The 72,089-nt window shown below is 37.0% G+C and overlaps 1 protein-coding gene and 3 pseudogenes across 1 annotated transcript; 2 read left to right on the top strand and 2 right to left on the bottom strand.

Moving 5' to 3' along the window:
• Positions 1 to 7,381: 7,381 nt before the first annotated feature.
• On the top strand, positions 7,382 to 8,344 carry LOC118857918 (annotated as a pseudogene).
• A 33,265-nt stretch (positions 8,345 to 41,609) lies between these two features.
• Positions 41,610 to 46,421, bottom strand: LOC118857917 (annotated as a pseudogene).
• Positions 46,422 to 46,490: 69 nt separating this feature from the next.
• Positions 46,491 to 47,319, bottom strand: LOC118857916 (annotated as a pseudogene).
• A 19,458-nt stretch (positions 47,320 to 66,777) lies between these two features.
• On the top strand, positions 66,778 to 67,740 carry LOC118857915 (olfactory receptor 2T29-like). The gene has a single exon (XM_036768381.1). It carries the CDS (start codon positions 66,778 to 66,780, stop codon positions 67,738 to 67,740), a length of 963 nt encoding a protein of 320 aa, XP_036624276.1.
• Positions 67,741 to 72,089: the final 4,349 nt, after the last annotated feature.

The raw sequence follows: 72,089 nt of genomic DNA, 5'->3' as shown, positions 1-72,089 counted from the left end.
CTTTGGCTTTTAATTTTTTTCTGTTCTTTTTTTTTTAACTTTTTAGCTCTTCTGGGATTATTTGTTTTGCTTGTTACATTTTTCTTTGGGACTTTGGTTGCAGAAAATTTTAAGTCATTGTCTTCTTCTGTGTTTGTGTCTTGAGATTTATTTTTTTTATCACCGTGTAGTTTTTATTCAGTCATTTAAGTTGGTGTTTCCATGGCAAAGATACTGAAGTGGTTTGTCATTTCCTGCTCCAGCAACCACCCAGTTTCTACTCTCTCACCACAAGTAGCTTTTTATTTTGAGGTTTTATTGGTTTCTTTGTTCATTCTTGCAGCTTGTTTCTTGACTTTTAAATTTATTAGTTCTGGGAACTGCTCACTATTAGAAGGGATTTCTGCCTGAGCTTCTGTCTGTTTACAGTCTTCTGCTGCATCCAAAAGCTAGTTTGGGAGCTTGAAGGTTTTCAGTGCTTTCTAAGCATAATACAGTGTGAGTTCTGTTCACTGATCTCCTGCTCTGGGCTCTGAAAGTTCTTTTTTTAAATAGTATTTATTTTTTTCTAATTAGATTTAAAGACAAATTTTAACATTCCTTGGGAAATTTTGAGTTCCCAGTTTTCTCCTAGCAAAATCCTCCATGAAAGCTATTTGCAACCCTTCCATAACTTAGAAGATAAATCCTAGTGTGTTGCCTAAAGTGATCCCTAGGTGAAGTAACTCACCTAGAGTTATAAAGCTAGTTAGTAACCATCAGAAACAATGCGACTAAGAGGATTTTGTAAAAGCCTTTAGCTAATCTAGTCAATTATAAAAGTGACAGACCTTTTTATTTTTCAAGTTAAATAAAAATTTTAAAAGGGGGAAAGGGAACAGATATTGACATTGTGCTAAACACTTTACAAATATTTTCTCATTTAATCCATAAGACAGGACTATAAAAATATAAAAGTTAAGAGAAGCTTATAAAGGTAAATATGAGCAAGCAATTAAAAGGGACTAAAAGGGTTTAAGCTGTCTTTATTGTTGTATGAAGCAATGATTTGTATAGCCTCATAGAACTCTATCATCATCAGGGGTCATAGAGGATGTTTAATTAGACAGAGGGAGTCCATTTATGTTTTGGTAATCTCAAAAGAAGAATGAAAAAGGTGGGGAAGAGGATCACACTACTAAACCATGTGGGCAGGAGAGGAAAAATTATCTCACATAAATGGAATGCACATGTAGAAGTCTACACAACAAGAAGGGTGAAATGGGAGGTTGTGGGTGACACTTAAATGACAGTCTCATCTGAACTGCTCCAAGGAGGAAAGAATACAAATTGTGTAATACACATATGGGTTGAGAAATATTTCTTTTCCAATAGGGAAATAAGAAGAAAAGGGGTTAAAACAAAAGTGCAAAATATCGCTAATGAACATTGATTAACATTTTTAAACATAGTCCTAGCAAAAGACTGCAGCAAAAACAAAACAAAAAAGCCTAAACACTATGACCAAGCTGAATTTATTGAAGAAATAGAAGAATGATTCAATATTAATTAAATATAATTATATAAATTATATATAACCATATAAATATATATAAATTATATATAATTATATAAATATAATTCAATGCAATTAATACATATGTATATATGTAAAAACTTATTATGGATTTTATCAGTAGATGCAGATGTTGCATCTGATGGTATAACTGAAGCCCAAAGTTCCAAGAATGATTGATTTATTACCAAAGTATAAATTTACCAATAAATAAGTCTTCAGCTTCCTAAGCAAATACCCTGAAATAAGGGAGATGGTTCTCTTTTGTTGTTTAAGGGAGTATAGAATAAAGCATAGGACTTTGTAGGTAGGGAAGAAATTATGACTGGTTAAAACAGCTTGGCATTATGAATGGTGAAATCAATACGACTGGTTACAGAGCTGAGGCATTTGGAACAATCCAATTACTCAGAAATTGGGAATTAGGAGCTAGCAAGAACTCCCTCTTTTTTCCTCTGACTAAGAAATATTCCATTTTTTTTCAGTCTACCTGAAAGGTTACAGATTCTTTGGATAACAAACCAGACATCCTTGAAGGATAATTCAGTGGTCTATCCATACTGGACCAGACTCTCTGTTGTCTACTATTATCCCTCAAGGATGACAGATTTCCCTGAGGAAAAAGAGAACAGAGATTAACAAGAGAACTGGATTTCTTAACTGAATTCAATATGAGCCAGCTGAATTTCTGAGCTAAGCTGAGAGACAAAGAACCATAACTTGGGCAATTACAGGAGAAAATCAATAATTATATATATATACATATATATATATATATATATATATATATATATATATATATATATATATATATAGGATAGGACAATAGGATATTATTATTATATAGGACAATAAATATTTATATGAATAATCTTACAAAGCACAGGAGAACTGTAGTAATACATGATTTAAAAATAATATGACTAAAAAGTAACAGAATCAAAGAATTTTTAGTACAGTTTTTGGGAATCTTAGCAATCCTTTGGTCCAAAGCCTACTGTAACACCAGTGCTGCTAGCAGCTGCTGTGGACATGTAAGACCAACAACACAAGCACACAGGAGGGCTGCTAGCACAGGTACTTTGATCTGCTTTTCTGAAGGAAAGCAACTTAAAGAGGTTTAAAATCTCACTTTAATTAAACATACATATATCATCCACTTAGTCCAGGGGGAAAAATCAGCACACTGAATTTCAGAGAAAACACAAACAAAAATTATAAGCAGAAATTATATAAACAAAGAACACAAATCAGCAGACAGAACTTCTAGCTGTCTGTCCATAGCAATATATACATAGTTACCAGAGAGAGAGAGAAGCACCAACATCTGGCTTTTTGAAGCCAGGGGGCTCCTTAATGGCTACCCAAAGTCTTGTCTGGCCAAATCACACACTCTTCCAGTAAGTGAGCCCCAAACCAAATGCTAGACTCAGAGTATATATGCACTTCTTCAGGGTCAGCCCACAGAGGGCATCACAACCATGTGACTCAAACTCATGTGACTTAGTCTTTCCTATGACTTAAGCAGGTCATCAGAGACTCTTGATTCAATCAAAGATTCTTGATTGAAACAAAGTTAGACTCAATCAAAGGCAGTTGATTGCCTTAGTACTGAGAAGCACTCCAAAAGAAAAAAACAGGAAACAGTCCCACTTTGCCTGCCATTACACCTACACAAAAGGAATTTCCATTTCAAATACTGAAAAGGTGATCAGGAATGAATTGTTAGAATTATTTTCAATGAAGAAATACTGGAAGCCTTCCAATTGGAGGTTCCTAGATTTTCATTTGTCTGGAAAATGTGAAGAAAAAAATAAGATTTATTACAGTACAACTAGATGGATTCTTAACTGATCAAAATTGTTGAATTTAAGGAATAATCATTAGCAATTCAATTTCATCTTGTTAATAACTTTCCAATGTAAAGTTACAGGCATTTTAGTTGTAAAACATTTTTTAGCTCAATGATTTGGATAATGGAATAGATGATAGGCTTATTAAATTTGCAGATAGAAATCTGGGAAGGAAATCTAGCAAAATGAATGACAGTCAAAATTCAAAAATATCCTGACAGGGTAGAATTCAGGACCAAATAAAAAGAAAATCCAAATTCAATAAGGATATATGTAAATTTTTACATGTGTTGAAAAATAAATTTTATGAGTGCAAAATAGGTAATGCATAACTGGCCAGTGGTTTGGAAAATATTTGAGGGTTTTGCATATTTTACATGAGCTAAACAAGGAATATGACAGGCCCAAAATTAATGCCATTTAGTCTACATAAGAGATAAATAATGTCTGTGAACAAGGAATTGATATTTCTCTTTTATTTTGCTTTGGTAAAAACTCATCTGGCAAGATGTCTTTAGTTTTCAGGGGCACTTTTAAGCAAGCTGGAGAGCATCCAGAGAAGATATCCAGAATGGTAAATAGCTTTAAGTTTATGTAATTTCAAGATTGGTTGAAGAACTGGGAATATTTAGTCTTGAGAAGAGAAGGGAGATGAAGTTGGAAGAAACACATTATAACTGCCTTCAAGCATTTGAAGGGCTGTCACATTGGAAAGGGATTAGAATTATTTAGTTTGGGCCTAGGTGGAAATTTCAAAGAAGTAAATTTAAACTTGATATAAATAACAAGTTTCTTAAAAATCTGAGCTATGCACAATGGAGTTAGATGACTTAGGAAGTAGTGATTGTTCCTTATTAAGAATTTTCAAGCAAATTAGAGGTGGAACTTTTTTGTTGTTTTCAGGTCATATACTTTGTCAAGTGTATTGTTAACTTGTTGAAAAGTTTGTTTTTTCAAAAGGAAAATGAACCAATAAAAACATTTTTAAAAAGTAACTTAATTACCTGCATTGCGTCAAATGCATTATTTTTCAAATTCCCAGAAATTTCCTAGTAGATACAGAAAGCATAAAATTTTAGGCACCTCTAGTTCAGTTTCTCATTTTTGAGATAAAGAAGACAAGGACCTTTCTCCAGACAGGCAGGCAGACTCAGAGCCGTGACCTCCCATCCAAACCTCTTGTTCCCAAGACAGTATTCTTTTAATTCAATCTGGGTTCCAGGATTCTTCTGTAATTAATGTGACAAAGAAGGTGATGCAATATTCCGACCTCACTCCTTGGATTCACATCACACTCACATCTCTTCTTCCCTCCCCTTCACTCAGGGCCAGCTTCTTGATGCATCATCCTTACAGTAATATTTAGCTAGACACTTAGATGGAGCTGGGACAGGACAGGTCCATCTAATGACTTCAATACTATATGCTGCTTCTCCATAGCAGCTCTGGTACTTGGTTTTCACACTAACCTCTCAGATTTTTCTCCAACTAGATAGAAAATAAATGTCCTTTATTATCTTACTGAATCTTCTAGTATGTCTTAATCTCTCTTAAAAATTACTTTGATTCTGTATAATCCTGCTTTTCACATCGATAAAAACATAGCACACTTTCTAAATGTATTCTTAGTTTCCACAGACCACTTTGGTCATTTTCCTGAGAGCTTATTACAAGATTTCTCTGCATTTGGAGTGGAGAAGAATATCACAGGTTTGGCCTTTGAGAATAGTTGTGAACATGTCCAGTTTTCATTACAGAAAAACAACATTGGGCTGTTTTTTCCATTAAAGGAATTGGAGGTAAGTAGCACAAAGCTTAATCATCTCATGCATCTGAATGTAGAAATGATCAAATCTCATAAACTATTTTAAACAAAAATGTCTAGGTTAGTATTTGAATAGGCAAAGGGGAAGATAGATGCTCATTCAAGCAGGGGGGAAATACTATGAATAAATCACCCAGCATTGGCAATATTTTTCCAAATTCTGAGGAAATTTATTAGTAGAGACAGAATTGTAGGATGTCAGCACCAAAAGTGTTCTGCAAGGTGATATAATTCAAGGTTCATTTTTACAGATAAAGAAATTCATAGGTGAAATAAAGCCCATACGAGAAGTTTACAGGCTCTTGGGTAAAAATATCACAGGCGAATATTTTTTTTTATAGATTCATTCAAAGATACATGAATTTCTGTAAATATGTGAACATTTTGTGAACACAAGTCCTTCTTCGACCTTGAAGATATTTCACAATTTATATATTCATTAGTCTGAATTAAAGTATCATTTTTATGCATATAGAATTGTATTCTGAAGTAGCAAACTAGAAATTTTCTGTGAAATAAGTAATTTCAAGATACAAATTACTTTAGTTTGAAATTAAGAGGGTTTAGAGACTATTTTTTTGTGTATTTTTGAGAGGCAATCAGGGTTAAGTGACTTGGCTGAGGTCATATACCTAGTAAGTGAAGACAGACTGGAATTCAGGTCCTCCAGACTCTAGGACTGGTGCTCCCCAATTTTTTCCCATACACTTTATTTTATTTCAGAAATTCTCAGAGCGTTGATCAAAACAAGCAGAGAGCCATGTTCACTTTTTCCTGTGAGAACCTTTAAAGTTATAATGTCAATCAGTTTAAAGCAGTTCAGTGAGACAAAAAATGTCCTTAATTCAATTTGATCCAATCGAATTTTATTCAATTAAAACATATGTGTCATGCAAGGCGCTTCTCTAAGTGCTAATGCTTAGAAAGATGAAATAGGTCCAAGAATCTTAAATTCAAATAGAGAAGATAGGACAGAAATAACTATGACACAAAGCAAAATATGATAAATACATCAAATTCAAAGAAGTAACAGTGCCCTGGAAAGAAAATAAAGACCCCCTTCAATTAGTCGGATCAGGAAAAGATGAATAAAACATTTTAAACTGTAGCTAAAGTTCAGAGCACTCAAATGACTTTCATAGGCAGGAAGAGATACAGTGCAATGGGGTGGGGAATAACAAATCAGAGAGTCCAGAGAATCTGTTTGAATTCTAGCTTTGCCTTATTGCTTATGTAACTACGGGCATGTTGATAACATTCTCTTGGGTCATTTCATAATTTTAAAAAAAAGGGGTTAAACTGGGTGATTTTAAAGGTCCCTTCTAACACTAAATACTATGTCCTGTAGAAAAGGGCGTATTCCTGACACATGGTCTATCATGAACAAATGCACATTCATGGAAAAAGCTAAAAATGCTTAGAGAGTGAAGAAGAGTCTTGTGAATTGGCCTGAGAGAAATAGAAGTATCTATATCCTAGGTGGTGTAGTAATAGAGTGCTTGACCTGGACTCAGGAAGGCCAATGTTCAAATGCACCCTCAGACACTTACTAGATGTGTGTTCCTGGGCAAGTGGCTTAACTGCTGTGTGCCTCAGTTTCCTCAACTATAAAATAGGGATAATAATAGCATCCACCTTCTAAGGTTGTTGTGATGATCAAACAAAATATTTGCAGAACCACACCGAGGTCGTTAGACTGAGTCAGTGAAAGTATGGCAATATCCTTGACACTAACAGGAAGTTTTGTAAAGGGAAGTATGAGTAGCTCCATCTTGGGCATATTCAATTTGAGATGCTCATGTGACAAAAATAAAAGGAAAAAGGGTGTATCTATAATGTTTTCTGTGATGTTTCTCTTAAGCTACAGAGCTCATCTTGAACACTTTTATTTAAGAATAATCTGGCAGAAGCTCAGGGTTTGAAAAAATGATCGAAGATGATAAATTTCTAGCCAAAGAGATCTATCTTTAGCTTCAAGTTAGACCGTCTATATCACAGATTGGTGAGAATTTCTCATATTAGCAAAAAATATATCTCCACTCCTGTTGGAACAATCTGTAGCATATCTCTTTCCTTCATTAATATGTAATTTATCATTTATCTCTAAAGGACTGAATATGAAATCCTTTGTTGTTTTGGTTGTTTTTAATCTTCCTTCGGTGAGATGACATGAAGCAAACAATGTGGTTGCAGAATCAAACTTTTGGGACTGATTTCATCCTGTTGGGGCTCTTCAGCCAAAGCAAATACCCTACTCTCTTCTACTCACTGACATTCATTATTTTCATAGTAGCTCTGACTGGGAATGCCGCTTTGGTTCTTTTGATTCAAAGTGATCCTCACCTCCACACACCCATGTACTTCTTCATCAGTCAGCTTTCCCTCATGGACATGATGTATATCTCTGTCACTGTGCCCAAGATGCTGTTGAATCAGGTCATTGGGATTCATAATATCTCAGCCCCAAGCTGTGGAATCCAGATGTTCCTCCATCTAACACTTGCAGGAGCAGAGTCCTTCCTTTTGGCAGCCATGTCCTATGACAGGTATATGGCCATTTGTCACCCTCTCCGCTACTCCATCCTCATGACCCATAGATTTTGCATACTCCTTGCAATTGTCTGTTGGTTCTTGGGTTCCATTGATGGTTTTGTGCTCACTCCAATCACCATGAACTTCCCCTTTTGTAAATCCAGAGAGATCCAGCACTTCTTCTGTGAGGCCCCTGCCTTGTTGAAACTCTCCTGTTCGGACACATAACTCTATGAGACTGTGATGTACCTGTGCTGTGTCCTTATGCTCCTTATCCCTGTCATAGTTATTTTAAACTCTTACTCCCTTATTCTCCTCACAGTCAGTAAGATGAATTCAGCTACTGGTCATCGGAAAGCATTTGTCACATGTTCCTCTCACATAACTGTTGTTATTCTCTTTTATGGAGCAGCCGTATATAACTACATGCTCCCTGCTTCTTATCATACTTCTGAAAAGGATATGATGGTGTCTGTCTTCTACACTATCCTAACACCTGTTATGAACCCTGTCATCTACAGTGTCAGGAATAAAGAAGTCACAGCAGCTTTGAAGAAAATGTTATGGTCAAAGCAAGTTTTAGCTAATTTTCAGAAGTAGAGTATGATCTCCAAATACTTAAAAACACTCCATATTCATTTATTCAGTATTGGTTCATTTTATTCATGTTGCCCTGTGGCAAATAGGCATCTCTCTCCCACTCTTCTCCTTCCAAATTAATTTCTTCTCTTTGACAGTTTTTGAAAACTTTGGGTTAATATTTTCCTGGTTTAGTATAAAAATCCTTGACATTTAAGTCAGAATATAAGGATTTCGCATCTCCACCCTGAACATATTAAGTAGGTTCCCTTGAACAAATGACTGAAAGTCTCTGAGACTTGTTTTACTTTTCTGTCCAAGGTTGTGTTAAAGAAATAGTTGTTATATACCTAAAAGGTGAATGAGAACAGTATGAATTTATCAAAAACTGCTTTTAATCAATTCACCTCACACTCTACGATTTTCAGGACCCTCTCTGACGTAGAATATTAGCTGTGGGTATGATGTTAGTTAGCACCCATGCCACTTGCTGCCTATTGCTGTTTGCCAGGGCTTCTGAAATACTCACTCTAGGTTTGGTTTTGGTTTTAAAAATTTTTCTCCTCAGTAAATTAAACATTTGTTTTAAGTGCAGTATATTGTAACTCTTTCTACTCTCATGTTGAATGAATCACTTTCTTTGTTTACTAAAAGTGATCATTAACTAATCACTTATAACTTGTTAATTGGTTTGTTAAACCAAGAAATAAATGAAATAACTTGTTAGAACTCTTACAATATAGGCTTTGTGCCCTCCTCCAATCTAAGATAATGGTAATTCATTTGATAATCATTCTCATGATAAATCTAGCCTTTGAAATGGGCATTTTCTATAGTCTGAGATACAATACTAATTTGAGGATGTCTAGTACAGGTTTCCTGTGGATATAATAGTCACCCAACTTGTATGTGCACTGTTGAACATATGACAAGGCTGAGCTCCTTGAAAGACCAGTCATGAATTTATTCATGAGATCAGTAGTAGTGTGTCCCAAATCTTCACACCTAGAATGAAAGAGAATATTTGCTGTCAAAAACATGTCATTCCTCTAAATGAGAGCATTTCCCTTCAGAATGAACCATACTGATGAGGCATTGCTACAAAGAGAAATCTCACAAAAGATCATGGCTGCTTGGCTTCTGTAGTTGAGTATCTTACGAGAAAACAATGCACATTAAAGACTAGTAGAGACATCAGAGGCAGCTCTTTTATGCTTATATCTAGTCAGTTGTTTCATGTCCTTCAATAAATTTCTTTTTTTTCTTTTCTTTTTCTTTTTCCATTTTCTTTTTTTTCTTTTTTCTTTTTAGTTTACAACACACGGTTCTACATAATTTTGAGTTCCAGATTTTCTCCCCTCCCTTTCCCCTCCCTCCCCAAGATGGCATGGAATCTCATATAACTACCATGTATAACTTCGCATTGAATTAATTTATACACTAGTCAAGTTGTGGAGAAGAATAATGACCAATGTAATGAATCATGAGAAAGAAGAAACAGAAACAAAAAAAACCCCAAAAACAAAAACAAAAGAGAAGAAAAAAGGCGAGCATGTAGTGTGCCTCAATCTGTATTCAAACTTCACAGTTCTTTCTCTGGGTGTAGATAGCACTCTCCATCGTGAGTGCCTTGGAGCTGTCCCTGCACCCTGTGTTGCTGAGAAGAGCGAAGTCTGTCAGGGTTGGTCTTCACGGAATCCATATATCTGTGGTTGTGTACAATGTTCTCCTGGCTCTGCTCCGCTCACTCAGCATTATGTTGTGTAGGTTTTTCCAGGTTGTTACGAAGTCCGTATCATCCCCATTTCTTCTGGCACAATAGTATTCCATTACCTTCATATACCACAGCTTGTTCAGCCATTCCCCAATTGATGGGCATCCCTTTGATTTCCAATTCTTGGCTACCACAAAAAGAGCCACTATAAATATCTTTGTACATATGGGTCCCTTCCCCTCTTGTGTGATTTCTTTGGGATACAACCCTAGAAGTGGTATTGCTGGGTCAAAGGGTATGAACATTCCTATGGCTCTTTGGGCGTAGTTCCAAATTGCTCACCAAAATGGCTGGATCATCTCACAACTCCACCAGCAATGTAACAATGTTCCAATTTTCCCACATCCTCTCCAGCATTTATCATCCTCCTGCTTTGTTATTTTAGCCAATCTGACAGGAGAGATGTAGTATCTAAGAGTTGTTTTTATTTGCATTTCTCTAATCAGTAGTGATCCAGAGCATTTTTTCATATGCCTGTAGTTAGCTTTAATTTCTTCCTCTGAAAACTGCCTGTTCATATCCTTTGATCATTTCTCATTTGGGAAATGGCTTGTATTCCTATATATTTGGCTCAGTTCCCTGTATATTTTAGAAATGAGGCCTTTATCAGAGATACTAGTTGCAAAGATTTTCTCCCAATTTTCTGCTTCCCTCCTAATTTTTGTTGCATTGGCTTTTTTTGTACAAAAAGTTTGCAATTTATCATAATCAAAATTATCCATTTTACATTTTGTAATGCTCTCTATCTCTTGTTGGGTCATGAATTCTTTTCTTTTCCATAAATCTGATAAGTAAACTATTCCTCTCTCTCCCAAATTACTTATAGTATCAGCTTTTACTCCTAAATCATGAGCCCATTTTGACTTTATTCTGTTATATGGTGTAAGATATTGGTCTATGCCCAGTTTCTGCCCTACCATTTTCCAGTTTTCCCAGCAGTTTTTGTGAAATAGTGAATTCTTAGCCCAGAAGCTGGCCTCTTTGGGTTTATCAAAGAGTAGATTGCTATAGTCATTGACTTCTCCATTTTGTGTACCTATCCTATTCCACTGATCCACACCCCCATTTCTTAGCCAGTACCAGGTAGATCTGGAGAAGGAAATGGCAAACCACTCCAGTATCTTGGCCAAGAAAACTCCAAATGGGGTTACAGAGGGTCAGTTACAACTGAAATGAGTGAACAACAGCAACAGAAACTATTATATTAAAGTGATGATCCAAGGCAACACTGAGGGACTTATGAAGAAAAATGCTGTCCATCCCCAAGAGAAAGAACTGATGGTGTCTGAATACATATTGTAACATACTTTTTATTGTCTTTATTTTTCTTGAGTTTTTTTTGGTCTGTGTTTTCTTTCACTACATGACTTATGGATATGTTTTTCATGACTACACATGTATAACTTATATTGAATTGCTTGCCTTCTCGATGACTGGGGATAGAGGTGTGTGTTTGTGGGGGGGTGTCAGGAGGGAGGAAGGGAGAGAATTTGGAACTAAAAGTTTTTCATGTAAGTCTTTTTTAGTTAATTAATTAATTTATTTTTAGTTTTCAACATTCACTTCCACAAGATTTTGATTTCAAATTTTTTTCCATACCTCTCCCCTCTATCCATCCCAAGATGGTGTGCTTTCTGAGTATCCCTTCCCCCAATCTACCCTCCTTTCTCTTCTACCAATCTACCACTCCCCTTCTCTTATGTCCTCCCCCTTCTATTTTCCTGTAGGGCAAGATAGATTTCTATACTCAATTGCCTCTAAATCTTTTTTCCAGGTGCATGTAAAAATAGTTTTTAATGTTCATTTTTAAACTTTCAGTTCCAAATTCTCTCCCTTCCTTGTTCTCCATCCACCCTCATTTAGAAGGCAAGCAATTTGATATAGGTTATACATGTGGAGTCATGCAAAACATTTCCATAATAGTAATGTTGTGAAAGACTAACTATATTTCCTTCCATCCTCTTCAGCCCCTCATTGATTTTATTCTCTCCTTTCACCCTGTTCCTCTTCAAAAGTGTTTGCTTTTGATTACCCAATCTGCCTTCCATCTATCACGCCCCCTCTATTATCCTCTTTCCCCCTACTTTCCTATAGGGTAAGATAGATTTCCATACTCCATTGAGTCATTCCTTCCTTAAGCCAATTCCAATAAGAGTAGGGTTCACTCCTTACATCTCACCTCCCCTCTCTTCCCCTGTATTGTGGAAGCTTTTTCTTGCCTCTTTTATGTGAGGTAATTTTTGCCATTCTACCTCTCCATTTCTCCTCCTTTCCTCTCTCATCCCTTAATTGTATTTTTTAGATAGCATCCCTTCATATGCATATTTTTTAGATAGCATCCCTTCATATTCAACTTACCCTGTGCCCTCTGTCTATATATATATTTATATGTCTTCCCACCTGTTATGGTAATTCAGGTGGGACTCTTTTGTTTTCTCTTTTAGAATGCTAAAGTAATCAAGTACCTTTGATGAGTCTTGCCTTCAAATGTAATGGCAAGCAAAGTGGATGTTTTATTGTGTTTTGTTTCTTTGATTAAATCAAGAGTCTTTGACCTGTGTAAGAAACAAGAAAGCCTAGTTCACATAAGTTTCAGTTGCGTGGTTGTGATGCCCTCTGACCCTAAGAAGAGTACATAAGTACTGAGATTGGTGTTTTATTTTGGGACTCTCACTCACTGGAAGTGTGGGGCATGATTTGAATAGCTGAGACACTGAGTAGCCATTATTGAGCCCCGCCCCCCCCCCCAAGCTTTGAAAACCCAGATGTTGGTGCTTCTCTTTTTGGTAACTATGTATGTCGTATCTTGATCAGACAAAGCCTGCCTGTTGATCTGTTTGTACTTCCTGTTTGTATTTGCTCTGAAGTTCAGGGTACTGACTTTTTCTCCTGACCTAAGTGAAGGATGTATGTATGTATGTTTAATTAAAGTGAGATTGTTAACCCCTTAAAGTTGCTGTGTGCTGGTGTTATTGGCATTACACAGCAACAGTAGCGGCAAGCAGCATTGTTGTTACAAAATGGCATAGTTGGCAGGATTTGCAGATTAAAAGGAAAGTATGTAGTTTTGGGGTTCTGGGATAGTGGTTGGGTGTTTCCCAGGCATTGTGTTGCTCTTTATACTGTTGGTGGTTATAGTTCTGTGGAGCCCCAGGAGCAGCAGTGGCCTGAAGGAAAAGAGGCAAATAGCAGTGACCAGATTGGGTTCCTTGGTGCCCAGAGCAAGGACCCTGGGAGATAACCTCTCCTTCCCCCTCCATACCCCACTAGCACTCTGGAGGAGACAGGTTGGAGCAACACCTGTGGGAAGAAAACAAGCAGAGGCTCAGGGGAGGTAGAGTTGGCCAGAGCCAGGGCTTAAGTGGATTAGCCCAGCTCCTTACTGTGCTGGGGGTGGTGAATGTCGTGAGAGTGTATTGTATGTGGACCCTTGAAATTCATTTACAGAGACTTGACACAAGTAGTTGGTGAAGCAAGAGAAAAAGTGGAGAATGGCCTTTGTACAGACTTTGCAGGAGCGTTTGCTGAGGTGAGAGAAAGAGTGTGGAGCTGCCCACATATGGACCCAACAAGAGATGAGAATTATCTCTGAGCCTACCTTGGTGTGGTGAGAACAAAAGTGGAGAGCTGCCCACATTGGGATTCAGCCAGAGGCCAGGAGTGGCCAACATGAGCTAGACTATGGGGAACTCTGGGGCTTGGAATTCAGCTCCCAGCATAGGATGAAAACTGCAGCAAGGCACGGAGTATGCTTTTTTCCTGTCTTCTCCTGGGGTGGTTTGGGACAGTGGGCCAGGGTAGAATTGTCTATGGTGGGTGGAGGAAATAGCTGTGGACCCCCCAGGACCCCACCCTGTTGGATTTGTTGCCCAGCTGTACCTCAGGACTTGGAAGTGAGGGCTGGAATTGTGAGGACTGGAAGAACACACTCCCAAGAGAACTTTATTTGTACTTTTTTGTTTGTGTTGGGACTTTGCTCATTAAAGTATACTGGCACCTGAGAGTGCCAGGAGGAAGCCTACAATGGTGTGGAGAAGGGAGCAGCCTCAAGAAGGACTTCTTAAGGACATTCTGTATTGACTAAAGAGTTTGTAACTTTCTGTGACCTGGGAATGGATGGTGTTTGTATTGTGAAGGAGTATTTTGGGAAATGATACTGAACAACATGTTTGTTATATTGTTGTGAATGATATGCTTTAGTTCCTTGATGGGATCGCAATGTGTAATGGCTCTATTTGTTCCAGGATCCATGGCCATTTAGATTATGTAAAGCCAAGGATCCTGGAATGGGTGGGTTGTTATGGTAATTAGAGTGGGACATTTTTTGTTTTCTCTTTTAGAATGTTAAGGTAATCAAATACCTTTGTTGAGTCTTGCCTTTCAAATGTAATGGAAAGCAAAGTGGACCTTTTGTTGTCCTTTGTTTCTTTGATTGAATCAAGAGTCTCTGGCCTGCTTAAGAAACAAGAAAGCCTAGTTCACATAGGTTTGAGTTGCATGGTTGTGATGTCCTCTGACCCTGAAGAGGCATCACATGGTTTTGAGTCACATGGTTGTGATGCTGTTGCAACAATTCAGCTAGCAGCTGTTGTGGGGGTGAAAGACCAACACAAGCCCAACAGCAAGAACCCTGGCAGCACAGGTTCTTTTTATCTGCTTTACTAAGGAAAGTAACATTAGGGGGTTAACAATCTCATTTCAGTCCAACATACAAATATCATTCACTTAGTTTAGATGAAAAATCCAGCACCCTGAACTTCAGAGCAAACACAATTACAAACACACATTATAAACAGACCAAATACAGTTCATAGTTACCAAGAAAAAATCAACATCTGGGTGAGCTGGGAGGCCCTTAGAATGGCCACCCAGAGTCTTGCATCAACAATGCTCCAGCAGTGACAGCTTCAGCAAATACCTCTGTTCTCTCTTTTGGGGGGGGGGGGATGCAGGGCAATTGGAGTTAAGTGACTTGCCCAAGGTCACACAGCTAGTACATGTGTCAAGTGTCTGGGGTCAGATTTGAACTCAGGTCCTCCTGACTCCAAGGCTGGTGCTCTACTCACTGTGCCACCTAGCTGCACCTGTTCTCTCTTTTTATACACTCTTTAGTGGTCATCAAATGTCATCTGAGTGACCAGAACTTAGGCTCCTACTATTGGCTCTAGTCTTAGCAAACCCCCTTAGGACCCTGAGAGCTTCACGCCCACATAGGCTTAGCACCTAGTAGCACCTACTAGGGGTTGGTACCTGGGGCTTTGCACCTAGTAAGTCTCAATCAAAGACACTTAACCAATTTATCATTATACAACAGTAAGAAAGTCCCACCTTAGTTACCAATGCCGGTGCCCTCTGACCCTGAGAAGGGTATATAACATCTGAGGTTGGTGTTTTGTTTTGGGACTCTCACTCACTGCTCTTACTCACTGGAAGAGTGTGCTACGATTTGAATAGATGACACTCTGGGTAGCCATTGTTAAGGGTCTCCCAGGCTTTGAAAATCCAGATGTTGCTGCTTCTCTTTTTGGTAACTATGTATATTATGTCTCGATCAGACAAAACCTATCTGTTGATCTGTTTGTAGTTTCTGTTTGTATTTGCTCTGAAGTTCAGGGTGCTTACTTTTTCCCTTGAACTAAGTGAATGATATATGTATGTTTAATTAAAGTGAGATAGTTAACCCCTTAGAGTTGCTTTCTTTGGAAAAGCTGATTAAAGAACCTGTGCTAGCAGCCTTCCTCTGTGCTGGTGTTATTGGCCCTACACAGCCACAGTAGCATTGTTGTTACACTGTCCTAATACTGAGAAAGGTCTCATGAGTTACAAATATCATCTTTCCATATAGGAATGTAAACAATTCAACTTTAATAAGTCCCTTATGATTTTTTTTCCCTGTTTACCTTTTCGTGCTTCTCTTGAGTCTTGTATTTGAGTGTCAAATTTTCTACTCAGTTATGGTCTTTTCAGGAAGAATGCTTGAAAGTCCTCTATTTAATTGATTATCCATTTTTCCCCCGGAGGATTATACTTAAGTTTGCTGGGTATTCTTGGTTTTAATCCTAGCTCCTTTGACCTCTGGAATATCATATTCCAAGCCCTCCCATCCTTTAATGTAGAAGATGCTAAATTTTGTGTTATCTTGATTGTGTTTCCACAATGCTTGTTTCTTTCAGGCTGCTTGCAATGTTTTCTCCTTGATCTGTGAACTCTGGAATTTGGCTGTAATATTCCTAGGGTTTTCCTTTTGGGATCTCTTACAGAAGGTGATTGGTCTGTTCTTTCAATTTCTATTTTACCCTCTGGTTCCAGAATACCAGGGCAGTTTTTCTTGATAATTTCTTGAATGCTGATGTCTAGGCTCATTTTTTGATCATGACTTTTAGGTAGTCCAATAATTTGTAAATTATCTCTCCTGGATCTATTTTCCAGGTCAGTTGTTTATCCAGTGAGATATTTCATATTGTCTTCTATTTTTTTCATTTTTCTGTTTTCTTTTATAATTTCTTGATTTCTTATAAAGTCATTAGCTTCCATTTGCTCCATTCTAGTTTTTAAGGAATTATTTTCCTCAGTAAGCTTTTAGATATCCTTTTTCATTTGTTCAATTCTGCTTTTTAAGGCATTCTTCTCCACATTTGCTTTTGGAACCTGTACTCTTAAAAACAAATGTTAAAGTTTGTTTTTATATATACCTGGGTAAAAACAAAATACTAAATAAAAACCAAAAAAGTTTCTATTTGTGTGTTGGAGTAAGTTTTGATACAAATTTTTGTCTTGTTGTCTATTCATAAATATCAAATAGCTCTTAAGTCAGAAAGGAAAATGGCACCTAAAAATAGAGTTACAGAAAAAGGGAACATTTCTGTGATAAACTGAGCAAGCAGTTTGTTCTGGACTGTATTAAGGTATGAAAAAATAACTTGACCTTGTTAATCAAGGAACTATGTTCATGTAATCCTGAAATTTAATGCATTGAAAAGGACTATCATTTAAAAAATAATTTGAGATTTTTCTCCTTAAGAAGGTATTTTAAAGGCTCAGGCATGACTTTAATAAATGTGATTCTGAGGAAATTCTTAAAAATTATAATGAGAAATAGATTTTGATACAAACATTAACTTTTGTGTCATCCTCCATGTAAAACTTTCTGAATGTACTCACAATGGATTGCTTGCTTCCAAGGACTCAGCTCAGGTATTACATTTTCTACAAGGGGACTTTTCTGGGCATCACCGCTTCTACTTCCCACTCCTGTCTAGGAGCACCTCATGTAAAAATAAACAAACAAGGCTGGCTTGAGTGGGTTCCTATGATGTATTGTTTGAAGGAGGTAGAAGTGTCTTCCTTCTGCCAGGTAAAAGACTCTAGACTTCTCCCAAGAGATAGAGATGATGGCTATAGGACTGTTTATTGTATAGCAACTGCCCGCAATGTGGGAAGAGGAGCTGGTGGGGAGAGAAGAGAAGGAAGGAATGGTGCCTTTGTCCAGCAGGACAGACAGACAGATAGCTGTACATAACTAGAACATGGGGAACTTCCAATCGTTAGAGAACTTTTCCCTAGAAGGGATTCCAGATAACTGATGAAACCACTTTTTTCTTTCTCTTCCTTTTTTGTCTGAGATGACAAAGTTTTTGCTGTTTAAACTTATTTTCTATTTAAGTAACATTTTTGAAACCTAGCTCACTATGAAGAATATATGACCAATTTTAACAGTGTTTTTATTTGTGTGTCCTTAATTATGATCTAGGGATACAAGACGGAAGAATAATGTTTGGTTTTAGTATAAAGAGATTTAGAAAGAATCAGGCTTCAAGTCATTGTCCAAAGGTACCAGGCTTTCCATTGGCTTGAGACAGAAGCAAAATGAGAGATAATTTTAGGGTTTGGATCTATTCATTTTGGCTAAATTCTATGATGGGAGGACCAGGCAGTGAGGGCTCAGTCTCTAGACACATGCACAATATCTTCTTCCTGCTGACAGTCATTGTACAGGCAGGGTGAGCCTGCTTCCAAAATTGGGTGTTGGAGGGGCCCTTGGCCTCTATGCTTTAGAGTAGTCATGACAGGAGTCAGCTTATCGTGAAGTGACAAAAATCTTTTAATTGGCTCCTGAATGGGAACTTTGTATACAAAAGGCTCAAAGAGATCAATTCTTCATGTTTTCCTGGAAGCTTTCAGGTAAGGAAGAAGAAATGATGTGAGCCTTCTGGTGGAAGGGCAGTGGCAGCAACACTACCACTCTGTTGTCTGTCACTAGCTCTCTTATATCCCACCTTGACCATAGCTGAAAATCCACAGCATTGCTAGTTCTTTTGTCTCTGTGTGTTTATTCTTCCCTAATTATAAATGAGTAAGTATCAGAAATATAACAGACTGGGTTATGCCATTGTGAGCTTTAAAAGGCTATCAAAGCCATCAGAGGTTCTGTTAGCACATGGAACTGGTAGTAGCACAAGCCAAGTCCAGTGAGGAGCTATCCTTGAGGAAGAAACTGCTTGACCCGGTCTAGCCATGAATCAACTTGGCAGTGAAACACCTTGTCTACAAGGAAAGGAGCGACTTATCAATCAGTTATGACATGCCAAGAAGTAAACTTGGAAGGAACTCACTGTAGGGAAAAATGCACTTGCTGGGCCAAGAAGTACCTTCCTTGTCCTGAATTGGGGTAGGGGGTGTGGAGGAGAACAGGAATTGGTAGCAATCAGTATAAATCAGAGTTCATTCTCTTCTGTGACTAAGTGGGTTTGTAGATGGGAGAACACAACTCAGTCCGTATTGTACTTCAGTCCTTGCTATAAGTTCTCAATAAATATTCTTTTGTAAAAGCTAATTAATGCTAATCAATTAATTTATATTGGTGAGATGTTAACTTTGAATGACGTTGAGGGAACTCACCACATGGGCGCTCATTAGTGGTAGTAATAGACAACCTTATACCCTCAGGGTTATCTCTAGTATCCTGATCAGGAAAAGTAGTAGCAGCCCTTTGGGAAAGCAGCCTGCTGATTCAAGCCATGGTTAGAAGAGTGAGTGTAGAGACTGAACTATACTTCCTGAAGGCAGAACTAAACTGGATCCAGAGTTTTCCTTGTACCCCTCAGAAAACAGTCAGGTTTTCATAATTCACAATTCATAGAATTCTGGGCCTGGAATCAAGAGGCCTGAATTCAAATCTAGCCTCAGACACTTACTAGCAATGTGATCCTGGACAAGTCACTCACCCTCTGATACATGAGTTTCCTCAGCTGTAAAATGGAGATACCATAGCTGTTGCAAGGATAAAATGAGACAACATCTATAAAGCTAACTACTGCCTGGTATACAGTAGGAATTTAATAATTGCTTGTTTTCTTCCTTTGTTTCCTCCTTCCCCAGACAAAAGTGAGTCAGAGTGCAATTTGGCTGTCTTGGATAAGACTAGGCTGTTGAGTAACCTGGCTTCATTCACTCAGTTTTCCCTAGTCTTCCCAGATATACACAGCAATATCAGTTTATAAAGAAATGGTGTGGTATATTCAGAATCACAGTCAAGAAATCACAGAATTCTCATAGTTGGAAGGCACTTCAGAGGTCCATTTAGTCCAATGTATACGCCCCAAATAGTCTATAGTATACAACAAGGCTAACCTCCAGTGAATCTTTCTGTGTCCTAAGGTTTGAGGCCCAATTCCAAATGCCCGAATGGTCACTTGGTGTAACCTTGCATTCCCGAGGCTCAAAAGGCCCTTTTAGCCAACAAAGGTGATGGGTCTCTGGACAGAGGAACAATCTAAAGATGCTATCTTGAGACTCAAGCATAGTGAGGCTGGAGCAGACCCCAGGCGACTGAATTGCTGGCAGTGGTGGCCATTCCCAGACCTAGAGGGGTCTATCCAAAGTGGATGAGAGAGAAGCGCAGTCCTGCACAGGGCCTGCATCAGGGGCAGCAGCATCTCCTGGGCCTATCAGCCCACAGATTGACTGTTTAAAAGACATTCACTTACAATTCCAGTACTCAAGATGGAAGAGTAAACTGTGAGTTGCTTTCACTGTCCTTTGTTGACCTTGAAACACTCAGAGAATATTGTCCCAGGAAAAATCCTGGAATAGTGGAGCCAGTAGAAAGATGGCAGTCTATTAGGTCTAGCCTAGGAGGCAAGAGGATTAAAGGGAAAGTTGACTCTTGCTGTGGCTGAAGGGGACCAGTTCAGGATGGGAGGCATCCCAACAAGCTAGCAGCAAGCTCCACCTAAGACAACCAGCAGGAGATCTTGAGCCCCAGTGCGGAGTGGCAGGCAAATGTCAACACCAGGCACATACCACCTCCAGCGGAGCACCATGTAAAATACCAGACCACTACACAATTGAACTACAAGCACCTAAGGCCACAGCACAGAAAACCAGTAACCAGACCCTTAGGCCCCAGCATAAGAAGTCTAGGACAGTGTCCCCTGGCCCCAGAAACAGTGATTAAATTTAAAAGCCAGAAAATGTAAATAACATGAGTGAGAAGAATAAAAACAAATCAATGACCATAGAGAAATATCTTGGTGACAGGGAAGATCAAACCACAAATTTTAGAGACGACAACATGATCAATATACCCACATATGAAACCTCCAAGGGAAATATGAACTGATGTCAAGCCCAAAAAGCCTTCTCATAAGAGCTCAAGAAGGATTTTAAAAGTCAAATAAGAGATGTAGAAGAAAAATTTAAAATGCAATTGACAAAATGGAAAAAAGCACACAGAAGAAAACAACTCTTTAAGAAATACAATTGGCCAAATTCAAAAAGAAGTACAAAAGGTAACTGATGAAAAAAAAATTGTTAAACATTACAATGGACAAGTGGAAGCTCATGACTCTATGAGACATCAAGAATCAGTCAAACAAAATCAAAAGAAGAAAAAAGAAGAAAACAAAATTTCTCAAAGAAAACAAAAAATTCATCATAGGAAAAACAACTGACCTGGAAAATGGATACAGGAGAGAAAATTTAAGAATTTTTGGTCGGACTGAGAACCTCAATGAACAAAAGAGCCTAGGCATCATCTTTCAAGAAATCTTCAAGGAAAACTGACCTAAAGATAAAATAGTCATTGAAAGAATCTGGGAGTCACCTCCTGAAAGAGATTCCAAATTGAAAATGCCAAGGAATATGGTAGCCAAATTCCAGAATTATCAGATTAAGGAGAAAATACTGCAAGCAGCCAGAAAGAAGCAATTCAAATATCATGGAACCACAGTCAGGATTATGCAGGACCTTGCAGATTCTACATAAAAAGAGCAGAGGGCTTGGAATATGATATCTGCAAGGCAAAGGGGCTTGGATTACAACCAAGGATCAACTACCTAGCAAAACTGAGCATAATCTTTTAGGAGAACAGATGGACATTCAATGATATACGGGACTTCCAGACTTTCTTGATGAAAAGACCAGAGCTCAACCGAAAATTTGAACTTCAAATACAAGACGCAAGAGAAGCATAAAAAGGTAAACAAGAAAGGGGGAAAACATTTTATTCATTAAGGAAAACTATTTCCATAACTACATGGAAGATGAGACTTACAACTCTTGAGAAATGCAACTTTATTGCATCGTATAGAAGGCAAATATATAGACAGAGGGCATGGGTTTAAGTTGATTTTTCTCTGTTGATAAAAAATTAATTAAGTGCTGAAAAATGATTATAATGGGAGAATGAAAAGGAGGCAGCAGAAAATGGTGAATTATATCACATGAAGAGCACAAAGACTTATCACAGTAGAGGGAAGGAAGGGAAGGTGAAGAGCATTGTTTGAACTTTCCTCTCATTTGATTTGTCTCAAGGAGGGAATAACATACTCAAGTATAGAAATCTAACTTGTCCTATTGGTAGTTGGAGGGGAAAGGTGAAAGAAAAAGGAAATAAAGGTAGAAGCGAGGGAAAAAGTAGTAAGGGAAAAGGGAAAGAAAAGGAGGGGGTCTGATAGAAGGGAGGGCAGATTGAGGGAGCTGGCAGTCAAAAGCAAAACTCTAGTGAGGAAGGAAAAGGAGAAAGAAAAGCATAAATGGGCAGAGGGATGGGATGGAGAGAATGACACAAATACTAATCATAACAATGAATGTGAATGGGATTCCCATAAAACAGAAGCAGAGAGTAGAATGGATTAAAAATCATAATCCTACAATATGTTGTTTACAAGAAAGACATTTGAGACAGAGGGATACACACAGGGTAAAAGTGAAAAAATGGAGTGGAATATATTATGCTTCAGCTGAAATAAAAAAAAAGCAAGGGTAGCAATCTTGATCTCAGAGAAAGCAAAAGCAAAAATAGATCTAATGAAAAGAGATAAGGAAGGATACTATATCCTGCTAAAAGACACCATAGATGGTCAAGTAATATCATAAATAAACACATATGCACCAAGTGGTATAGCATCCAAATTCTTAGAGAAGAAGTTAAGGGAGTTCCAGGAAAAGACTGAGAACAAAACAATACTAGTGGGGGACCTCAACCTCCCCCTCTCTGAACTAGATAGGTTTAACCACAAAATAAACAAAAAAGAAGTTAAGCAGGTGAATAGAACTTTAGAAAAATTAGATATGGTATTCATCTGGAGAAAACGGAATGAGGATAGAAAGGAATATACATTTTTGTTGATGATGCTTGGCACCTATACAAAAATTAATCCTGTACTAGTGCATACAAACCTCACAATCCAATGCAGAAAGACAGAAATATTAAATCCCTCCTTTTCAGATCATGATGCAATAAAAACTATATGTAATAAAGGGCCATGGAAAGATAGACTAAAATCAATTGGCAACTAAAAAATCTAATCCTAAAGAATGAGTGGGTCAAATAACAAATCACAGAAACAATCAATAACTTTTTACAAGATAATAGCAATAATGAGACAACATACCAAAACTTATGGAATGCAGCAAAAGCAGTTCTTAGGGGAAGTTGTATATCTCTAAATGTTTACACATATAAAATAGAGAAAGAGGAGATCAATGAATTGGGCATGCAACTAAAAAGCTAGAAAAAGAACAAATTAAAAATCCCCAATTAAATAGCAAATTATAAATTCAGAACGCCAAAGTAGAGAATAATAAAAGTGAAATTAAGAAAACTACTGAACTAATAAATAAAATTAAGAGCTGGATTTATGAAAAAACCCAATAAAATAGATAAGCCTTTGGTCAATTTGATTTTTTAAAAAAGAAGAAAATAAAATTGTCAGTATAAAAATGAAAAGAGTAAATTTACCACTAATTAAGAGGAAATTAAAACAATAATTAGGAACTCTTTTGCCCAATTGCACATCCATAAATTTGATAATCTTAGTGTAATGGATGAATATTTACAAAAATATAAATTCCCGTCTTAACAAAGAGGAACTAAAATACTTAAATAACCTCATGTCTGAAAAAGAAAGTAAACAAGATGTCAATGAACTCCCTCGAAAATATCTCCAGGGCCAGGTGGATTTGCAAGCGAATTCTATCAAACATTTAAAGAACAATTAATTCCCATACTTTATAGATTATTTGGGAAAATAGGTGAACAAAGAGTCTTAGAAAATTCTTGTTATGCTGCAAATACGGTACTAATACCCCATGAAGAGCAAAAACAGAGAAGGAAAATTATAGACCAATATCCCCAATGAATATAGATGTAAAAAATTTTAAATAAAATATTAGCAAAAAGATTACAGCAAGTTCTCATGAGAATAATACACTATAACCAGGTAGGATTTATTTCAGGAATGCAGGGCTGGTTCAATATTAGGAAAACTATCAGCATAATTGGCCATATCAACAACAAAACTAGCAGAAACCATATGATTATCTCAATAGATGCAGAAAAAGCTTTTGACAAAATACAACATACATTCCTTTGAAAACACTAGAGATCATAAGAATAAATGGAGTCTGCCTTAAAATGATAATGATAAGTAACATCTACCTAAAACCATCAGCATGTATTATATGTAATAGGGCTAAGCTAGAAACATTTCCAATAAGATCAGAGGTTAAACAAGTATGTCTGCTATCACCCCTGTTTTTTAATTTGGTACTACAAACATTAGCTTTAGCAATAAGAAAAGAAAAAGAAATTGAAGGAATTAGAATAGGAAAAAAGAAACTAAGTTATCACTCTTTGCAGATGATATTATGATATACTAAGAGAATGCTAGATAATCAAGTAAAAAAAACACTTCTTGAAATAATAAGTAACTTTAGCAAGTTGCAGGATACAAAATAAACCCACATATATCCTCCACATTCTTACATATTACTAACAAACCCAACAGCAAGATATAGAAAGAGAATTTCCATGTAAAATTACTGTAGATATTATAAAATACTTGCAAGTCTCCCTGCCAAAACAAACCCAGGAACCATATAAACACAATTACAAAGCACTCACACAAATAAAATCCGACCTAAATAATTGGAAAAACATCAATTGCTCATGGGTAGGCTGAGCTAATAGAATAAAAATGACAATTTTACCAAAATTAATTTACTTATTTAGTGCCATACCAATCAAAGTACCAAAAAATTATTTTATAAAGCTAGAAAAATAATAACAAAATTCATCTGGTAGAATAAAAGGTACAGAATATCAAGGGAATCAATGAAAAGAAATGCTAGGGAAGGTGGTCTAGCCATACCAGATTTTAAGCTATATTATAAACCAGCAATCATCAAAACTATTTGATATTGGTTAAGAAATAGAGTGGTGGGTCAGTGGAATAGGTTAACTACACAAGATACAGTGATCAATGACTATAGTAATCTACTGTTTAATAAACCCAAAGACTCTGGCTTCTGGGATAAGAACTTGCTATTTGACAAAAACTGCTGAGAAAACTAGAAAATAGCATGGCAGGCACTAGGCATAGAGCAACATCTTACATCATATACCAAAATAAAGTCAAAATGGGTATACGATTTAGATATAAAGCCTGATACTATGAGCAATCTGGAAGAGCAAGGAGTGGTTTACCTGTCGGATATATGAATAACAGAAGAATTTAAGACCAAACAAGAGATAGGGAATATTATGAAATGCAAAATTTTAATTATACTAAATTGAAATTTTTTGAACAAACAAAGCCAACTCAACCAAGATTAGGAAGGAAGCAGAAAACTGGGAAAGAATTTTTACAACCATGTCTCTGATAAATGCCTCTTTTCTAAAATATATAAAGAACTTAGACAAATTTATATTTCCCAATTGAAAAATGGTCAAAAGTTACGAACGGACAGTTTTCAGAGGAATAAATTCAAGACATCTATAGATATATGAAAAAATGCTCTAAATCACTATTGGTTAGAGAAATGCAAATGAAAACAACTCTTAGGTACCCCATCACACCTATCAGATTGGCTAACATGACCAAACAGGAAAGTGATAGACAGAAGATGTGGGAAAACTGGAATACTACTACATTGTTGGTAGAATTGTGAACTGATTCAACCATTCCAGAGAGCAATTTGGAACTATGCCCAAAGAATAATAAAAATGTGCACACTCTTTGACCTAGCAATGCCACCTCTAGGGCTGTATCCCAAAGAAATCCTACAAATGGGAAAAGGATCCACATATACAAAAATATTTATACCATCTCTTTTTGTGGTGGCAAAGAATTAAAAATTGAGGGGATGCCATTAACTGGGGAATGGTTGAACAAGTTGTGATTTATGAATGGAATGGAATACTAATCTGCTATAAGAAAATGATGAGCAGACAGACTTCAAAAACACCTGGAAGACCATGAAGTGATGGTGAGTGAGGGGAGCTAAACCAGGAGAACATTGTACACAGTTACAGATACATTACGTGATGGCTAACTTTGATAGACTTGGCTCTTCTCAGCAATGCAGAGTTCTAAGAAAACTCAAAAGACTCATGATGGAAAATGCTATCCATATCCAGAGAAAGAATTATGGAGTCTGCAGGGGGTGGAGCCAAGATGGCGACTGGAAGGCATGGACTTGCTTAGAGCTCTCCCCCCAGGACCCTCAAAACACCTATAGAAATGGCTGTGAACAAATTTCAGAGCTACAGAACTTACAAAATAGCAGAGGGAAGCAGGGCTCTAGCACAGGACAGCCTTGATGGTCTTTGGGTAAGGTCTATCACACCGTGCTGGGAGTGGAGCAGAGGACAGCCCAGCGTGGGCCACGCGGACCAATCAGACCAGGAGCAGGGTGAAACAGGTCTTAGCGCCCTGAATCACTGTGCAGTGGCAGTTACTAGACTTCTCAACCCACAAACATCAAAGACAACAGAGAAAGTTAGCGGGACAAAACTGCGGGGACAGAGTGAAAGGAATTCCCACTCGGACACCACCCCAGGGGCGGCAGAGGTGGTGCAGCTTTGAGGCTGCTTACAGAGCTACAGCTGCAGTTGTTTTGGGCCCCAATCCCACCTAGTGGGAGGATTTAAGTGGCAGATCAGAGCAGAGTGCAGAGACTGCTTAGATCTTAGTCACAGTCCAGGTTGGTGGTTCTTGGGGAAGAAGGAGCACTGGTGTGGCAGAGCTTAGTGTGTAGAAACAGCTCTGAAAACAACAGCTCAGCCCCTCAAGCTTGGGACAAAATACTCTCTACTCTACAAGCAGTCACACCCCGACTAAAAGCTCAAGGGTCAAGTAGTTGGCTGGGAACATGAGCCAGCAGCGAAAATTGACTCAGATTCAGACTCAGACTTTGGAATCTTTCTTTGCTGACAAAGAAGACCAAAACATACAGCCAGAAAAAGTCAACAAAGTCAAAGAGCCTACATCAAAAGCCTCCAAGAAAAACATGAACTGGTCTCAGGCCATGGAAGAGCTCAAAAAGGATTTGGGAAAGCAAGTTAGAGAAATAGAGGAAAAATTGGGAAGAGAAATGAGAATGATGCAAGAAAACCATGAAAAACAAGTCAATGACTTGCTAAAGGAGACCCCAAAATACTGAAGAAAATATCACCTTAAAAAATAGACTAACCCATATGTCAAAAGAGCTCCAAAAAGCCAATGAGGAGAAAAATGCTTTGAAAGGCAGAATTAGCCAAATGGAAAAGGAGGTCCAAAAAACCACTGAAGAAAATACTGCCTTAAAAATTAGATTGGAACAAGTGGAAGCTAGTGACTTTATGAGAAATCAAGATATTATCAAACAGAACCAAAGGAATGAAAAAATGGAAGACAATGTGAAATATTGGAATTGGAATTGGAAATTCCAATTGAAAAAATCACTGACTCAGAGAATAGATCCAGGAAAGATAATTTAAAAATTGTTGGACTACCTGAAAGCCATCATCAAAAAAAGAGCCTAGATCTCATCTTTCAAGAAATTATCAAGGAGAATTGCCCTGATATTCTAGAGCCAGAGGGTTAAATATAAATTGAAAGAACCCACCGATTGCCTCTTGAAAAAGATCCCAAAAAGAAAACTCCTAGGAGTATTGTCACCAAATTCCAGAGTTCCCAGATCTAGGAGAAAATATTGCAAGTAGCCAGAAAGAAACAATTTGAATATTGTGGAAACATAATCAGAATAACACAAGATCTACCAGCTTCTACATTAAGGGATCAAAGGGTTTGGAATATGATATTCCGGAGGTCAATGGAGCTGGGATTAAAACCAAGAATAACCTACCCAGCAAAACTGCGTATAATGCTCCAAGGCAAAATAAGGATTTTCAATACAATAGAGGACTTTCAAGCTTTCTCAGTGAAAAGACCAGAGCTGAATAAAAAACTTGACTTTGAAACACAAGAATGAAGAGAAGCAAGTAAAAGTAAACAAGAGAAATCATAAGTTACTTACTAAAATTGAACTGTTTTGTTTACATTCCCACATGGAAAGATTATGTGTATACTTCATGAGACCTCAGTAGTATTAGGGTATCTGAAGGGAACATACATACATACATACATACACACACATACACACACACACACACACACACACACACACATAGACAGTGGACACAGGGTGAGTTGAATACAAAGGGATAATATCTAAAAAAATAAAATCCAATTAAAGGATGAGAGAGGAATATATTGAGAGAGGGAGAAAGGGAGAAATAGAATGGGGTAAATTATCTCACATAAAAGTGGCAAGAAAAAGCAGTTCTGTAGGAAGGGAAGAGGGGGCAGGTGAGGGGGAATGAGTGAATCCTGCTCTCATTGGATTTGACCTGAGGAGAGAATACCATACACACTCAATTGGGTATCTTACCCCACAGGAAAGCAGGAGGAAGAAGATAAAAAAGGGGGGATGATAGAAGGGAGAGCAGATAAAACAAACACTTTTGAAAAGGGACAGGGTCAAAGGAGAAAATTCAATAAAGGGGGTTAGGTTAGGAAGGAGCAAAATATAGTTAGTGTTTCACAACATGAGTATTGTGGAAGGGTTTTGCATAATGATATACATGTCGCCTATGTTGAATTGCTTGCCTTTTTAGGGAGGGTGGGTGGGGAGGGAAGTGGGGAGAGAATTTGGAACTCACAGTTTTGAAAGCAGATGTTCAAAAAAAAGTTTTTACATCCAACTAAGAAATAAGATATATAGGCAATGGGGCAGAGAATTCTATCTTGCCCTCCAGGAAAGTAAGGGAAAAGGGGATGGGTAGTCGGGGGGTGACAGAAGGGAGGCCTGACTGAGGAATGGGACAATCAGAATATATGCCATCTTGGAGTGGGGGGGAGGGTAGAAGTGGGGGAGAAAATTTGTAATTCAAACTCTTGTGGAAATCAATACTGAAAACTAAAAATATTAAATAAATAAGAATTAAAAAAAAGAATTACGGAGTCTGAAGGCAGATTGAAGCAAACTATTTGCTCTCTTTTTTGTTTTTCTCTTCTCTCTTGTGGTTCATTCCATTGGTTATAATTCTTCTTTGCAACATGATTAATGTGAAAATAGGTTCAATGTAAATGTATATGTAGAGCCTACATCAGATTGCGTGCTGCCTTGGGAATTGGGGTGGGTGGAAGAAAGTTAGGGAGAGAAAATCTGGAACTCAAAAGCTTGTGTAACTGAATGTTATAAACCAAAAGTAAATAAATTAATTTAAAACAAAAAAAAGATTCTATCCTGCTTCCCTAAACCAGTTGGCAGACAAGATTTTCTCTTCCAACAGCCATATCCAAGGTATTCTAATAATAATAATAATAAAATTTTAAAGATTACCATTAAGTAAGTGAAAACCTGGCTCATGGCCCCCAACTCCTTTGTATTATAACCCACTGAGCCACCCACTTCTGCTATCTTGTCATCTTCTCTGATCCTGTTTCTCCTATGTGGAATAGCACCTTCTGGCCAGGACCCCCAGAAACTATGGTCTCATTCACCCAGGGAGTTGCTTTATTCAGTTTTTGAACTTTCATCCTGGATCTAAGCTTCCTTCATTGATAACTGATTGGTTACCTAGCCAAATATGTATAACCATCTCCAGACCAGAATACGTTTTTAATCCAATCTAGTTGTCTCTTCAGGGCACCTTGCCATCTGCCATGCCCCCAGAGTCATCCTCTCCTCAAACTTGCCCTCTTCATTATGCTTTCTTCTTTCTTTGGGCACAGTGATCAAATAAATACTCCCATTGCTTCTTTAGAGGGTGGGTTAAGTGACTGTTCTATAAATCAGCTTATTATCTCTGACATTCCCATGACCATAACTGCATTGCCCACGAGTCCCTTATATGTGCTATCTCCCCACATTAGAGTTAATATCCCAAAGGGCAAAGGCTTTCCCACTTTTTGTATTTGTATACTCAGTAGTTAGTACAATGCCTAGAACTTAGTAAGTGGTTAATAAATGTATTTTTCAAAATTCATGCTTTCATTGTAATACAATACAATAAACATTTATTAAGTGCCTACTATGTGCTAAGCACTGTGCTAAGTGCTATAGGGTGTTAGGGTGGGGAACTGGAGACCAAGGTGATGAAGTTGCCCTAGGAAGGGCATCTTGTTCCATGGAGTTGAATCCAGGCAGAGTAGCAGATGCAGAGTAGAGTCAGCCCCCAAGTGCACTTTCTGCTCTCAATAAGGGAAGGCACCAGGAGGATTTTGGAATTCTACCTTCCAGCCTTCCAATTGGAGTGGAGAGGAGTCTGAGGAAGGTGGTGTCAGTCAAAACTTGAGTTAGCAGTGTGGTGATGAGATTAGAGATGATAAAGTTAACCTGGAAGATTCATCTTGCTCTGTGTATTTGAAATCAGGCAGAGCAACAAATGCAGAAACATAGAATTTTAGAGACAAAAAAATTGGATATCATTTAGTCTAATACTTCATTTTTTAGCTGAAGGTACTGAGATTCAGAGATTACAAGAGTCTGTCACAAAGCCACACTTGTATAGAGTGGTAGAAGCAAGAGAAAATATTTAAAGATAAGTGAACCAGGCTCAGTAGGAAGATAATGGTAACATTGATTTTGAAAAGGGAAGTTTGGGAGTGCTTTCTGGGAAGAGATAATGAGTTTTGTTGTAGACTGATTTTGAGTAGCCTATGGGGCATCCAGTTGGAAATGTACAATAGGCAGTTGTAGTGTCAGGTGTGTGACTGGATCTCAGGAGAGAGACAATGATTGAGTATGTAATTTGGAAATTATCTGTACCAAAGTGATAATTAAATGCATAGCAGCTGATGGGATTACCATTACAGAGAGAGAGAGTGTGTGTAGAGAGAAATGAGAAGAGGACTTAGGACAGATCCTTGTGGTAGACTTACAACTAGAGGAGTTAGAGATAGCTTGTGATCCAGCAATGCAGACTTAAGGAGAAGTCACAATAGTAAGAAGAGATTCAAGAGACAGCAATCACAAAATATTAGGAAAGAGAGAGTATCCAAGAGAATGAGATGGTCAATAGCAAAATATGGTACAGAATGTTTTAAAATGGTAAGCATTGAAACATTAGTCTTGACAATTAGAAGATCATGATGTGTTGCAACAATTTGGCTAGCAGCTGCTTTGGGGGTGAAAGACCAACACAAGCCCAACAACAAGAATGCTGCCAGCTCAGGTTCTTTTGATCTGCTTTACGAAGTAAAACAACATTAAGAGAATTTTCAGTTAAGTCATATAGTTAGTTGGTAGTCAGATTGCTATGAATTCAGAAGTGATAAGAGGGAAAATGGAAGCAATAAATGTAGATAAATACATTTTTTCCAGGAGTTTGGCTATGAAAGGGAGAAGATATCTAAAATAATACTTTGAGGAGATTTAAGGTACAAACGAGAATTTTGTTTTGTTCTGTTTTGTTTTTAGTTTGAAGAGAACAGGGGATGTCTGTGAGCAATGAGAAATGACCTGATGGGAATAAGAAGTGGGTGATATAACATTTCTATTTAACTCAATGTATTTAAACTCATCTCCTTCCCTCTTTCCCCTCAGTGTCAGCATCTAGATGGATCACCTGGACAGTACAGTTAAATCAGACAATCAGTCAGAAGTGAAAAGGTCTAGGCAACACTTTCAATACCACATTCCTAACATCAATCCTTGAACTTGGTTGTCACATTAACTTCTCTGATTTTTCTTTCAATATAGCTAGAAAAGAGAAAAACCTCTCCAGCTTTCTTATTTGATCTTCTAAGTCTTGATTTCATTAAAAATTTCTTTGTTCTTCTATAATACCAGCTTTCCCATTGATAAGAAACATAACAGTATATTTTCCAACTAAGTTCTCAGTTTTCCATGTTGTTTCCCCCTTCCCCTCACCTTGGGAATTTGATTCCATTTTTCTCTTCATTCGAAGTGGAAAATAATATTACAAATCTAGCTTCATGGGAAATCTTTCTGAACATTTCAAATTTTCATTACAGAACACCAACCTTTACCTAATTTTTTTTTCATGAAAGAGACTTAGAGTTAAGTAGCATAAAGCTTAGTTTTTTTGTAATTCTGAATGTGGAAATACTCAAATCTATTAAACTTTTTTTAAGTAATGATATGTGGTTTAATAGGTTCATTAATTTGCACTATGGGTAGAGCTGTCAACTGGTCCAACCATTCTGGAAAGCAATTTGGAACTATGCTATTAAAATGTGTATACCCTTTGATCCTCCAATGATGCTACTAGGTTTATATCCTAAGGAAATCAAAAGAATTGAATCCATATGTACAAAAAATTTTATAGCAGGTCCTTTTTGTAATGGCAAAGAATTGGAAAGTGAGGGGATGTCCATTACTTGGTAAGTGGCTTAACAATTGTTATGGTATGTAAAAGTGATGGAATAATATCGTGCTGCAAGAAATTATGAAGATGTTTCAGAAGTAAGAGAAAAATTTAACTGGGTGGATGATAATGCCCTCAAAAATAATATGGAAGTTAAGAAGAATCAAGAGCGAAAAGATAATGACTTCAGCTTGGAAATGTTGAATTTAATATGTCTGTGGAAGATCTGATTTGAGATGTCCCATGGGCAGCTGGAAATGCAAAATTGCCCGTCAGGAGAAAAGTTAGCACTCAGTAGATCTGAGAATCATTAGTATAGATATGACAAATACAGATTACTAAGTGAAATAACATAGAGGGAGATTAGAAGAGTGTCCCAGAGAGAGTGTCTGGGGACACCAACAATTAGTGGATGTTATCTAGACTGAGAAAAGGCAATTAGATACGAAGAGAGCCAGAGGAGAATGGGGACTTAAAAAACTTAAGAGAGAAGCAACTATCAAGGAGAAAGAGGTGATCAATAGCATCAAAGGCTGCAGAAAGGCCATGAAGGATGAGAATTAATTAGGAGCCATTAGAACTATCAATTAAGAGATCACTGAAAATTTTGGTGTGAGTAGTTCTAGTTGAATGATAAGGCCATGATAAAATAACCTTAATATTTATTACGTATTCATTAAGGGGCAAAGTACTTAAAAGTTTATTCAAAATACAGGGAGAAATGTACAATAAGACTATTGTAAAGGATTTCAATGTACCAACTTCAAAGCCAGAGAAATCTAACGAAAACATGAACAACAAAACTTTTCAATTTGGAAAAGTGAAAAATGCAATCTTTGAGAATTTTTCTAAGGTACTTGTCCCTTTTACAAGAAATGACCACATGTTAGTGCAGAAAAGCCTTCTCAAACAGATGTAGAAAATCAGGATTAAAGACATCATTTACTGTCCAAAATGCAATAAAATCATATTCAAGAAATGACTTTTTATAAAGGAAAATTAATTAATTAATTGTATTCCAACTAATTTAATCTGAAGAATGAGTCAAAACACAAATAACACAAAGAATATATAATTTCATAAAAAAATTATACCAGTGAGATAACATACCACAATTTCAGTCCTCAGGGGAAAATTTTTTATCTTTTAATGAGAGAGAGAGAGAAAGAGAGAGAGAGAGAGAGAAAGAGAAAGAGAGAGAGAGAGAGAGAGAGAGAGAGAGAGAGAGAGAGAGAGAGAGAGAATGGATCAATGAATTGGGCATGGAACTAAAAATAACTAGATAATCAACAAATAATTCCCTGCAAAAATTTTAAAAAAGAAAAAAAAAATTTTAAGCAAGAAATCTTTATTGAGTTGATAGGTAAAAATACCCTTCCAAAAATTAAAGAAGCCACTAGCTATTCTGACTAAAAAAACCAGAAAATCAAATTAACAATCTGAAAAATGAAAAAGGAGAACCCACAAGTGAAGAGAAAATTGAAAGGAATTATTCAAAACTATTTTGCCCAACTATGCACCAACAAAAGTGAAAACAAAAGAAATGAATGTATTTTATATATACACACATATATGTACATATATATACATACATATGTTTGTTTACATATAAATACACATACATATGCATGTGTGAGTATGGCCTCACTATTAAACACCCACAACAACAGAAAAAAGGAGAGAATTTAAGTATCCAAATCTAAGACAAAATTGAACAAGACTAAATAGATTTCTAAGTGAATTCTATCAAGCATTTAAAGATTAATTAATTCCAATATTACATAACATATTTGCCACAATAGATAAAGGATCATCCCAAATTCCTTTTATGTCTTAAATATGTTCTTGACATTTAAACTAGGGAAGGACAAAGTAGGAAAAAGGAAAATGATAGAACTTACCTGATGGAGATCAATAGAATATACTGCATTAAATATTCACAAAGAAGCTAAAAAACATATTGAAATAATATATGCAATACAATTTGGATTTATACCAGAAATCTAGAGTTGGTTCAATATGAACAAAACTATAAACCATAATAATAAGAAAACAATTAAAATCTCATGATCAATATACATAGAAGAAATATTGATAAAACATAACGCCAATTTCAGTTAAAGACATTGAAAAGTGTAGGAATCAATGGACATTTATTTAATTTGTTACATAATCTCTACCTAACACCAAGACTCAGTACTATAGGCATGTAGTATTATTGCGATCATAGATCTTCCCCACCCATTCAATAGGCCTCAGGTGGGCCTAGGTGAGAAAGCTTGATTATATCTTTGGTTGTAAGAACACTTAAATCCCCTACCTTCTAGGTACTAAACTGATGTGGGCCTGAAGCCCTCAGGACCCTAATGGGAGTTTCTAAGGCCAGAGCCAATGGTATGTGCACTGAGTTCAAGTCAATCATGAATTCGGCCAATCAGAGACCTGAGTTCTAGCCAATCAGATGTCAGATAGGATTGTATAAAAGGAGAGCCCGTAGTGTGAGAGGGGCAGAATTGAAGGGGAGCAGAACTGAGAGCAGAACTAAGAGCAGCAGGACTGAGAGGAAGACATTGAGGCAGCAGAGGGTGCTGAAAAGCAGACATTGAGAGAACCAGAATAGGCAGAGCTACAGAAGAAAGTGCTGAGCAGAGAATAAAGATTCTTGAGTGATTGTTTACAGGAAGGCCCTAGCAGGGGGGAAAGGTTATAGGATGACTTGTTTCCTCCCTATAATACTGTGTTATAATTTCCTTGTTACTACAATGAGGTGGGCTTACTGGTTTTGGAAAATAATTGATACTCTATTGAATTTGGGGTATTGGTTCTCAGATTTGATCCTCTGGAGTCTAAATAAATGTTGTACTTCCTCTACTTTCTACATAGAGAGTTTTTCATACTTCCTGATTCTGAACCATTCAGGCCTGTTCATTGTCATCCTCAAGGTCATGAATCTTGCCTTACTCATATAATGCAATGGACAAATACTGGGGGCTTTTTTTCCAACAAAATCAGGGGTAAATCAAGAATGACAATGATCATCATTACTATTTCATGTAGTACTAGAAGTTCTAGAAAGAAAAATAAATTAAATGAATTATACTAGTTTAAAATGAACCTAGATTAATGTTGTTATTTTCAGGTAATGATCGCCTTCTTAGATAACTCTAGCATTTCAGCTAAAATGAATTGAAATAATAATTTCAGCAAAGTAGCACAATATGAAACAATCCCTGACAAACCATCAACCTTTTTGTATATTATTAGTAAAACTCAAACACTGAGCTAGCTCTGGCAGTGCATGCATCAACCTCATCATCTTTGTAGATTTATTTCCAAGGTAAGTGAACTTTTCCACACCATGAAAAATTTCTTCATTTGTTGTAATGATGGTGTAATGTTGCCTGATGTTTTCTTTGTTAATTGTCAAGCCAAAATTAGAGCTAGGAGCAGGAGCAGATAACTGATCCATACTCTCAGTCTTGCAGGCTGCATAAAGGGCACAATCATTTGGGAACAAAAATCCATGCACCAATTCTCCTTCTATCTTGGGCTTTTCAGGTTAAATCATTTCCCATCATCATTAGGACTGAACCTGATGCAATTTTCATCCTCATTGGAGGAGTCTGAAGACAGAAAGTATAGGAAGAAGTATCAGGCTGCATGCTAAACTGAAAGTCTACAAAGCCACTGTGCTGACTTCATTGCCAGTATACCAGCACCAGGCCAAAAAACTGAACTGCTTACATTTCAATAATCTTAGAAAGATTCTGAAGATTACCTGGCAAGATAAGGTACAAGGCACTGAGGTTCTCTCTTTAGCTGAACTTCCAAGCATTCAAACTCTGTTGCAGAGGGTACAACTCAAATATCACAGCCACATGGCTGAAATATCCAATGTGAGTTTACCTAAAAGAGTATTTTATGGAGAACTTGCACGAGGCAAATGTTCACATGGAGGTCAAAGGAAGCAATACAAAGACACTCTCAAGGTCTCTCTGAAGAGTATTAGTATTGATTGTAAGACATGGGAGACTCCAGAATCAGACCACCCAACATGATGTGACCACCTCAAAGGAGGCTTTATGAGCCAAGCAAAATCTCAGTAGCACAAAGGAAATTTGTGATGCCCTACTCTAGAGACACGTCTATCCCAAATATTCATGTGCACTATTTGTGTCCAACCCATGGTAGAGTCTTCTGAGGTTGTATTTGACTGGTGAGCCACAGTTGAAAACATAGTGCCTTGTCCCCAACACTGTGACGTCATTGGTTCTTTTCAAGTACAAAGGACAAACAACAATAAAACTCAGCAGGATAAAATGGAAAGAGAAATTCCATTAAAATTATGACAGAATATATAAAATATTTGGGCACTCAGCTACCAAAACACAGGCAGGAAGTAAATGAATAAAATGACAAAGCAGTCTTTATAGAAATAAAGACACAGAGAGAGATACTTATTGGTAAGGGATTGGCCATGTGAATACAATAAAAATGACAATATTGCCTGCATTAATTTATTTATTTGATGCCATAATAATCAAATTAACAAAGGTTACTTTGTAGAATTAGAAATATAGCTGGTTATAAAAAGTCACATTCAAATCAAATTAGAGGAACAGAGAAAGATATACTTTTCAAACTTTGGAGAAGAGACTTATTGACTCAATAAGGGATTAGAGGAGATTAAATGGATGATTTTTATTACATAAAGTTAAAAAGATTTTGCACAAAATAAATCAATTTTCTCAAATTTGAAGGAATAGGTAACTGTGAAAAATTGATAGAAATATTTTTCTGATTAAAATCAGATATCAAAGATATATGGGGAACTGAATCAAATATTTTAAGAAAAAGAACCATTTCATAATAATAAATGTTTCAAAGATACGAATAAAAATCTCAAGAGAAAGTTAAGCACTGACCTGGAAAATAGATCCAGGAGAGATAGTTTAAAAACTATTGGATTATCTGAAAGCCGTGAACCAAAAAGGAGCCTAGTCATTATCTTTCAAGAAATTATCAAGGAAAACTGTGCCGATATTCTAGAGCAAGTTGGTAAAATAGAAATGGAAAGAATCCACTGATCACCTCTTGAAAAACATCCCAAAAAGAATTTTAGGGATATTGTAGCAAAATTCCAGAGTCCCCAGGTCAAGGGAAAAATATTGCAATCATTTAGAATGGAACAATTTAAGTACTGGGGAAACATGATCAGGATAACACAAGATCTAGCAGCTTCTACATTGAGGGATCAAACAGCTTGGAATATAATATTTGCAGAGTTCGAAGGAGTTAGGATTAAAACCAAGAATCACCTATCCAGCAAAACTAAGTATAATACTTCAAGGGAAAAAATGAATTTTCAATGGAATAGAGGACTTTCAAGCATTCTTTATGAAAAGACCAGAGCTGAACCTAAAATTTGACTTTCAAATACAAGAATGAAGAGAAGCATGAAAAAGAAAAGAGGAAAGAGAAGTCATAAGGGTCTTATTAAAGTTGAACTGTTTACATTCCTACATGGAAAGATGATATTTGTAATTCAGGAGACCTTTCTCGAGGGTAGTATTGGGGTAGTAAGAGATAATGTGTGTGTGTGTGTGTGTGTGTGTGTGTGTGTGTGTGTGTGTGTGTGTAGTAGACAGAGAGCACAGGGTGAGTTGAACATGAAGTAATGATACCTAAAAAATAAAAGTAAGAGGTGAGAGAGGAATATATTGGGAGAAGGAGAAAGGGAGAGATAGAATGGGGTAAATTATCTCACATAAAAGAGGTCTGAAAAAGGTACTATAATGGAAGGGAACAAGGGAGAGGTGAAAGGGAGTGAGTGAATCTTACTCTCATGAGATTTGGCTTAAGGAGGGAATAACATACACACTCAATTGGGTATCTTACCCTACAGGAAAGTAGGGGAGAAGGGGAAAAGAGAGGGAGATGATAAAGTGGAGGACAGATTGTGGGAGGGGGTAGTCAAAAGCAAATACTTTTGAAAGGTGACAGGGTAAAATGAGAAAATAAAATAAATGGGGGATGTGATAGGAGGGAGGAAAATGTAGTTAGCCTTTCACATCATGAGTATTATGTTTTGCATAATGAAACATGTATTACCTATATTGACTTTCTTGCCTTCTCAATGAAGATGGGTGAGGAGGGAATAAGGGAGAGAATTTGGAACTCAGAGTTCTAAAAACAAACATTAAAAATTGTTTTTACATACAACTGGGAAATAAGATATATAGGCAATGGGGTATAGAAATCCATCTTGCCCTACAAGAAAGTAAGGGGAAAGGGGATAAGGCAGGGCACGGTGATAAAAGGGAGGGCAGCCTGGGGAAAGGGGCAATCAGAATATATGCCATGTTGGGGTGGGGGGAAGGTAGAGATGGGGAGAAAATTTGTAACTCAAACTCTTATAATCTTGTGGAAATGAGTGTTGAAATCTAAAAATAAATTGTAGAAAGTAATGAATCATTACAAAAAACGACAATGCCTATTCGGGATAGTGGAATAACATTAAAACCATTCAGAGTGTTTCAAGTTCACTTGTTTTGTGAGGCCTTTCAGGATGCAAGGGGGATAGACAAATCAGTCAGAGAAGTCATGAGTTATGAATAAAAAAAGGGATGCTCTTTTTTCAACCAGTTGATATCCACATTCTAAGGAGAGGTGAAACTTCATTCTCATTCATATGTTCATTGTCATTCATAGAACATCAATGTGGTTTTTGGCACAACTCAGAACTCAGAAAAGCAAAGTTCCCATTTCAAGTTTACCTTTCCAGTCAATTAATTTTTTATGACAAATCTTCTTATCATGCAATATCTTAACCTATTAATAAATGATGTCTAGGAAAACAAATTCTGAAATCTCAGGAATTAATTTTTTACTTCACTTTTTAGTGCTTTCCCCATCCTGAAACTGAAATATATCTTTCTCTTCACTTTTTTTAATCTGACCATCATAACAGAAGGCTAATTCAAGAAGGGGTTCAGACACATGAAAATTGAAATATGCTCTATTTGTGGTGCCATCTATACTTTGGGGGATTTGTTGCCCCCTCATTGTGATTGGTAGTTAGTATGAATGTCATGTTTTTGCATTATATTTTGCAAATATAATTTTTTCTATTCCTTTTTTTAAACTTCTCTGATTGCATCTTTTTTTTCGGGAAAATTAAGAATTTTTATTTTTAGTTTACAACACTCAGTTCTGCATGATTTAGAGCTCCAGATTTTCTTCCTCCCCCTCCTTTCTCCTCCCTGAGAAGGCATGGAATCTGATATATCTTCTACATAAAACTTCTCATTAAACTTATTTACACAATAGTCAAGTTGTAAAGAAGAATTATAACCAATGGAATGAATCATGAGAAAGAAGAAACAAAACAACAACAAAAAAGATAAGAAACAAACAAAAGGAAAAAAGGAGAGCAAATATTTTGCCTCAATCTGCATTCAGACTCCGTAGTTGTTTCTCTAGATATAGATAGCTCTCTCCATCATGAGTCCTTTGGAGTTGTCTTTGAACCTTGTATTGGTGAGAAGAGTGAAGTCTATCAAGTTTAGTCATCACAGAATCAATACATCTGTGGCTGTGTATAATGTTCTCCTAGTTCTGGTCCACTCACTCAACATAATATCATGTACTTTTTTCCAAGTTATTAGGAAGTCTGTATCTTCCCCCATTTCTTATAGCACAATAGGATTCCATTACATTCATATACCACAACTTGTCCAGCCATTCCCCAATTGATGGGAATCCACAAGATTTCCAATTCTTTGCTACTACAAAAAGAACCTCTATAAATATTTTTGTACATATGGGTCCTTTTCCCACTTGTGTGATCTCTTTGGGATAGAGCTCTAGAAGTGGTATTGCTGGGTCAAAGGGGATGAACATTTTCATAGCCCTTTGGGCATAGTTCCAAATTGCTCTCCAGAATGGCTGGATCAGTTCACAACTCCTCCAGCAATGTAACAGTTTTCCAATTTTCCCACATCCTCTCCAACATTTATTGTTTTCCAGTCTTCTCATCTGACAGGAGAGATGTGGTACCTAAGAGTGGTTTTGACTTACGTTTCTCTAATCAATAGTGATTTAGAGCATTTTTCATATGTCTATAGATATCTTTAATTTCTTCCTCTGAAAACTGCCTGTTCATATTCTTTGATCATTTCTCAATTGGGGAATTACTTGTATTCCTATAAATTTGGCTCAGTTCCCCGCATATTTTAGAGATGAGGTCTTTATCAGAGACACTAGTTGTAAAGATTTTCTCCCAATTTTCTGCTTCTCTCCTAATCTTTGCTTCATTGGCTTTTTTTACACAAAAAGTTTTCAATTTAACATAATCCAAATTATATGTTTTGCATTTTGTAATGCTCTCTATCTCTTTTTGGGTCATGAATTCTTTCTTTTCCCATAAATCTGATAGGTAAACTATTCCTTCCTCTCCCATGTAAAATATTTTTTTCTATCCCTTTTAAAAACAAATTACAATGTGACATTTAATAAAATATCTTTTGTGCAACTAAAAAAAAGGAAAAAAAAAGAAAACCCCTGCTCATGAAACATTCTTCACACACCGGACACTGAATCATACCCAACTTGTCACCTTGCTCACACTTTGTGTTACACGCTAATATGCAAAAGAAACAAAAGCCTCTTTTTATGGTTATGTCACAATTCTGCTGTGGGAGGGGGGAGGACAGGAAGGGATTAAAAAAAACCCCAAAAAACTGAAACAAAAACCCACCAAAGGACAAGGTGTGAATAAAACCATGTTTAGTAAAATCACCTCAGGGTGCTTTATTTCTTTTCCTTTTTACCTTATTATGCAGAGATTTTCCCATCATGTTCTTCAGTTTTTAATGCAGTTTCTGAAATGTGAAAATAGTTCTATGACTAAAATACCAATGTAGGAAAAGGAATAACAGCAGCAGCATGATTTGTCAAAGCTAATCTCTATAATTAAGTCAGAAAAATACTGATATAAACAAAATACAATTGCTGTTTTTAAATTGTACTAAATTTTTAAAAAATTTGTTTAATTCTATGAATGCCTATTTGCGTGAATGGTGTTGATCTCACACAAACCAGCGCCTAGAAAGGAAGAACTGCTTGACTCGCAAAGTATTTATTTTCTGTGAAGGCCAGAATTTCAGGTGTGGTAATAAAAGTACTCATTTACAACAGAATTGACCTCAACTTCCATGCATATCTGTTATGGATCACCTTTGAGGGCCTCCTTATGTCTATATATCTGGGGCATGCTATGTAATCTTTTACACACACACAGGTTGACAGGCTCCAATCAGATCTACTGTCTCTTTGTTTTCTATGCCTGAGTTCTAAGACTGTGTGGCTTCAGTTCCTGAAGGTTTGGGGCATCTAAATTGATAGTCATTGTCATCAAAGAACCTTCTGCAAGTAAACTCATAAAAGGCATACTCCATGTGTGTGTTTACTGTTGGAAGAAGTCAGAGAGTCCAAGGCCTTAGGTCTATCTCCACTGACATCATTCCAAAGGCCATCTTCCTCTGCAGGATCAAAATGTGATGTGTCCATTGCATGACTGATCTTTGGCATGTATGGCTCTGGCTGCTTTCGAATGTCACCAGAGAAGCCCATGGAGTAGAAGAATGGATGGGTTTTGATCTCAGCACCATTTATGCCTAACCCCTTCTCAGCAGCACCGCAAAGCTTGGTAATGAGGTCACTGGCCTCAGGGCTCAAGTTGACTTGTGTTGGAATGTGAAGAGTACTTTCCCAGTTTATGACCTTGAGCTGGGTTTCTGTGGGTGTTGGAGCCAGGAAAGGAAGTTGTTGTACCAGCATTTCAAAGAGGATCATGCCAATACTCCACAAGTCACAGAGCTGAGTATATCTCTTATGAAGTAGAACTTCAGGGGCAATGTAGTTTGGAGTTCCAACTGTTATGCCCTGCCCCACCCCCCTCTCCAGTTTCTCCATCTTGCCCCAGCTCACCCCACTGTTTTTACTCCCATCTCCACAGACCCCACTGTTTGTACTCCCATCTCCATGGACCCCACTGTTTGTGTTCCCTTCTCCACGGAAATAATCCTGCCTCAACTTGTCCCACTGTTTATGTCCCCATCTCCACGGAAATGAAATTGTGTTCTTTCCCTTTAAATACTCTATCTCTTCCCTTGCTTGGGGCTGTTCGATTTGAGTAATTACTACGAACATTGGTGAGCTTGAATAAATCCACATCCAAATTTATATCTGGGTCTCGCTCGCTTTTTTTCGGCACAACACAGCAAGTGAATGTGCTCAACATCTCTGATGCTGCTTTTTAAACTTTTTACTCTAGGGTCTTTAGCCTGTCTCCACATAGACAATTTGACGCGTCAAAGCAGAGGTCACTAGGTTCCTTGCTGTCCTATCTGATGTGACTCCATTTCTGGTAGTATTTGGAATTGTGAGTCCCTGTGAATCCAGTGCAGAGCCCAAAATCAGTCAGTTTGATGTGACCATCATCATCTGTCAGAATGTTATCTGGCTTCATATCTCTGTGAATAAAGCCCATCTTATGGACATTCTCTATGACCAAAGTCAAGTCTGCAATGTAAAATCTGGCCAGGTCTCAGGAAAGACCTCCATTCTTATGAGTAGGATCAGCATTTTCCCACCAGGGTTGTAGTCCATCACAAAACACAGGTTGTCTTCATCTTATCCCTTGCTGCTTTGACATGAGCCACCTGGTGATGATTTAGAACCTCCTTCCCACTTGGGGTTTTAAGGGTGTACATGGCATGAGTATCTACTTTGAAAGCAAAGCAAACTTCTCCAAAACCACCAGTACCCAGGTTTTTAATTTTCACAAACAAAGTTGTCCATTTTGGCCCTCTTGAGCCTGCTGTAGTTAGACTCCGTCTGGTACAGGATCTTGCTCATCTGTTCCTGTTCAGCTTCACAGAGACTAGCTTTAGCCATTCTTGCTCCAACTGCAATCTTCTGCTAATTTCTGCTGGTAGGCTTTTAAGACATTGTGCACATGGTGCTCCATATAGAACTTAAAAGCAAAAGAGGAGTAACTATTAATTTGAGATTCTCTCTTTTCTTCCTCTTTCCTGTTCTCACAAAGAGAGACCAGAGCAGTTTGGATTTGCTTTAAGTCCTTCCCTACATTTTCTGCCTTGGAATTCTTTTTTTTTAAAATAAATTTATTTATTTAACATCTTTAGTTTTCAGCATTGATTTTAACAAGAGTTTGAATTACAAATTTTCACCCCATTTCTACCCTTCCCCCCACTCCAAGATGGCGTATATTCTGGTTGCCCTGTTCCCCAGTCACCCCTCCCTTCTGTCACCCCACTCCCCTCCCATCCCCTTTTCCCTTCCTTTCTTGTAGGGCAAGATAAATTTCTATGCCCCATTGCCTGTGTATCTTATTCTCTAGTTGCATGCAAAAAATTTTTTTGTTTTTGTTTTTGAACATGTTTGTAAAACTTTGAGTTCCAAATTCTCTCCCCTCTTCCCTTCCCACCCACTCTCCCTAAGAAGTCAAGCAATTCAACATAGGCCACATGTGTATCATTATGTATAACCCTTCCACAATACTCATGTTGTGAAAGACTATATTTTGCTCCTTCCCAACCCATCCCGCTTTATTGAATTTTGTCCCTTGACCCTGTCCCCTCTCGAAAGTGTTTGTTTTTGATTACCTCCACCCCCATCTGCCCTCCCCTCCATCATCCTCCTCCCCTTTTTATCTTCTTCCCTCTTCTTTCCTGTGGGGTAGGATACCCAAAAGAGTACGTATGGTATTCCCTACTCCAGCCAAATCTGATGAGAGCAAGATTCACTCATTCTCCCCTCACCTTCCCTCTCCCCTCCTCCCACAGAACTGCTTCCTCTTGCCAGCGTTATGTGAGATAATTTACCCCATTCCATCTCTCACTATCTCCCTCTCTCAATAAATTCCTCTCTCATTCCTTAATTTGATTTTATTTAGATACCTTCCCTTCATCTTCAACTCACCCTGTGTCCTCTCTCTCTCTCTCTCTCTCTCTTTATATATATATATATATATATATATGTATATATATACACACACACACACACATATATACATACATACATATTCACTTTATATATATACATAAACATATATATACACATAAACATATATATACATATATATATGTATATATATGTGTGTATATATATATATATACATATATATATATATATATATATATATATATATATATATATATATATATATATATATGGATATTCCCTTCAGCTACCTTAATACTGAGATCTCATGAATCATACACGTCATCTTTCCATGTAGGAATGTAAACATTACAGTTCAACTTTAGTAAGTCCCTTGCAATTTCTTTTTCTTGTTCTTTTTCTTGATTACCTTTTCATGCTTCTCTTGATTCTTGTGTTTGAAAGTCAAATTTTCTATTCAGCTCTGGTATTTTCACTGAGAAAGCTTGAAAGTCCTCTATTTTATTGAAAATCCATATTTTGCCTTGGAGCATGATACTCAGTTTTGCTGGGTAGGTGATTCTAGGTTTTAATCCTAGCTCCATTGTCCTCTGGAATATCGTATTCCAAGACCTTTGATCTCTTAATGTAGAAGCTGCCAGCTCTTGGATTATTCTGGTGGTGTTTCCACAATACTCAAATTGTTTCTTTCTGGCTGCTTGCAGTATTTTCTCCTTGATCTGGGAGCTCTGGAACTGGGTGACAATATTCCTAGGAGATTTCTTTTTGGGATCTATTTGAGGAGGCGATCGATGGATTCTTTCAATTTCTATTTTGCCCTGTGGCTCTAGAATATCAGGGCAGTTTTCCTTCATAATTTCTTGAAAGATGATATCTAGGCTCTTTTTTTGATCATGGCTTTCAGGTAGTCCAATAATTTTAAATTATCTCTCCTGGATCTATTTTCTAGGTCAGTGGTTTTTAAAATGAGATATTTCACATTGTCTTCCATTTTTTCATTCCTTTGGTTCTGTTTTATACAATCTTGATTTCTCATAAAGTCATTAACTTCCACTTGCTCCAATCTAATTTTTAAGGTAGTATTTTCTTCAGTGGTCTTTTGGACCTCCTTTTCCATTAGGCTAATTCTGCCTTTCAAGGCATTCTTCTCCTCATTGGCTTTTTGGAGCTCTTTTGCCATTTGAGTTAGTCTATTTTTTAAGGTGTTGTTTTCTTCAGTGTATTTTTCAGTATTCTTTTGGGTCTCCTTTAGCAAGTCATTGACTTGTTTTTCATGGTTTTCTCACATCCTTCTCATTTCTCTTCCCAATTTTTCCTCTAATTCTCTAACTTGCTTTTCCAAATCCTTTTTGAGCTCTTCCATGGCCTGGGACCAGTTCATGTTTTTCTTGGAGGCTTCTGCTGTAGGCTCTTTGACTTTGTTAAGTTCTTCTGTCTGTATGTTTTGGTCATCTTTGTCACCAAAGAAAGAATCCAAAGTCTGAGACTGAATCTGGGTGCATCTTTGCTGCCTGGCCATATTCTCCACTGACTAACTTGACCCTTGAGTTTTTCAGTGGGGTATGACTGCTTGTAGACCAAAGAGTTCTATGTTCCACGTTTGAGGGGGATGCTCCAGCTCTGCCACACCAGCACTACTCCTTCCACAAGAACAACCAACCCGGACTGGGCTTAGATCTTCAGCAGGCTGTGCATTCCTCCTCTGATCTGTCACTTAATTCCTCCCACCAGGTGGGCCTGGGGCCTGAAGCAACTGCAGCTGTAGCTGCCCCACCTCTGCTGCCCCAGGGGCGGTGGCCAAACTGGGAACTTCTTCCACTCCCACAGCTTTTCCCACTAACCTTCTTTGCTGTCTTTGGTGTTTGTGGGTTGAGAAGTCTGGTAACAGCCACAGCTCAGTGATTCACAGCGCTAGGGCCCGCTCTGCCCGGCTCCTGGTCTGGTGTGTCTGCACCACTCATGCTGGGCTCTGCTGTGCTCTGCTCCCAGCTCCCAGCTCCGTGTTGGATAGACGTCACCCAGAGACCATCCAGGCTGTCCTGGGCTGGGGCCCTACTTCCCTCTGCTGTTTTGTGGGTTCTGCAGTTCTACTATTGGTTCAGAACCATTTTTTAAAGGTTTTTGGAGGGACTGGGCAGGGAGCTCACCTGCCTTGGAATTCTTGCTGCTTTTTTCATTTCTCTCAATCCTGGCATCAGCCTGACTGCTTGCTGAGTTAGGAACTGAAGAACTGAGTTAGGAACCCCTCAAAGACACTCTTCTACCCCCACACAAAGGCAATTTATGTCAAGCTGCTCTGAACCATTTGGAAGGAGCAAATGCTTGCGATGTGGAGATAATAGGCACCTTGGATCATGATTGCCATAATCAACATCCAGTAGGTAAGCATTTGGGCTTCCTTTTGGAAGACAATGCTACTCCATCATTTCTAAACCTTACATGGCTGGTGTCTTTGGGGGAAGCCAGGCAGGGTGAGATGGACCTACAGCTCTCTGAGGTTCTGGCCTCATGACTCTTATGCTCTTCCCTGGATGCAGGATGTGGGCAGATGTGACAGCTGTGATTGTATTGGGGGAAGGCATTCATTTTGCTGGCAGGTCCTGTCCTAATGGACACAGACACTGGTGGCTGTTGGTGTTATTGAATGAAATTAGTTCTACTTGGCACATGGCTATCAGGCCAGAATGAGACATGTGGTCAAGGGGAAGTTTCAAGGCTTGGATTTTGCAAAGAATCCCTCCTTGACAGAGTAGATGACTGCCAACACTGGACTGTAGGGTTATTCATGTCATACAAGTCCATGTTGAGGCTGTTTCTAGATGGAGTAAGGACAGTCTGTGGTGGATTGTCTGAAAAGTCATTAGCAAGTGCTGCACTCTGGGCAGCCATCATATGCATCTGGTAAGAGGAGGGGCTGATCTGCTTATGATGTAAATGTGTCATGTACAGAGTTGTTGCTACTGGCTGAAATATGTGACCAGTTAATCTGGACCACTTACACTTTACCTGAAAGATTGGCACACTCTCCATCTTGCTGTATCTTGTTTTGAAAAGATGGCCTTCACTGGATGCCATACCCCATTGGTTCTCCCTGTACTGTCATGTGTGGCCTGCCATAGTATGGGCCATTTAACTGTGAGAGGGCTGGAGCGGCAGGGCCTGGCTGCTGTGATTATCAACTGCATAATTAATGCTTGGAGCCTCCAAAATTGCAAAATAGGCTTTGGATTGATGCTGATGGCTACCTGGGGTGTTATGAGGGTTGACCCCAAGAGGTCTCCATCATGTAGGAGTTGAAGGTGAAGGCTGAGAAGCAGAAAGCAGATAATCCATGTACTGCCTGGTACATCACTCAACGTGTTTGCCCCTCCTCCAAACCTCCTTCATAGGCTGCACTACTGATTTGAAAGGACAGAAAAGATTCACTTGTTCCTTCAAAGCTTGGCCTTCAAGTTGCATTATTTGCCAGACTTCTTTTTCCTGAGAAGGACTGATTAATGAGCCACACAATTTGCTCATTTCTTGGGTCCGCATAACCCATTTTACTAATATGTTCCGGAGCAGCTTCAATGTTTTTACTGTATGTTCGTTTGAGTGCTCTTATCACCATCTCCTGATCACATCCTACTTTGACCAAGTCCTGTAACATCTACATTATGATCTGAAAAGTATGCATTTGTATTTTTCCTTTTCGGAATTTGGTTGAGATTTTTTGTGATCAATTTTTGTGAAGGTGCCATGACTTGCATAGAAAAAAAGGTATATTCTTTCTTATTCCCATTCAGTCTTCTCCAGAGGTCTTTGTTTATTATTTTTTGGTTAGATTTATCTAGTTCTGAAGGGGAAAAGGATCTGAGAATTTTCTGCAAAGAAATCATAAATGAATCCATCAAATCTATTGTGATCTTCAATAGCTTTGATGGATTCATTTATGATTTCTTAGAGGGAATAGAAGAATGCCCACAGTAGAACGTTGGAGAAAACCCATATTTAGTAGCCTCAACCTAGATAAATAACCAGCAAAGAATACTGATAGATGATGGTCAGACAAAGAGGAGAACCAGATGAGAATAATGATATTAAAACCTTCAGAGAGTAGAATATCAAGGGAAAGAGGTGATTTGCTCAGGTGGCATGGAGGAGTAAATCATGGGAAATTAGTAAGTACAACAAAATGAAAATTAAGTAATTAGATCTGGTGATTAAGAGATCATTATAACTTTGGAGAGAGAAATTTCAATTGAATAATGGTCTATGGCCAGATTACTGGTTGGTCTGGTTGTTGTCCTTCATCCTTAAAGAGGACCAAAATGGCATCACTGTGTTAGACTCAAGTTAGAGTATATTCAACTGGCTGATCAGACCAATATGAGCTCAGAATGCTCCCCTCAGTCAGGCATAAATAGACTATGTGAACATTTGGGGTGGATTATCTAAATTTTCACATCTCACATTTCTTTTAAGCTACTGCTATTCTACTTTGCTCATAAAGCACAATGCCTTCTTTCATGGGGGCATGCCATGCTGGACGGTCCTTTATCAGCATCTCCCAGGCAACATAATCAATTCTAAAGTTCTTCAGAGTGACCTTCAAAGTGTGTTTATATTGCTTCTTCTTACCACCACGTGAGTGCTTTCCTTGAACAAATTATCTGTAAAATAGTCTTTTAGGCAAGAGAATGTTTGGCAATGGAATGCCCAAAATCTCCAGGGCCAGATGGATTTACATGTGAATACTACCAAACATTTAAAGAACAATTAATTCCCATACTTTATAGACTATTTGGGAAAATAGGTAAAGAAGGAGTCCCACCAAATTCTTTTAATGATACAAATATGGTTCTAATGCCTAAACCATAAAGAGCCAAAAAAGAGAAAGAAAATTTTAGACTAATTTGCTTAATGAATATTGAAGCAAAAATTTTAAATAAAATATTAGCAAAAAAGATTGCAACAACCTATCATGAGAATAAAACACTATGAACATGTAGGATTTATTCCAGGAATGCAAAGCTGGTTCAGTATTAGAAAAACTATCAGCATAATTAATCATATCAACAACAAAACTAGGAAAAACCATATTATTATCTCAATATATGTAGAAAAAGCTTTTGAAAAATACAACACCCATTCCTATTAAAATACTAGAAAGCATAGGAATAAATGAAGTCTTCCTTAAAATCATAAGTAGCATCTAACTAAAACCATGAGCAAGCATATATGTAATGGGAATGAGCTAGCTGCATTTCCAATATGATAAGGGGTGAAACAAGGATGTCTATTATCACCCCTATTATTCAGTTTGGTACTAGAAATGTTAGTTTTAGCAATAAAAGAAGAAAAAGAAATCTAAGGAATTAGGATAGGCAAAGAAGAAATTTTATCACTCTTTGCAGATGATATGATAATTTACTTGTAGAATCCTAGAGAATCAAGTAAAAAGCTACTTGAAATAATGAATAACTTTAGCAAAGTACCAGGATATAAATATAAACCCACATAAATCCTCGGCATTACTATATGTTACTACCAAAGCTCAACAACAAGAGACAATAAGAGAAATTCCATTCAAAGTTACTGTAGACACTATAAAATATTTGGGAGTCTACCTGCCAAGAAAAACTCAGGACCTATATAAACACAATTACAAAACACTTTTCACACAAATAAATCTAATACATTTAATAAATATAATAAATCAAATAGATCTAAATAATTTGAAAAAACATCAGTTGCTCATGGTTGGGCCTAGCTAATATAATAAAAATGATAATTTTACCTAAATTAATTTACTTATTCAGTGCCATACCAATCAAACTATCAAAATTATTTTGCACAGCTGAATAAAATAATAACAAAATTCATCTGGAAGAACAAAAGTTCCAGAATATCAAGGGAATTAATGAAAAGAAATGCTAGGGAAGGTAGCCTAGACATACCAGATCTTAAACTGTATTATAATGCAGCAGTCATCAAAACTACTTGGTACTGGCTAGGAAACAGAGTGGTGGATCAGTGGAACAGGCTAGGTACACAAGACAAAGTAGTCATTGACTTTAAAAATCTACTCTTTGATACATCCAAAAATCCAGCTTCTGGATTAAGAATTCACTATTTCACAAAAACAGCTGAGAAAAATGGAAAATAGTATGGCAGAAACTGGGCATAGACCAATATCTTGCACCATATATCAAAATAAAGTCAAAATGCATTCCTGATTTAGGAACGAAGGCTGATACTGTAAGCAATTTGGAGAGCAAGGAATAGTTTACCTGTCAGATTTATGGAAAAGGGAAGAATTCATGATGAAACAAGAGACAGAGAATGGTACAAAATGCAAAATGGATAATTTTGATTATGTTAAATTGAAAATTTTTTGCACAAACAAAGGCAGTGCAATGAAGATTAGGAGGGAAGAAGAAAATTGGGAAAGAATCTTCATAATCAATGCCTCTGGTAAGGGCCTCATATCTAAAATATACAGAGAACTGAGTCAAATTTATAGGAATACAACTCATTCCCCAATTAAGAAATGGTCAAAGGATGTGACCTGGCAGTTTTCAGAGGAAGAAATTAAACATATTTATTATCATAGGAAAAAGTGCTCTAAATCCTATTTATGGAATAGTATTCTGCTATAAGAAATGAAGAGCAGATGGACTTCAGTATAACCTGGAAAGATTTAGATGAACTGATGCTGAGTGAAGGGAGCAGAACCAGGAGAACATTATACACATGGAATTGGTAAGGACTAACTTTGATAGCCTTCACTCACTTTTTTCCTTCTTTTTTGGTTTCATTCCTTTTTTCTCATGATCCATTCGATGGGTTATAATTCTTCTTTACAACTTGAATATTATGTAAATAAGTTTACTGTGAAAATATATGTAGAATTGATATCACATTGCATAGGGTATGGGAGGAGGAAGGAGGAGAAGGAGGGAGGGAAAATTTGGAACCCAAAAACTTGTGGAACTGAGTGTTGTAAAATAAAAATAAAAAAGAAATTTAAAAAAAATTATCAAGGAAAACTGCCCTGATATTCTAGAACTAGAGGGTAAAATAGAAATTGAAAGAATCCACTGATCACCTGCTGAAAGAGTTCCCAAAATGAAAACTCCTAGGAATATTGTAACCAAATTCCAGAATTCTCAGGTCAAGGAGTAAATACTGCAAACAACTAGAAAGAAACAATTCAAGTATTGTGGAAATGCAATCAGGATGACACAAGATTTAGCAGCTTCTACATTAAGGGATTAAATGGTTTGGAATATGATATTCCAGAGGTCAAAGGAGCTAGAATTAAAATCAAGAATCACTTACTCAACAAAACTGAGTATAATTCTTCGACAGGGGAAATGGACATTCAGAGGAAGAAATTAAAGATATCTACAGTTATATGAAAAAATAAATTGCTATTGATTAGAAAAATGCAAAATAAACCAAATCTTAGGTACCACATCACACCTGTCAGATCACCTAACCTGACAAAACAGAAAAATTATAAATGCTGAAGAAGATGTGGGAAATTTGGAACACTAATGCATTATTGTTAGAGTTCTGAACTGATCCAACCATTCTGGAGAGGAATTTGGAACTCGGCCCAAAGGTCTATAAAATGTGCATACCCTTAACCCAGCAATACCACTTCTAGGCCTGTATCCCTAAGACATCGTACAAATGGGAAAAGGACCCACATGTCAAAAATATTTATAGCATCTCTTTTTGTGGTGGCAAAGAATTGGAAATTGAGGGGATACCCATCAATTAGAGAATGGTTGAACAAGTTGTGGTATATGAATGTAATAGAATGTTATTGTTACATAAGGAATAATGAGCAGATGGGTTCCAGAAAAACCTGGAAAGACTTATATAAACTGATGCTGAGTGAGGGGAACAGAACCAGGAGAGCCCTGTACACATTTACAGATACATTTTGTGATGTGTAACTTTGATAGACTTGGCTCTTCTCAGCAATGCAAGGTTCTAAGACAACTCCTAAAGATTCATGGTGGAAAATGCTGTCCACATCCAGAGGAAGAATTACAAAGTCTGAGTGCAGATTAATTGAAGCAAACTATTTGCTTTCTCTTTTTTGTTTTGTTTCTTATGTCTCATGGTTCATTCCATTGGTTTTAATACTTCTTTGGAACAAGATTAATGTGAAAATATGTTTAGTGTGAAGGTATATGTAGAGCCTATATCAGATTCTATTCTGTCTTTGGGAAGGGGGAAGAGGGGAGGAAAGAGAGGGGAAGAAAATTTGAAACTCAAAAGCTTGTGGAACAGACTGTTGTTAACTAAAAATAAAATAATTAATTAAAAAGAAAAAAAAGGATATTCAATGAAAAAGAGGACTTTCAAGTATTCTTGGTGGAAAAACCAGAGCTGAACATAAAATTTGACTTTTGAATCAAGAGAAGCATGAAAAGGTAAACAGGAAAGAGATATAAGGGACTTATTAAAGTTGAACTGTTTACTTTCCTACATGGAAAGATGATATTTGTAACTCATGAGACCTTTCTCAGTATTAGGGTAGTTGGAGGGAATATATATGTATATATGTTTGAGTATGTTTGTATGTATGTATATGTATATGTGTGTATGTGTGTGTATATATGTGTGTGTATATGTATATATGTATGTATGTGTGTTTATATATATGGAAGTGTGTATTTATATGCATGTTATGTGTATACATATACATCTATAGCTATTGCTATCTCTGTCTCTGTAGATATACACACACACACACACACACACACACACACACACACATACATATACACACACAGAAGACACCAGGCCAGTTGAATAGGAAGGCATAATACCTAAAAAATAAAATTAAATGGTAAGAGAGGAATCTATTGGGAAAAGAAGAAAGGGAGAGATAGAATGCCATAAATTATCTCACATAAAATGGGGAAGAAAAAGCTTTTACAATGGAAAGGATGAGGTAGGGGGTGAGAGGGAATGAGTGAATCTTATTCCTATCAGATTTCACTGAAGGAGGGAATGATGTACACATTCAATTGTTAACCTACAGGAAAGTAGGAGGGAAGAGCATAAGGGGGGGGGGGTGTTAGAAGGAAGGCCAAATGGAAGGAAGGGGTAATAAAAAAACAAACACTTTTGAGGAGAGACACTGTCAAAAGAGAGAATAGAAAAAATGGGGAGTGGGATAGGATGGAGGGAAACATAGTCTTTCACAACATGACTGTTATGGAAGTGTTTTGCCTGTCTACACAGGTATAGGCTATATAGAATTGCTTGCTTTCTTGATGGGGGTGGATAGGGAGGGAGGAGAGGAGAGAATTTGGAACTGAAGGTTTAAAAACAAATGTTAAAATTTTTTTATTTTTTTTTTTAATTTAAATTTATTTATTTAACGTATTTAGTTTTCAGCATTGATTTTTCACAAGAGTTTGAATTACAAATTTTCTCCCCATTTCTACCCTCCCCCCCACTCCAAGATGGCATATATTCTGGTTGCCCTGTTCCCCAGTCAGCCCTCCCCTCTATCACCCTACTCCCCTCATATCTCCTTTTCACTTCCTTTCTTGTAGGGCAAGATAAATTCATGTAACTGGGAAATAAGACATACAGGCAATGGGGTATAGAAATCTGTCTTGCCCTACAAGAAATTAGAGGGCAAGTGGATAAGAGAAAGAAGTGGTGTGATAGAAGGGAGGGCAGATATGAGGAAGGGGTAATCACAATGTATGCTATCTTTGGGTGGGGGAAGGAGAGAGATGAAGAGAAAATTTAGAACTCAAAATCTTGTGGAAGCAAATGCTGAAACTCAAAATTGATTAATTAATTGGACCCCCCCCAATAAAAAATTCTTATGTTTTGAAATTGCTTTTCTTTATAGTGTTGTTGTCATTGTATAAATTTTTCATTTGCTTCTGCTTACTTCACTTTGCATTGATTCCTATTTCTCACAATTCTCTGAAATCGTCTCTTTCATAATTTATTATGACATAATAATATTCCATTACATTCTTTACACACAAAATTCAATTCTGCACACAATTTGCTCAGCTATTCCCTAACTGATTTCCAGACACACAATAAAAAATGGCTAAAATTGGTCAGATCTTCTTTATAGTGAGCTAGATTTTAAAAATATTACTTAAAAAGAAAACTAATTTAAAGAACAAAAGCTTTGTCATCTCAGACAAAAAAGAAAGAGAAAGAGAAAAGTGGTTTCATCAGTTATTTGGATTCCCTGCTAGGGGAAAGTTCACCAATGATTGGAAGCTCTCTCTTGCTTCACCAACTACCTGTGCCAAGTCTCTGTGAAGGCATTTCAAGAGTCCATACACAATACACTCTCAGGACATTCACCCCTCCAACACAGTCAGGAGCGGCACTAATCCACTCAGGCCCTGGCTCTGGCCATCTCCACCTCCCCTGAGCCTCTGTTTGTTTTCTTCCCGCAAGTGCTACTCTGATCTGTCTCTTCCAGAGTGCTGGTCAGGTACAGTGGGTGAAGGAGAGGTTATCTTCCAGGCTCCCTGCTCTGGGCATCCAGGAAAACACTCTGGTCACTGCTATTTGCCTCTTTTCTTTCAAGCCACTGCTGCTCCTGGGGCTCCACAGAACCATAACCACCACAAGTATAAAGAACAACGCATTACATGGGAAACATCTAATGACTATCCAGGTCCCACAAAACTCCATACTTTCCTTTTAATCTGCAAATCCTTCCAACTATGCCATTTTGTAACAACAATGCTGCTTGCCCCTACTGTGGCTGTGTAACGCCAATAACACCAGCACACAGGAGGGCTGCTAGCAGAGGTGCTTTGATCTGCTTTTCTAAGGAGAGCAACTTTAAATGGTTAACAATCTCACTTCAATTATATATATATATATATATATATATATATATATATATATATATATATATATATATATATTCAATTAGTTTAGGAGAAAAAGTCAGCACCCTGAACTACAGAGCAAATACAGACAGGAACTACAAACGGAGCAACAGATAGGCCTTGTCTTGATCAAGATATGACATACATAGTTACCAAAAAAGAAGCACCAACATCTAAGTTTTCAAAGCTTTGGCGGGGGGGAGGGGAATCTTAAAAATGGCTACTCCGTGTCTCATCTACTCAAATCACACCACACTCATCCAGTGAGTGAGAGTCCCAAAACAAAACACCAACCTCAGAACTTATATACTCTTCTCAGGGTCTGAGGACATCACATCCATGCAACTCAAACCTATGTCAACTAGACTTTCTTGTTTCTTAAGCAGGTCAAAGCCTCTTGATTCAATCAAAGAACAAAATACAATAAAAATCCACTTTCCTTGCCATTACATTTGAAAGGCAAGACTCACCAAAGTACTTGATTACTTCATCATTCTAAAAGAGAAAACAAAAAATGCCCACCCTAATTACCATGACAGGTATTTGGTGGGAATATATGTATATATAAATATATATGTATATATATATGTATAGACAGAGGGCACAGGGTAAGTTGAAAATGAAGGGATGCTATCTAAAAAATACACTTAAGGGGTGAGAGATGAAGGGAGGAGAAAAGGAGAGGTAGAATGGCAAAAATTATCTCACATAAAAGAGGAAGAATAAGCTTTTATAATAGAGGGGAAGAAAGAGGAGGTAAGAGGGAAGAAGTGAACCTTACTCTTATTGGAATTGAATTAAGGAGGGAGTGACTTACACATTCAATGTGGTATGGGAATTTACCTTACTCTATAGGAAAGTAGGGGGAAGAGGATAAGAAAGGGAGGATGATAGAAGGGAAGCAGATTGGGTAATCAGAAGGAAACACTTTTGAGGAGGGACAGGGTGAAAGGAGAGAATAGAATCAATGAGGGGCTGAAGAGGATGGAGGCAAATGTAGTTAGTCTTTCACAACATGACTCTTATGGAAGTGTTTTGCATGACTCCACATGTATAACCCATATCAAATTACTTGCCTTCTAAATGAGGGTGGATGGAGAAGGAGGAAGGGAGAGAATTTGGAGCTGAAAGTTTTAAAAATGAACATTAAAAACTGTTTTTACATGCACCTGGAATAAAAATATACAGGCAATAGGATATAGGAATCGATCTTGCCAGACAGGAAAATGGAAGGGGAAGGGCTTAGGAGAAGGGAGATGTGGTGACAGAAAGGAGGGCATATTGGGGAAAGGGGTAATCACAAAGCACACCACGTTGGGGTGATGTAGGTGAGATAAATTTGAACTCAAAATCTTGTGGAAGTGAATGTTGAAAACTAAAATTAATTAAAATTATCCATTCCATTTCACTGATCTGCCACTCTATTTCTTAGCAAGTACCAGATATTTTTGATGGTTAGCATATTATAATATAGCCTGAGACATGGTATGGCCAGTGCACCTCAAAAAATGACAACCACCACCACCACCACCACCACCACCAGTAGTTTATCTATTTTATTTTATTTTTCTCATAAAAACATCTCCTGGTTTTATTTATTACTTCAACAGCCTTACTTTCAATTTTTTTTAATCTTTCTTTTGATTTTCAGGATTTCTGACTTGATGTTCAGTTGGGGATTTTTAATTTTGTTTTCTAGTTTTTTTGTAGTTACACTCCCAATTCATGGTCTTTTTCTATTTATTGATTTAAGAATTTAGAGACGTAAAATTTCCCCAAAGTACTGCTTTAGCTACATCCCATAAATTTAGTTAAGTTGTCTCACTGTTGTCACTCTCTTTGATGAAATTATTGAGAATTTCTATGATTAGTCTGTTGACCCATTCATTCTTTAGGATTAAATTATTCAGTTTCCAATTAATTTTGAATCTATGTTTCCATGGCCCTTTATTGAATATAAATTCTACTGCATTATGATCTGAAAAGAATGCATTTGTATTTTTCCTTTTGTCCATTTGGTTGAGAGATTTTTATGATCAATTTTTGTGCAGGTACCATGACCTGCATAGAAAAAAAATGTCTATTCTTTTCTATTCCATTCAGTTCTCTCCAGAGGTCTATCCTATCTAACTAATCCAAAATTTTATTCATGCCCTTAACTTCTTTCTTTATTACTTTTTTGGTTAGATTTATCTAGTTCTGAGAGGGAAAAGGATCTGAGAATTTCCTGTAAAGAAATCATAAATGAATCCATCAAAGCTATTGAGATCATTGAGTAAAATAGCTTAGAGGGAAAAGAGAAGAAGGCCCACAATAAAGCCTTGGAGAACACCCATATTTATCAGGCTCACCCTGGATAAATATTCAGCAAAGAATACTGATAAATGATGGTCAGACAAATAGGAGAACCAGAAGAGAACAGTGTCATTAAAACCTACAAAGAGAAGAATATCAAGGGGAAGAGGTGATTAAAAGTTTTAAGGCTCTCATGAGGTCAAGGGTATAATTGCTGTGTGTATAGTACAGGTGGCATGGAGGAGTAAGTCATGGGAAATTAGTAAGTGCAATGAAATGAGAATTAAGCAATTAGATCGGGTGATTAAGAGATCATTATAACTTTGGATAGAGAAAATTCAGTTGAATAATGAGGTCAATAGCCAGATCACTGGTTGGTCTGCTTGTCCTTCATTCTTAAAGAGGACCAAAAAGACATCATTATGTTCGAGTCAAGTTATAGTGTGTTTAACTGGCTGATCAGACCAAGATGAGCTCAGAATGCTGTACCACAGTCAGCCATAAATAGTCCATGTGAAAATTTGGAGTGGAATCTCTAAATTTTCATATCTCCCATTTCTTTTGTGCTACTGCTATTCTACTTTGCTCATAGAGCACAAAACCTTCTTTCATGTGGATATGCGATGCTGGATAGTCCTTTGCCAGCATCTCCCAGGCGACACAATCAATTCCAAAGTTCCTCAGAGTGACCTTCAATGTGTGTTTGTATTACTTCTTCTGACCATCATGTGAGTGCCTTCCTTGTACAAACTCTCTGCAAAATAGTCTTTTAGGCAAAGGTATGTTTGGCAATCAAACAATATGTCTAGCCCATTGGAGTTGTACTCCCTGCAGTAGAGTTTGAAGGCTTGGCAGTATACCTTGAGAAAGGACTTCAGGGTTCATTACCTTACCCTGCCAGGTGATCTTCAGAATCGTCCTAAAACAATGCAAATGGAAGTGATTCAGATTCCTGGCATGGCACTGGTAGACTGTCCAGGTTTCATAGGCATACAGCAATGAGATCAGCAGGTCTACAGAGCTCTTTTGCTGATGTCATTGTTGTATAAGTCAGATCACAGAGAGTTAAGAAAGAAATAAGAAGAAAATAAGTGGGGGAAGCACTTACAGACAACCTTCTGAAAGAGTTTATCCAAGAAGGGGAAGAGAGATAAAGGACAATAGATATTGAAAATGGATCAAATGAAGGTTTTTTCCTTTCTTTTTGAAAATGGGGGAGACATGGAAATATTTGTTGGTAGTAGAGAAGCATCCAGTAGAATGAGAGAGACTGAAGATAAGTGAGAGAATGTGGATGGTAGAGTGGACAATCTGCTGAAGAAGGCAGGAAGGAATAGGATTACATGCATGTAGAAATTTGCTGGTAGGATAAGGGTCAAAGGGATGTTAGAGAACAGTATAGAATTGAACTGGTTCACCAGGAAGTCAAGATGAGATAGGGAGGAGAGTATAACCAGCACCTGGGTGATGGACTGGGAAAGAACTGATGGTTGGAGGCACTGGTATGTCATGGTGAGAGTGTAGGATAAGGTTGGGGGCTATAAACATAGAGATAGGTGGAGTGAATACAAAGTATGATTAGATAAAGGAATTTCAGAGTTTATGAACATGGAAGTGGAACACTTTTTGGTGATGGCAAGGTCAAGGGTATAATTGCTCTATGTATAGTTGAGGTGGCATGGAGGAACAAATCATGGCCAATTAGTAAGTTCAAGGAAATGATGGTGTTTGAGGGTGCATAAATATGCACATTGAATCCCTTATCACGAAATTAGATCTTCTGGAGGAGGGAAAGGCTATGAGCTAAGCACTGAAGACACTGAGGAAGGAAGGAGAGTATCTTGGAGGTTGGTAGGCAACAGCAACTAAAAACTCAGTCTCAGAAAGAAAAACTGAGAAACTCTTAAAGCAAACACACGCACAGAGACACACACACACACACACACACACACACACTCACATGCGCAGAAATCTCAGGAGCAGATGGATTAGACTGATTTGCAAGCTAATTCTACAAAGCTTTCAGAGAACAGTTATTTCTCATGCTACATAAACCATTAATAAAAATGGAAATATACAGTAATTACAAACTCTTTCTTGACATCTTTTATCCTGATAAACAAACCTGGGAGATAATATAGAGAAAGAAAACTATTGATTATTTCAAGTAATGTTTATTTTTGTTATAAAGTTGACTAAAATATTTGCAGAATGTAAGTAATACTATTGCCATTTTGGCCTTGTACCAGGAATATAAATAAAAAATAGAAAATTAAAAATATAACAGTCATATATTAAATAGCTTTTATTTTGAAAGTCAAGCAAACTCCTCCACCAAAGCCATTTGCAACCCTTCTGTAACTTAGAAGATAAATCCCAAAGTGTTGCCTAAGGTGATTCCTAGGTTAAGCAACTCACCTAGAGTTACAGAGCTACTTAGTGACCATCAGACTAAGAAGACTTTGTAAAAGCCTAAGCTAGTCTAGTCAATTATAAAAGCAACAGACCTTTTTATTTGTCATGTTAAAGAAAAACCTTAAGAAGGGGAAAGGGAACAGGTATTTACTATGTGCTGGGCATTGTGCTAAACACTTTACAATTTTTTTTTCTTTAATCCCTAAGACAAGACTATACAAACGCAAAAGTGAAGAGAAACATAAAAAGGTAAATATGAGCAAGCAATCAAAAGGGACTAAAATAGGTTAAACTGTTTTTATTGTTGAGCAAAGGGATGATTTGCATAATCTCCCAGAACTCTGTCATCATCAGGGGTCATAGAGGAAGTTTAATTAGACAGAGGGAATCTATTTATGTTTTGGTAGCCTCAAAAGAAGAAGGAAAAGGGTGAGGAAGAGGAGCACACTATTAGACCAAGTGGTCAAGAGAGGAACAGTATGGAAAATTATCTCAGATAAATGGAGTTCACCAGTAGAAGTCTACACAACATGAAGGGCAAAATGGGAGGTTGTGGGTGACATTTGAATGACAGCTCCATCTGAATTGGTCAAAGGAGGAAAGAATACACTTATATACACATTTGGGTTCAGAAATATTTCTTTTCCAACAGGGAAATAAGAGGGAAAGGTGTCAAAGGAGAAGAGCAAAATATCACTAATAAACATTAATATTTTTAAACATAGTCCTAGCAAAAGGTCACAGCAAAAACAAAACAAAAAAGCCTAAATACTATTAACAAGCTGAATTTATTGAAGGCACACAAGAATGATTCAATATTAGGAATTTTAATTATACATATATTCGTATTTTTAACACTTATTATTGATTTTATCATTAGATGCAAATGTTACATCTAATGTTACAACTGAGGCACAAACTTCCAGGCATGATCAATTTATTACCAAAGTATGAATTTACCAATAAATAAGTACTCAGCTTCCTAAGCAAAGAGCCTGAAATGAAGGAGATGGCTCTTTTTTGTAGTTTTGGGAAATACAGAACAAAGAACAGGACTTTGTAGGTGGGGAACAAATGATGATTGGTAAAAAGAGCTTGGCATCATGAATGGTGAAATCAACATGATTGGTTACAGAGCAGAGGCACTGCGGACAATACGATTGCTCCAAAATTGGGAATTAGGGGCTAGCCAGAACGCCCTCCTTCTCTCCTGTGACTAAGAAATACTACATTGTTTGAGTCCACCTTCAAGGTTAGAGATAGTGGACCAGATTCTTTGGGTAACAAACCTGCCATCCTTGAACGATAACTCAGTAGCCTATTCCTACTGGACCAGACTCTCTGTTAGCTACTCACATCTGTAAAGGACGACCAATTTCCTTGAGGCAGAAAGAGAACAGAGAACTGGATTTCTGAACTCATTATGAGCCAGCTGAATATCTGAGCTAATTTTAGAGACAAAGAACCATGACTTGGGCAATTATAGGACAAAATCAATAAAGTATAAATTGCATTGATTTAAAGATTTTATAGAATCAATTTGATTATTTCATAGGAACATAGGATGATAAAAATTTACATGAATAATCTTACAAAACATAGGAGAAGAACTATAACAAGACATGATTATAAAAATAAAGTAACAGAATCAAAAAATTTTTAGTAGAGTTGTTAGGGACCTTAGCAATCATTTGATCCAAAGCCTATGCAAAGGAATTCCCAATTTAGTACTGGGGAGATGATCAGGAATGAAAAGTTAGAATTATCTGCAAAGAAGAAATACTTGAAGCCTTCCAAATGGAGTTTCCTAGACTTTCATTTGTCTGGAAAATATGAAGAAAAATGAGATTAATTATAACACTATTGGAAGGATCTGATCAAATGGCTGGATCTAAAGAATAATCACTAGTAATTCAATTTCATCTTCTTAGTAACTTCCAATGTAAAGCCATAGGGATCTATGCTGTAAAACATTTTTTAACTCCATGATTTGGATAAAGGAATTGATGGTAGGCTTATTAAATTTGCAGATAGAAATCTGGGAAGGAAATGTAGCAAAATGCAGGACAGTCAAAATTCAAAAATATCCTCACCGAGCAGAATTCTGGGCCAAAGAAAAAGAAAACTAAAATTTAATAAGGATAAATGTAAATTTTTGCACATATTGAAAAGAAGATTTTTGAGTTCAAAATAGGTAATGTGTAACTAGCCAGTGGTTTGTAAAAACTTTAAGTGTTTTGCATGTTTTACAAGAGTTAAACAAGGAATATGACAGGCCCAATAGTTAATGCCATACAGGCTACATAAGAGATAAATAATGTCTGTGAACAAGGAAGTGATATTTCTCTTTTATTCTGCATTGGTGGCAAGATGTCTTTGGTTTTGAGTGCCACTTTTAAGCAAGCTGGAGAGCATCCAGAGAAGATAACCAGAATGGTAAATACCTTTAAGTTATGTCACTTCAAGACTGTTTGAAGAACTGGAAATACTTAGTCTTGAGAAGAGAAGGGAGATGGAGTTGGAAGAAACACATTATAACTGCCTTCAAGCATTTGAAGTAGTAGCTCTGACTGGGAATGCCACTTTGGTTCTTTTGATTCAAAGTGATGCCCACCTCCACACTCCCATGTACTTCTTCATCAGTCAGCTTTCCCTCATATGACCATTGAAAAGGGATTTGAATTATTTAGTTTGGACATAGGTGGAAATTTCAAAGAAGTAAATTTGAACTTAATATAAATAACAAGTTTTGTGAAATTAGAGCTCTCCACAGATGGAATTGGTTACCTGAGGAAGTAGTGATTGTCCCCTTATTAAGATTTTCAAGCAAAATAGAGAGGGAACTATTTTGTTGTTTTCAGGTAATATACTTTGTCAAGTGTTTTTTTAATAAGTTTGTTTTGTCAAAAGAAAAATGAATCAATAAAAACATTTTAAAGAAAGTAACTTAATTAGCTGTATTGCTTCAAATTCATTATTTTCCAAATTCTCAAAAATTTCCTAGTAGATACAGAAAATATAAGATTTTAGTGACATTTAGTTCAGTCTTTCATTTTTGAGATAACCAGACACCAAGTTTCCTAGAAGACAAGGGCCTTTCTCCAGACAGTCAGGTAGGCTCAGAGCTATGACCTCCCATCCAAACCTCTTGTTTGCAAGACAGTATTCTTTTAATTCAATCTGGGTTCCAGAATTCTTCTGTAATTAATGTGACAAAGTGGGTGATGTAATATTCTGACCTTACTCTTTGGATTCACTTCACACTCACATCTCTCCTTCCCTCCTCTTCACTCAGGGCCAGCTTCTTCATGCATCACCCCTACAGTAACATTTAGCTAGATACGTAGATGGAGCTTGGACAGGAGAGGTCCATTTAATGATTTCAATAATACATGCTTCTTCTCAACAGCAGCTCTAGTACTTGGTTTTTACACTAACCTCTTAGATTTTTCTCTAACTACATAGAAAATAGATGTCCAGCTATTATCTTATTGATTCTTCTAGTATAAGTCTTAATTTCTCTTAAAAATTACTTTGATCCCGTAGAATCCTAGCTTTCACATGATAAGGACCATAGCGCACTATCTAACTGCATTCTTAGTTTCCACAGACCACTCTGGTCATTTTCCTGATAGTTTGTTACAAGTTTTCTCTGCGTTTGGAGTGGAGAAGAATATCACAGGTTTGGCCTTTGCGAATAGCTGTGAACATCTCCAGTTTTCATTACAGAAAATCAACATCTGGTTATGTTTTTTCCATTGAAGTAACTGGAGGTAAGTAACACAAAGCTTACTCATCTCGTACATCTGAATGCAGAAATGCTCATGTTCCATGAACTATTTTAAATAAAAATGTCTAGGCTAGGATTTGAGTAGGCAAAAGGTAAGATAGTTGCTCATTCAAGGTGGGGGAAATGCTATGAAGAAATCATCCAACATTGGCAATATTTTTCCACGTTCTGAGGAAATTTATGGTAGAGACATAGAATTGAAGGATGTCAGAACTAAAAGGGTTCTGAAAGTTGATATAAGTCAAGCTTCATTTTTACAGAAAAAGAAATTCATAGATGAAATAAAGACCACATGAGAAGTATACAGGCTCATGGCTAAAAATATCACAGATGAATATTTTTATAGGTTCATTTAAAGATACATGAAATTCTGTGCATTTGTTAATGTTTTGTGAACACAACTCCTTCTTCTACCTTGAAGGTATTTCATAATTTACATATTCATTAGCATGAATTAAAGCATCTTTTTTATGCCTATAGGATTATATTCTGAAGTAGCACACTAGAAATTTCTGTGAAATAAATAATTTCAGCATACAAATTGTCTCACTTTGAAATTGAGGAAGTTTAGAGATGATTTTATTATTTTTTTTTGAGAGACAATCAGGGTTAAGTGACTTGCCTGGGGTCGCATAACTACTAAGTGAGGCAAAATTTGAATTCAGGTCCTCCTGACTTCTGGGCTGGGGCTCTCCCATTTTTTTCTGTACTATTTATTTTATTTCAGTATTCTCAGAGGGTTGGTCAAAACAAACAAAGAGCTATATTCACTTTTTTCCTGTGAGAACCTTTAAAGTTATAATGGCAATCAGTTTAAAGCAGTTCAGTATGAGACAAAAATGGCCATTTCAATTTGATCCAATCCAATTGTATTCAATTAAAACACATCTGTTATGCAAGGCAGTTCCTTAAGTGCTGATGCTTGGAAAAAAGAAATAAGCCCAAGATGTTTAAATTCAAATAGAGAAGATAAGACAGAAATAAATATGATACAAAGCAAAATGTGAGAAACACATCAGATACACAGAAGTAACAGTGCCCTGGAAAGAAAAAGATTCCCTTCAATTAGTGGGATCAGGGAAAAGTGAATAGAATATTTAAACTGTAGCTAGAGTTCAGAGGAACCAAACGACTTTCATAGGCAGGAAGAGGTATAGTTGGGGGGAAAATAATGAATCAGAGAGTTCAGAGAATCTGTTATTTGAATTTTGCTTTATTGCCTATGTAATTATGGGCAAATTAATAACCTTCTCTTGGATCATTTCATAATTTTAAAAATAAAGTGGTTAAACTGGGTGATTTTAACGGTCCCTTCTGTCACCATGTAGTATATCCTATAGGGAAGGGTACATTCCTGGCCCATCATCTATCATGAACAAATACACATTCATGGAAAAAGCTAAAAATGCTTAGAGAGTGAAGAAGAGTCCTGTGAATTGGGTTCAGAGAAATAGAAATATCTACATCTTAGGTGGCATAGTAAGAGAATGCTTGGCCTGGAGTCAGGAAGACCTATGTCCAAATGTAATCTCAGACACTTACTAGATGTGTGTACCTTGGCAAGTCACTTAGCCACTATCTGCCTCAGTTTCTTTAACTATAAAATAGGGATAATAATAGCACCTACTTACTAAGGCTGCTGTGATGATCAAATGAAATAGTTGTATCTCATATCATTTTATAAAGTGGTTAACATAGTGCATGCCACGTAGTAGGTGCTTAATAAATGCTTCTCTATTTCCTTCTGTAGATCTTCCCCTGGGATTATGGAGTTGCTTCCCGCACCCCACCCATATTTTGATTTTGACTTCATAGATATGTAAAGAATTGTTGTCAACATGAACAGATCCTTATATGACCCTCTCCCTAGTACACTTCTGCCCACCAGGGGATTCATTTTTACCATATTTTAGTAAGTCAATCAATAAGCATTTATTATTTATTTGCTATGTGTCACAAAGAAATGCAAAAATAGCGCTTGTCCTCCAGAAGCTCATATTGTAATGTGTATGGTAATGCAAATAACTAGGCATACCCAGCAGTAGATGGAGTAGTAGAAAAGAGTAGTAGACTCTCAGAAGGGAAGGCAATAGTAGGAGGAGGGAACTGGGGAAGATTGAGTCATGGGGGAAGCTAGAGAAACTAAGAGGTAGGAAGTTAGAAGAGAGACTCTTCCAGGCACAGGGGATAGTCAATGTAAAGACATGGAGAAGGGAGATGGAGTATTATGTGTGGAGAATCGCATCTAGGACAATTTAGCCAGATTGAGGGAATTAAAGTGTAAGAAGATTGAAAAGGTAGAAAAGTGCGAGATTACGTAAAGTGTTTTAAATAGTAAACAGAGGACTTTTGTTTTTATTTGTTATGGAGAAAATAGGAAGTTAAACTGGAGTTTAAGAGTAGAGGATTCCTTGCTCAGACCTAAGCATAAGGAAAATAACTTTGTCAGGTGACTGGAGGATAGGGAAAGATTTGTGTCAGGAGGCCCAATTTGAGGCTCTTGCAGTAGTTCAGGTGAACATCTGGAAAAGGAAATGATAATGGCTTCAACTAGGATGTTGAGTGATGGAGAGAATGGGTCCTATATAAGAGAGGTTATGAAAGTAGAAACTATAAGATTTATAATTAGGCTATAGATATGGGGCAAGTGATAGTAAAGAGTTCAGGATAACACTGAGGTTGAGAGACTGTGATTGAAAGTATGGTAATGTCCTTGGCGCTAATAGGGAAATTTTGAAAAGGGAAGCATAATGAGCTCCATTTGGGGCATATTGAATTTGAGATTCTCAAGTGACAAAAATAAAAGGAAAATGGGTGTTTCTATGATGTTTATCTCAAGCTAGGGAGCTCATCTTGAACACTCTCTTATATAAGAATAATCTGCCAGAATCTCAGGGTTTGGAAATGACCAAAGATGATAATTTTCTATCCAAACAGATCTATCGTTAGGCTCAGGTTAGACCATCTGTACCCTATATTGATGATAATCTCTCCTGTTAGCTAAAATACTTTTCTGTTCATATTAGAACAATCTATAGCACATCTTTCCTTCATTCATAGATGATCTATCATTTATATAAAAAGGACAGAATATAAAATCCTTTGGTGTTTTGGTTGTTTTTAATCTTCCCTAGGTGAGATGACATGAAGCCAACAGCGTGGTTGGAGAATCAAACTTTTGGGACTGATTTCATCCTGTTGGGGCTCTTTAGCCAAAGCAAATACCCTACTCTCTTCTACTCACTGATATTCATTATTTTCATAGTAGCTCTGACTGGGAATGCCACTTTGGTTCTTTTGATTCAAAGTGATCCCCACCTCCACACTCCCATGTACTTCTTCATCAGTCAGCTTTCCCTCATGGACATGATGTATATCTCTGTCACTGTACCCAAGATGCTGTTGGATCAGGTGACTGGGATTCATAGTATCTCAGCCCCAAGCTGTGGAATCCAGATGTTTCTCTATCTAACACTTGTGGGGGCAGAGTTCTTCCTTTTGGCAGCCATGTCATATGACAGGTATATAGCCATTTGTCACCCTCTCCGCTACCCCATCCTCATGAACCGTAGAGTTTGTATACTCCTTGCAATTGTCTGTTGGTTCTTGGGATCCATTGATGGTTTTGTGCTCACTCCTATCACCATGAACTTCCCCTTTTGTAAATCCAGAGAGATCCAGCACTTCTTCTGTGAGGTCCTTGCCTTGTTGAAACTCTCCTGCTCAGACACATCACTCTATGAGACTGTCATGTACCTGTGCTGTGTCCTTATGCTCCTCATCCCCGTCATAGTTATTTTAAGCTCTTACTCCCTTATTCTCCTCACCATCTGTAGGATGAATTCAGCTACTGGTCATAGGAAAGCATTTGTCACATGTTCCTCTCACATAACTGTTGTTATTCTCTTTTATGGAGCAGCTGTATATAACTACATGCTCCCTGCTCCTTATCATACTTCAGAAAAGGATATGATGGTGTCTGTCTTCTACACTATCCTAACACCTGTTATAAACCCTGTCATCTACAGTGTCAGGAATAAAGAAGTCACAGCAGCTTTGAAGAAAATGTTATGGTCAAAACGAGTTTTAGCTAATTTTCAGAAGTAGAGTATGATCTCCAAATACTTAAAACACTCCATACTCATTTATTTAGTATTGGTTCATTTTGTTCATGTTGCCCTGTGGCAAATAGGCATCTCTCTCCCTCCCCTCTACTTCCAAATTAATTTCCTCTACTTGATAGTTTTTGAAAACTTTTGGGTTAATATTTTCCTGATTTAGTATGAAATCCTTGACATTTAAGTCAGAATATAAGGATTTGTTTTCTCTGTCCTCAACTTGTTAGCTAGGTTCCCTCAAAGAAATGACGGAAAGTCTCTGGGACCTGTTTTACTTTTCTGTCCAATGTTGTGTTAAAGAAATAGTAATCAAATACCTAAAAGGTGAATGGGACCAGCATGGATTTCTCAAAAATTGCTTTTACTCAACTCACCTCAGTGTCTGCAATTTTCAGGACCCACTCTGATATCTCAAGGTAGAATATTAGCTGTGGGTGTGATGCTAGTTAGCACCTATGCCACTTACTGCCTGTTGCTGCTTGCCAGGGCTTCTGAAATGCTCACTCAGGGTTTGGTTTTGTTTTTAAGTTTTTTTTCTTAGTTAGTTAAACATTTGTTTTAAGTTTAGTGCATTATAACTCTTTCAACTCACAAGTGGAATTAATCATTTTCTTTTTTTCACTAATACTGATTATTAAACAACCACTTATAGTTTCTTAATTGGTTTGTTAAACCAATAAATAAATGAAGTAACCTGTTAGAACTCTAACCATACAGCCTTTGTGCCCTCCTCCAATCTAAGCCAATAAGTAATTTATTTGATAATCATTCTCAAGCTAAATCTAGCCTTTGAAATGGGCATTTTCTATAGTCTGAGATACAATAATAATTTGAGGCTTCATAATAGTATTAATTTCCTTTGGATATAATAGTTACCCACCCTGTAAGTGCATTGTTGAAGGCTGAGTTCCTCCAAAGACCAGTCATGAATTTACTCATGAGGTCAGTAGAAGTATGTCCCAAATCTTCAGACCTAGAATGAAGGAGAGTATTTGCTGTCAGAAATATGACCTTTCTCTAAATAAGAACATTTCACTACAGAATGAACCATACTGAACATCTATTGCTACAAAGAGAAATCTCACTAAAGATTATGGCTGCCTGGCTTCTGCAGTTACATATCGTATGAGAAATCAATGCACATTAAAAACTAGGAGAGACATCAGAGGCAGCTGCCTTCTCTACTATCCTAATATCTAGTCATTTGTGTCATGTCCTTCAATAAATTTGACTTGAATAAACAAATTACATGTTTGAATCTTCTTTTATTTTTAGCCTCTGAAAATTTTCCTTTGAACCCTTAGCAATGGGTGATGATTATGTGAATGAAAAACAGTTTGAGTTTGGGAATGGGAATCCCTTCCTTGACTCTTGATTTGCCTTTAAATTACACAGAATATTTTAATAAGGTTTGCTATTCTTCATTTTTTCAGCCATGCCAGTAGATCTCAGGCCCAGGTTATTAGACATCTGTCATTCTTAAAGGGACAAAAATCTATTAATTCTCTATTTAAACCATCATTTAGGAATTTTTGCAGAACTGAGACTGTCATTTAAAAAGAACCTTGTAATTGCTTTAATTATATCCTTTTTGATATCACAGATAATAGGATTGGTTATATTTGAGCAGTCTTATCAAGTCTGACTCCCTGAGGTTTCTGGTAGGCATTAAACTATTAACGATCAAATGGACAGAGAACTGCTGGTTATCTTAAACTTGATTTAGGAAAATCCCATATCTGACATGTGCAAGTTCTATTAGTGACCAGGTGAGGTAACCTTAGGGAATAAAACCAAAAAAAATACTCTGGGGAAAGGCCCAAAGGGATACTATGAATGCCTAGGTAAGGTGCTCCCAGACCCTGACAGAAAGCAATCTTATATTTATTTAAATGAAACAACCCTGAGGGCAAGTAGCAATGATACATAGCAAATGCACAATATTAGATTAGGGAAGTAAAAAGTAAATTATATTTGACAGTGTTATGATGTATTTGGTTTATAAGAAGCTGTGTGAAATACAACTTAAGTTTAAAAAAATCAAGTTCCTCATTGTGTGGCTGTGAAAGGAGGGGGGAAAATGGATAGTAAGGGTGGGAGGTGAAGAGGAGCCCAGTTAGAGAAAGCACAAGCTAAGATAATACCCTATCTTCCCATCTACTAACTTCTGGAGAAAAATTGTAATAATTGTCATGAATTAAAAAAGGTTAGCTGACTATTGTATTAAGGCAGCTTGGTGGCATAGTGGATAGAGTGCTGGGCTTGAATTCAAGAAAAACTTATACCAACTTTGACCTCAGACACTTACAAGCTGTATGACCCTGGGAAAGTCACTTCATTCTGTTTGCCTTAGTTCCCTTATTTGTAAAATGATCTGGAGAAGGAAATGGCAAACCACTCCTGTATCTTTGCAAAGAAACTCCAAATGGGATTATGAAGGGTCAGTCACAACTGAAATGAGTGAACAACAACAAAAACTATTATATTAATTTGATGTTCCAAGCCAACTCTGAAGGAATTATGATGAAAAATGCTATCCCTCCTCAGAGAAAGAATGGATGGCATCCGAATACAGATTGAAGTATACTTTTTATTGTTTTTATTTTTCTTGAGTTTTTTTTGTCTATGTTTTCTTTCACTTCATGACTTATGGATATGTTTTTCATGACTACACATGCATAGCCTATATTGAATTTCTTGCCTTCTTGATGACTGGGGATGGAGGTGTTGGGGGAGGGGGGAGGTTTCAGGAAGGAGGAAGGGAGAGGGTTTGGAACTAAAAGTTTTTTATGTAAGTCTTTTTTAGTTAATTAATTAATTTATTTTTAGTTTTCAACATTCACTTACACAAGATTTTGAGTTCTGATTACCCCTTCCCCCAATACGCCCTCCTTTCTGTCACCCCATCCCTCTTCTCTTATGCCCATCCCCTTCTATTTTCCTGTAGGGGAGGATAGATTTCTATATCCCATTGCTTGTATATCTTTTTTCCAGGTGCGTGTAAAAACAGTTTTTAATGTTCATTTTTAAAGCTTTCAGTTCCAAATTCTCTCCCTTCCTCCTTCTGTATCCACCCTCATTTAGAAGGCAATCATGTAAAACATACATTAATATCAGTAATGTTTAGAAAGAATAGGCCAAAAGAAAAAATACTGAAAAAATAAAGTGAAAATAGCATACTTTGATCTCTATTCAGACTCCATCAATTCTCTCTCTGGATATGAACAGCCAATTTCCTCATGACAATTTTGTACCTTCCATCTAGAGAAAGAACTATTGTACAATGGTCAACTATGAGTGACTTAGGTATTCCCTGCATGATGCTGATGTTACTGTGTACAATGTTCTCTTGGTTCTGCTCACTTCACTTTGCATCAGCTCATGTAAATCTTTCTAGGTTTTAATGAAATCTGCCTGTTCCTCATTTCTTATAGCACAATATTATTTCATTAAACTTATATACCCCAACTGGTTCAACCATTCCCCAATTGATGGACTTCCCCTCAATGTCCAGTTCTTTGGCACCACAAAGAGAGCTGCTATATTTTTACCAGTACATCCTTTCTCTCCATTCCCCACCCCCCTTTTAAATCTCTTTGGGATACAGACCTAGTAGTGGTACTGCTCCCTTTAGGCTTAGTTCCAGATTGCTCTCCAGAATGTTTGAGTCAGTTCAAAACTCACCCAACAATGCATTAGTGTCCGAATTTCCCCACACCCCCTCCAACATTTATCATTTTCCTTTTCTGTCATATTATCTAATCTGATAGGTATGAGGTTGTACCTCAGAGTTGTTTTAATCTGTATTTATCTAGTCAGTAGTGATTTAGAGAATTTTTAGATGACTATATATTACTTTGATTTCTTTATGTGAAAACTGCTTGTTCATATTCTTGGACCATTTATGAATTGGGGAATGATTTGTATTTTTACAAGTTTGACTCAGTTCTCTATTTATTTCAGAAATGAGGCCTTTATCAGAGATATTTGCTGTAAAAATGGTTTTCCACCTTTCTTGTTTCCTTTCAATCTTGGTTGCATTTTTTGTGCAATATCTTTTTAATTTAATATAATCAAAATTATCCATTCCATTCCACTGATTTACCACTCTATTTCTTTGCCAGTACCAGATTGTTTTCATGGTTAGCATATTATAATATAGCCTGAGACATGGTATGGCTAGTGCACCTCAAAAAAATGACTTAGCAACCACCACCACCACCAGTATTTTATCTATTTTATTTTATTTTTCCTGTAAAAACATCTCCTTGTTTTATTTATTACTTCAATGGCCTTACTTTCAATTTTTTTAATCTTTCTTTTCATTTTTAGGATTTC

The sequence above is a fragment of the Trichosurus vulpecula genome, chromosome 7 (assembly GCF_011100635.1).
Source record: "Trichosurus vulpecula isolate mTriVul1 chromosome 7, mTriVul1.pri, whole genome shotgun sequence".
Taxonomy (NCBI): domain Eukaryota; kingdom Metazoa; phylum Chordata; class Mammalia; order Diprotodontia; family Phalangeridae; genus Trichosurus; species Trichosurus vulpecula.
The sequence above is the reverse complement of the archived record's forward strand: the minus strand, read 5'-3'. Positions and strand labels throughout refer to the sequence as shown.

What these genes read in the sequence shown, in the direction of transcription:
- LOC118857915 (XM_036768381.1), top strand. Translation starts at nt 66,778, where the DNA reads ATGAAGCCAACAGCGTGGTTGGAGAATCAAACTTTTGGGACTGATTTC.